The following is a 72,089-nucleotide window of genomic DNA, read 5'->3' on the forward strand; positions in this document are numbered from 1 at the left end:
ATGGGGGTGAGGAGTATGGGAGGAATGGAGGAACTTTACATATGGCAAAGGGGAGGGAGGGGAAGGAAGGGAGTAAGGGGGTAGTAATGATAGTAGGATGAGTTATACATCATTACCCTAAGTACATGTATGAAGACATGAATGGTGTGAAAATACTTTGTGTATAATCAGTGACTTGAAAAAATGTGCTCTATATGTGTAATATGAAATGAATTGCATCTGCTATCATGTATAACAAATTAGAATAAATAAATAATTTAATAAAAAAATAAATAAAATTTTTTTAAAAAAGAAGTTGATAGATTTGCCTAGAATCAGCCCAACTTATCCATTCCTAGCTACACACAGCACTGTCCAGATCCTCCAAAGGACAAGGACTTTACCAGAATCCAGCCTTCAGTTTTCAGTAAAACCGCTCTAGTCACAAGCATCTGCCCAGCAATGGAACATTTGTTTTTCTTATAGTCACCCTCTTCTTTGATATTTTTTTAAACAAAATTTTTTGTAGTTGTAGATGGACAGCATGTCTTTTATTTATTTATTTAATTTTATGTGGTGCTGAGGATTGAACCCTCACATGCTAGGCAAGTACTCGGCCACTGAGCTACAACCCTAGCCCTCTTCTTCAATCTTGAAACCCATTCATACAGGGAAGTGCTTAGCAGAAAAAAATAGGTGAATTCATTTCAACTCTAAATAAACATATATTTGTCTCTGTCTTAAATATGGAATATTAAATGATAGATACAGGAATTGCTAAATTTTTGTCTGAGCCACAGCTTAAGGCAAGCTACACCTTTAAAATTAAAAATAATAAAAAGGAGAAGAAATAAGCAAAAAAAAAAATACTATGTTTGATGGCCAAGTTAAAGATTAGCAGCTTGGAAGGCCCCAAGACATTTATTTTTACTGTAATACATTTCTGATTGTCAAACTAAAATGTCTCTTATTGTATAGCATTTGACCTATTTGAAGAAGTGCAAATTATCTAAGGGTTTTTCCTTTGTTAAATTCACAGCCCTATTTTGACATCCACTCAAATATGTAATAACTTTTTATCATAAAACCTGCAGCAGAAATGAATACTAAATTTTTCATGCAACCCTTCTGGGATTGTACTGTCGGAATGGATATATCTTTTCTTTGATGTTTTTGAAATTAGTTTTATGTAATCAGTACCTGTCAGTGGGACACTGAATATTGACAGAATAAAGAATTCTTCCACTTTCTCGTTGCTATTAAATACCTCACTGTCAATTTTTAGAACATGCAAGATTTGACTCAGCCCTGAAATTTCCAACATAGATGGTATTTTACATTTGTGATAGTAATCATTGTGTCCTTGAAAAGGTTATATCTAGAAGATATTCTCTCTCTCTCTCTCTCTCTCTCTCTTTCTCTCTCTCTCTCTCCCATCCTCCCTCCCCCCCTCTCTCTCTCTCTCACACACACACACACACACACCTACACCTTCCATGCAGTTTTAAGTCCATCCCGCATACCCAGACAACTCTTCACTGCCTCTCTGAGAGGGCCAGGGGATGACCTATGTAGTTCTATGGAATTGCCTGGACCTCCTATAGCCTCTCTGAGGCTTTTGAAATGATCTGACCAGGGTATTGGTAGAAACAGCTTCAGTGTCAGGCTTCCCTGACCTGGCAATGAGAGGCTCTCACAGAGGGCATGCTCCAGATACAGGGGTGTACACCGACCTTCCTTTGACTCTTCTCACTCTCCTCCACAGGTGGGTCTGGTGCTGAGGACAATTCACATTCCTGGAAAATAGCACATCTTAGTTAAATTAATGCCAACAAAGCACCCTAGATTGATTAAGTGAAGTCTACTAGTATGCTTTTAGAATGCTTCCCTTATTGTAAACTACAGAAGAGAATTATCAGCTTATAAATTAAATTGGCTAAATTAAACAAAAATCTGTAACATTAGTCACCATTTTTATATGAGGCTATTTTGATGCTAGTAAAATTTCAGTAGGAAACAACTCTTTTGCAAATTACAACTTGTAGGTCAGCTGGACACAGTGCCAGGCCATTATAATTTTTTTCCTTTTTAATTACTTGGCCAAGAAGGAACATAAATTTTTCAGAAATTTTCTACTTTAACTCTGTTTACTATTATAACTCATGTAATTCTTACAAAGGATATAATATCAGGATTATATTAAAGGGTATTAAATTAGCAACAATATAGCTAATCATTATATAAGTTATCAAGGACATTTTCTATTGTCAGCTTCCAGGGCAGCTTTGCCCAACAGAATTATGAGCCACAAAGGCAAGCCACGTGTATTATTTTAAATTTTGTAGTAGCTGCAGCTAAAAATAAAAATAAGTGAAATTAATTTGAATATATTTTATTTAATACATTACTTTAAAAACATTATTCCATATGTAATTCAATACAAGAATGGATTTTGCATTTTTACACCTAATAGTCAAAATCAAGTGTACATTTTTATACTTACAGCACACCTTAATTCAGACATACCACATCAAATGATCAGTAACCCCCTTGTGGCTAGTGACTACTGTGGTTGTAAGGTAAAGTTCAGGGTCACATGCATGCTGTGCTCTGAGGGGATAGGATAAAGGATGAATTAAAAATGACTTCTACCCTCTGAGAGGGCTAAGTGTGGGGAGTCAATCCAGGTGGGGACCTCCTTTGGGTAAATAGGGCTGCTTATATGCATCTTTCTGCTAATTAGAGACACTCTAGTCACCTGACTTCCAGGTGTCAGAAAATGGGCACAAGGTGCTAATTTTATTAAGACAAAACACTCTACTGTCATTATCCAGAAAACCACTTTAATATACAACTGTGCGATATCTACAAAATAAACACTCCCACATACACACTAGGATGTGCACCTTTGAGCAGTGCATAACCTGCACAATATACCAGAAGCCTGGCCGTGGTACCTTCCTCCCCCTAGTTCCTCCCTGCCCACACCCTAGTCAATATCACAACAAGACTCTCTAATTTAGCATCCTGCTTTGGAAAGTCCACTGCCCCTCTCACCCTAACTGCAGCATAAAATTGTGAAGAGGATACATTTATGGTGTTCAAACCTTCTTTGTTCTTCCCCAGCCTCTGTATGTCCTCTTTTTCCTTCAGGGAGTGCCACTATGTGGCTTTTCTAAAGAGCTGCCTTGAACTCCCAGTAGCTTCTTTCAGAGTCTTAAAGGCTGGCAAGACCAGGAAATTCCCCTTAAAACACAGCTGCTTTCAGAGAAGGTTCTGATGGAAGTTCTTAATTCCATACCAAGCATTTAATACATTACTTTCTTTCCTTGGGGATTTTCATATCATAAGCATCATTTGTACCACGCAGAAGAAAGGCTACATTCTCAGTTAAATTAATTTCAAGCATCAGTAGGCAAGGGCGAAGAAGGGCAGCTTCCTGGAGCTGCTGAGCTGTTGCTAATGAAGCTCCAGCCTGCCCTGCCTTGGGCTGGGGCCGCCGCGGAGTCAGGCCCTTCAGCAGCCGGCCTTCCCTCACATTCCTCTAGACCTTTGCCACATCATGTGGGAATAGCTGCCTAAGTTGATTCTTAAAGTGAGGTTTTTCATGCCTTCCCAATTTGTGGGTATGATTCTTGAATTTACCACATATTAGAAGTATCCACGTTTACTTTATATTCATTTCCAGAACAGCAATGATATGGCCCAAGATTGATCATTAGCATGATAAATAATACTTATAATCTAGCAAACTTCAATATGGTTGAGTTAATTAAAAGTAGCCTCATTTTTATGAGGCTCCTTAATGCTGAAGCTGAAGCAATAGCATGACATTTTGAGCTTCTAATTCAACACTTTCTTTTAAAACATGGACAGAGGAGTGGAAGTGCCTTATCCAGTAGGCACAGTAGCCCAGGGCCAACAGTGTTTTCAGGAGTCAGTGGATGTGTATTCATTTCTTTTCAGATTCGGAAGAAAAGCTGGATATTATTTGTCTTTATGCCCATGTAGCTGTAAAATACAATTTTTCATATTTTCCTTGGAGGAAAGGACCCAGGAAAGGAAAAATGTCTCAAGCCTGTGAGCAATGAAGCAGTACTTGCTGGATGGTTTCCAGCCCCCATGAACAACCTCAGAGATATTCTGTTCTTCCTAAGCAAAGAGTAATTTCCTTCAAAGATTTTTCTCCCACTACTTCCCTAACAAAACAATGAGCTGAAGTTGTTCTAACAATCTAAAAAATATTAGAAAAAGAAGACATAAAACAGGAGAGTCTGGATTCTCTAGCCTATTTTCAAATCTACAAAAAGCATTCCCTCAGTTAATACAGTTCAGGGTCGAAGGAGATATTTTAATGTGCTAATTAAAATGTTAAGTACTGCTTGAGCAGAACAAAATCAATTTTTATTCACACATTTTGAGAGTGATTCATGAATGAGTGGGATAACATGTCAGACTGTATCTCAGGCCCTATTTGCCTTATCAAAAGCTAAGTATTTACCTACCTCAAACCAACTTTACTAAAATATAACTTCATTACAGCAATGAAGTCAAAGCTAAAAGAGAATCAACAAGTCAGTAAGTATTAGAACTAGGCCTCTATAAGCCTAATATTGCTTTTTTAAAATCTTTTATTGATTTCATTTTTTTAAAATACACAACAGCAGTGGAATGCATTACAATTCTTATTTCACATATAGGGCACAATTTTTCATATCTCTGTATATAAAGTATGTTCATGCCAATTTATGCCTTTATACATGTACTTTGGGTTTTTTGCATTATAATTCTTAATACACATATATACCACAATTTTTCATATCTCTGTTTGTATATAAAGTATGTCTTCATACATGTACTTTGTATAATGATGTCTATCACATTCCACCGTCCTTGCCAATCCCCTGCCCCCTCCCTTTCCTTCCCACCTCCCTGCCCTATCTAAAATTCATCTATTCCTCCCATGCTCTCCCTCCCTACCCCACTATGAGTCAACTGTCTTATATCAGAGAAAACATTCGGCATTTGATCTTGGGGGGATTGGCTGAATTCACTTAGCATTAACTTCTCCAACGCCATCCATTTACTTACAAATGCATGATTTTGTTCTTTTTTTAATGCTGAGTAAAATTCTATTATGTATATATGGCACATTTTTTATCCATTCATCCACTGAAAGGCATCTAGGTTGGCTCCACAGTTTAGCTATTGTTAATTGTGCTGCTATAAACATTGATGTGGCTGTGTCCCTGTAGTACACTGTTTTAAGTCCATTGCTTTTGATGTAGTGGAATGTGTGAGTTGCTGACAAGAGAAGCAACTTGTCTGTAGCAAAAGGCCAGTGAGTATGTGAGACAAGGACCTAAGGATGCAAATCACTTAAATTAAATGGAAAACTCGAATCCTCATAGACCTAGAACCCTGTCAACAGTCTTACTGCAAGGCTTGGGAGATCTTTTGGAAGCGACTGGATGGATCTGGTGTAAAAGAAGCTGCTGGAAGGTGAACCTAAGTAGAATGCAGGGTTTGAAGACACCTGGAAGTCTGGTGGATATAATTGCAAATATAAGGTAGCTGAGGAGCACTATTAAAAAGCCACAGGAGATGCTACATGAAAGTGGACAGGCTTGGCCAGCTTGCAGCAGCCACACCTGGGTACCTGTTTTTGAACAAGGGCATGAGTAGACAATCATGAGGGGTTGAGCTGTGGGAGCAGTTTTGGCTACACAAATAGAGACTGCAACAGCTTTGCTCCTTCACACCATCAATCACCATTTATGACTTCATCTCCTTGGATACCCGTGCCATCTGGAAATGCCCCAAAGCTGTGCATAGTTGGTGCTCACCAGATTATAGCTGGGTTTTATATGGTTGAAAATCCTCAGATATAAAAAGATTGAGACTTGTGCAAAATCACATAATTTCCTAAGGCTATAGATTCTGAACTGAGATATAGATTATATTATATGTGATCATTCTGGTTTGAGTAGATAAAGATTATGCAGCTAAAAGTGTAGGGGAAAAGAATAATAGAGTTTTGTTAGGCAATCAAAATACTATGTTATTTTCCATTTCTGGTATTTTTAGCTTTCTTACATTTTTCATATCTTTGTTTCATTTTGAAAAAGTATTCACTTTTTTATATTTTTTAAATTGTTAATAGACCTTTATTTTATTTATTTATATGTGGTGCTGAGAATTGAACCTAGTACCTCACACATGCCAGGCAAGTGTGCTACCACTTAGCCATAGCCCCAACCCCACTTTTAAATTTGTTTTATATTATTATTTTTTTAACTTGTTCTACTTGGTTGTATATAACAGCAGAAAGCATTTCAACTCTTCATACACAAATGGAGCACAACATTTCAGTTCTCTGGTCGTACATGGTGTAGAGACACACCATTCGTGCAATCATACATGTACCTAGAGTAATCATGTCGATCTCATTCCACCATCTTTCCTGCTCTCATAATCATTCCCCATCCTCCCCTTTGTCCAATCCAAATCACTTTTAAATTTGTATTGATAACTTTATATTTTTCTTAAAGACCCACCCTGATTGTATAAGAAAAAGTACTACAAATCCTACTGTATGCATGACTACACCCCACTGTGAGCTCTGATTCCTGCATCATTCCAATGGAGAGAGTCTTCTCTCCAATTACATTAAAAAAGAATTCAAAAGAATGAGGCTAGGACTGTTGAGACAAAGAGTAAAGTGACCTTCTATATTAATCAAAGTTGAACATAAAGTGTAGTTGTTCACTGTTTGGCCACTGAGAATAAATAACCAAGGAGATGCATGAGAGACTGAAATGAAGTGGTGGTTATGTTTAAAATGCACTTCCAAACTACTCAACCATATTTTGACATCATCACCGACTCATGGTGTATTCACCATTGGAATAAATTCCATTGGTCTCTTCTGTCCAGCATCCCCTGGTCACTTGGAGATAAATGAAAAACTAAGAAGTGAGAGGTGGGATAGCTCTTGGGAGGTTCCTTCTAGCTGAGAGATGACCTAGTCATTTCAGGAGCTGTCTGGACAGCATCAGTAGATGGAGATGGAATTATGGGTGTGATCCCCTTTCCTCTGTTCTCTTCAAGCTCTGACATGCTTAGAACTAAAAGCTGGTGCTTTGTTTCTAAACCCATTCTCTGTAGCTTAAAGGTCAGAGCCTTAACCTCAGCCCTGTCTTGGTTCCCAACGCTTTCCTACAACTCTCACCATCTCATCTCCATCCCAGGGGCTCACACCAGCAAGCACACTCTAGGGCATAATGATGGTCATGATGGGGATGATAATGGCTGACAGTACTAGAACACATTATTCTCAGAACTTTTTTGTGATAAATCTTTTATGACAATACTGTCATATTATTCATCACAACTGTAGTCTGAGTTAAGTACTATTATTGTTACTATTTTACATAGGGAAACTGAGACTTGGAGAGATTACTTAATTGGTGTTACAGATTTCAAGCAGCAGAACAATCAAACATTTATATAACCGCAAGCCCTTAAATATTGGGGTGTGACTTGAGGTCTTCATCAAGTTCTTGTTGATCTTATTCGTTGCTATAGACACTATGTATGTTGAAAGAATAAATAAAGTATATGCCGAGAGATCATTAAAAATGGAGATTCCCCAGAGTTTCAATACAATGGAACAAGATGGGTGGATGAGGTGAAAAATGAGATCCTCCTGTTATGTGGGATATAACTTAGCAAATCTGTACAACTTGGATTCACAGGTGTGAGGGTGTATGTGAAGGAGTGTTGACAGGCAAATGTAGTTGTTCTGTTTTGTACTTTGATGCTATCAAAATACCCCAATAACTTCGAATTATTAGCAGATGATTTTTTCTGATATTTAAAGTGATAAAACAAGCAGCCATAAAGCTGACTCATCAGTTACTTCATCCTGTCATGACTCTGTTTACTGGAAAAAAAGTTGAGAATAATTATTTTAGGCTTTATTTCAAAAAATAATCACAACTGTGAAATTATCACTGCAATATAAATGAATACATCATCTGCTAGTCCTTTTGATTTATTCTGTGCATCATGCTCTTCTTTACCATATACATTTTCTTAACACTTTTCAGACTTAACATACTTTTTTCTTAAAAAATAGTCTAATTTCCTTTAAATTCATTCCTCATTTTGCTTGTCCTAGTCATCATGAATAAATTGCGTATGTATGAAGATGTCAGTGTATATAGATGAACGATGTGAATCAGAATACATTAAACTGACACTGTCAGTCTTCTGTCAACACCAACCTCACAAGCATAAATTTTCTTTTCTTTCTTTTTTTTTTTTTTTTAGAAAAAAATCTTTCTACAAAAAAGCATTCTCAACTGCTTATGACTTGTTTTCTGGGGTCATAGTCCAAATAAGTGTCAAAACTTACAACTTAAGAAATGAGAAAAAGTCTTATACCTTAAAAAGTTTCAAGGGAAAAGTGCTTTCTCTTAATACAGGCTGGGTGGGTTCACCCCAGCAATACCACATGAACACTGATATAGGGATAGCACAAGTGTGTCTGCAAAGAATTTTTTATGAAGTTAATCATATATAGCATCAGATTTCATCATAAAATTAGGGGTAGTTTTCCTATATGAAAATTACCCTTAAATATAATAAAAACATTCTTAAGAATTAACTCTGTGTAAAAGGTACTTTAAAACAGCTAAGTAAATATTAATGATATTTTAAAAGGAACACAATTTCAATACTAATAATTAGATTTTTTAAATGGCCAATATTGAACAACCATCAGTGAATTAATATTTTATTCCTTAACTAATGAACATCCTATTGAGAATAGGATTCACAAAATTTTAATTATATAGAATTTCCACTAATACATCAATTTGTCTTTACTTCAAATCTCAACATTTACAGAAGGTGCTACACATGAAGTCCTTTTTTTGTTTGTTTCTTTCTTGCTTTTTGGAGTAAAGGTCTCACTATGTTGCCCAGGATAGTTTGGAACTCTTGGGTTCAAGCCATCCTCCAGCCTTAACCTTCAGGTGTCTGAGACCACATGGGTGCACCATTATGCCCAAATTGCTAAGCATGAAGTTTTAATTGACACAAAGGAAATCATGCCTGCCAAGGAACAGTGCTCTTACTTTGTCAGGTAGTTGAGTAAAGGTTATAGATTAAAGGTTACAGTTTGCTTTCAGAGTTCATTCCCCACAGAGAATTATTTAACAGAATTATGTCCCACTCCAAATCTCCCATCTTCCTCAGAGGACTTGATAACGGGGAGAGAAAGAAAGCAAGAGGTACACAGAGTTGAAGGGGTGAGACTGAAGCACTTTGGGTTTAGATTTCAGTAACCTGGGAATTGTCAACAATAAGTAAGTCCCCTGACTTTGCAATTTTATTTTTTATTAAACATTAAAACATATTAACATGTAGCTAAACTGATTATACTCCCAAATCTTAAATGTCAGACCATCAGTCTTAGAAATAGACTTATTAGTATGCCTGCTGACTAAAATTTGAGGAGCCATATTCCTCCAGATTATATTTGGATATTGAAATTCATAAATGATTTGGGAGATCACGGAAATTGCTATACATAATTCATTGGGAAAAGTTTGCCCATCTTAATCTAAATCATTGTTTCTAAAAATGCAGGTCATCGCAGGTCCCCCAAACTTACTCATTTGAATATATAATCCATATTATCTTTTTTAGACTTACAGAAATGCTTTAAAAGCAGTTGATATGAGTTCATTTTTCTCCTGTGCCTCAAGTTATTATAATTACAAAACACTAGACTTTTTTTGTTTCCCTCAAAATCTCCTTTTAATTTATTTGTTCTTTTTTAATACATGACAGTAGAATGCACTTTAACAAATTATATGTATATATGTATTTCAACTTCCCATTCTTCTAGTTGTGCATTATGTGGAATTACATTGGCCATGTATTCATATATGAACATAGAAAAGTAATGTTCAATTCATTATACTAACTTTCCTACTCCCGGTCCCCCTCGCTTCCCTTCATTCCCCATTGTCTAATCCAAAGTACTATTTTTCCATACCCTGCCCCCTTATTGTGAGTTAGCATCCATATACCAGAGAGAACATTTGGTCTTTGGGTTTTTGGTATTGGTTTATTTCACTTAGCATGATAATCTCTAGTTCCATCCATTAACTGGCAAATACCTTAATTTCATTTATCTTTATGGCTGAGTACTATTCCATTGTGTGTATACACCACATTTTCTTTATCCATTCATCTGTTGAAGGACATCTAGGCCAGTTCCATAGTTTAGCTATTGGGAATTGAACTGCTATAAACATTGATTCAAGTAACCCAATTTATTGTTACCAGAAACCAGACATTTTTAAAATGTCTTTTACCAAGACAGTTGACTGCACAAATAATTTTTCAGCTCCATTATATTTTATTTGCTTACTTGTTTATATTTAGGTTGAACAGTGGGGGCATTTCTCTCTGTATACTTCTTTGCACATGGTGCTTTCACTGGTCATAATACTTTTACCCTCATACAGCTACCTTTTGCTGAACTGACCCATTCCTATTGACTATCTTGAATAGTCCAAGGACCACATCAAGAAATCTTACCCATTCCATCCTAAACAATCAGATGGATATACACTATGTACTAACAAGCAGACAAAGATATGTTTAACAACCTGAGTGTTGCTAAGATACTAGCCACTACAAATAGACAATAAGAATAGACATAAGTTGTAAACAACCAGTACCTGTACATGCTGAACGAATATCAACTCTGCTCAAAACAAGAACTACAATACAGATTGAAGACAAGCATGGTGCTTCTTGTGCTGTTCTGTAGTTTGCTGTTGACCTTCTCTTCTGGTAACCTATGATATCATTATTAAAAAGGGCCAATCATACTTACCCTGGAATCCTGTGTCAGCTTTTTTGCTACTGTGACTAAAAGGCCTGACAAGACCTATTTTAAAGGGGTAAAGTCTATATGGGGCTCACAGTTTCAGAGGTGTCAGTCCATAGATGGCTGGCTCCATAACTCTGGGACTGAGTAGGCTGAACATCATGGTGGAAATGTGTAGTAGAGGAAAGTAGCTCAGGACTTGGCACCAGGAAGCAGAAAGAGAGTTCCACTCAACAAGAACAAAATATATAAGAACTCCCAGGGTCTCACCTCCTCCAGCCACAATCTGCCTGCCTAAATAGTTACCACCCAGTTAATCCATACCAGGGGATTAATGCACTGATTAGGCTAAACTCTCATAACCCAATTATTTCACCTCTAAATTTTCTTGCATTGTCTCAGACATGAGTTTTGAGGGCACACTAATATCTAAACCATAATAACATTGTGTTGTGTGAAATCTTGGTACAAATGAGGCTCCAACAAATATTCTTTGAATTAAGTAAAGGAAATCTATACTGGAAAAACTCAATAAACAAATCACCTCCTATTACTTCACAGCTTTTAGCACTGGAAGCCCATGAACAATGAATTCATTTCACTCAACCTTTTGGAACACCTCTACTGAAATTTTAAACAAATCCTGGAATAAAGAGTTTGCTTTTGAAGCCCCCATCATTGTGGATACAGTCATCCTTCCTTCCATGATTGGGGTTATCTGTTTAACAGGGCTGATTGGCAACATTCTCATTGTATTCACAATAGTAAGGTAAGGACTTCTTTTTCTTTTCTTCCGTAATGTGGGGAACACATTCTAAACTCTCTAAATAAATCAAGTGAATCCTTCCCTTGTAGGATTTGCTTAATGAAATCAGGTTTAGGGAATATTTGCTTAAGATAATTAAAGAAGATTCTACAGATATTTTCATCATACATTCAGTAATATCTGAGTTGCTGATCTCAAAACAGTTAAGACCTAGTCCAATGCTTACTGCTGGGTCAGTTAATTTTTAGAGCCAGGAGTTTCAATCTCAGACACATATTAAAATCACCTGGGAAGCTTTTAAAAATCCTAACATGAGGTTTCACCACAAACTCATTAACTCAAAATCTTTGGAGGTGGAGCCCCGACTGGGGTTGAAGTAGCAACACGACTATTTTATTTTCCAGAAATAAGAGTTACCCTAAGGTGACCTGTTTTGGCTGAAGGAAATCCTTTTTCACTCACCCGGGCATCTGAAGATGCAGGGAGCATAGACAGTGAGATGTTTCCCCTCTGTGTAGACCATCCCAGTATAGACCTAACTGAGGAGTATCTGCTCCCCAGGACCTCCTCCTGCCTCTGCTCCACTGCTCTCTCCTCACTTCAGGTCATTTCTTCCTTCCTCTCAAGTTGAGCAAAATGTTTAATGTGGAGAAAAAGAACAGGTTATTTGTTTTATTTTTTTAATATTTATTTTTTAATTATAGTTGGACACATTATCTTTATTTCAGTTATTTATTTTTATGTGGTGCTGAGGATCAAACCCAGGGTCCCACATGTGTGAGGCAAGCACTCTACCGCTGAGCCACAATCCCAGCCCCAGGTTATTTGTTTTCTATGGACTTGACAAAATTGGTTTAGAATTAATGCACATGTGCGCCATCATACTTGATATCTTTGCTGTATTGACTATTTTCACAGTTAAGTTTTACTACTTTTAATCAACACAAGATGTCAAATTTTTTCTTGTGTTCTCCGCTCATACTTATAACTGTCAATTTTTAAAATGTTTGCCCTTGTTTGTTATATAAGGTGTACTACATAATAGTTATTTTCACATGTGTCCCATCACACTTGATATCTTTACTGTAATGATTATTTTCACAGTTAAGTTTTACTACTTTTAATCAATACAAGATGTTAATTTTTTAACATATGATATATGATAGATGATAAATTTTTATCATATGCTATATAATAAAAATCAACCACATATCATACTAATAACTGTCATTTTTTAAAATGTTTGCCCATATTTATATGTTATATAAGATGTACTATATAATGGGTGTTTTCAGCATTAAATTAACCTATATCTATAACAAACTTTGTGGAGCATATGAAACTAAAATTCACAGTTGTAAACTCATTTGATCCTCAAAGATGAAGTACCTCTATTATACCTGTTTGAAGAAAGAGGCTCAGGAAAGTAAATAATTTGCCCAACATCACACAGCTATTAAATGGCAGTCCTGGCAACTGGACCCAGATGTTATGATGTCACCTTCCAGGCTATTTCCTCCACCCTAACAAAGATAAGTGATTTATCAAAATTAAAAAGATACTGTTGTACTTTTTTTTTTTTTTTTTTTTTTTGTGAGTGGAAGAATCCTCACAGGACCAGTTAACAGCAAGATCAGTTCCCAGGATGACAATGTGAATGATGATCAATAGTAGAAATAGCAAAAAAATGTTACAGCCACATCTGACTCTAAAAAAACTCATAGGCTAGCAAAGAAGGTAAGATTTAAACATACGGAATAGTTCAGCAATAATACAAAACACTGAAAACAATTGAAAAAAATAAAAGAGAAGGAGGAACAGGAGGAGAAGTTTCAAATAATAAGATCCGGAAAAGAAACTGGCAGTGATGAAATAGTCTTGGAAACTCAAGAAGGCAATAGTGCTGAGTAGAAGAAGGCTAATAGCCAGAGATGTGGGAATGTTCCTCATCACTCCCATTTGCCTGTTGTAATTGCCACTTTTCCATCTTTCCCTTTCTCCTGGAACTGAAGGAAGAGCAAAGGTGGCATTACAGACCGCAGGAGACTGGGCTGCCTATTGGGAGTCCCTGTGGGATCCAGGGAATACACTTGCAGGAAGAAACTGGAGCCATGGAAGGGAAGCAGCCACTGTTCAAGATGTCAGGAATGGAGTGGAGAGAGGGCACCCTACCTTATCCTCTCCTCCTACCCTTTAGCATTTCCTATTGGCCAACCAGTCAGCAAGGGGGGCTGGGAACAAAGGTCTCAGGAAGGATGGGAAATAGGCTTGAGAACCAGCAGGTGAAGGACCAGCAGAGCAGCCTACATATGTGCTGTTAATCTTATTTAGTGCAAAGTATTTATTGTTATTTCTGACTATAAAAGAAAAACAATCAGAAACTACAAAGCATAAGAAAATTCATATATATCAAATAGATAATCACTGTGACTACTTGACATTATTCCTTCATAATTTTTAAATAAATATTTAAAATAAATTTGAAGTCATGCTCAATACACAGTCAATATTTTTTTGAAATAATATTGTAAGTATTTTCCCATTTCATTAAATATTCTTCCAAACAATGATTTGCAACAGCTGTGTCATATCTTGTGTGCTCTTGTGGAATACCATAATTTATTTTTATCATTCCTCAAATTAGTGAACATTAGATATGGCTACGTTAACCATATAGAAAACATGCTAGCCAAAATTATCACACGTCTATGTTTTGTCTTGTTTTTTTTTTTTTATTTCAAATGTTTGGGTCATAACAGACAGAAGTCTAATGAAGTCCGACAGCAGAAAATCTGAAGGTAAATTAAACCTAAAAAGAGAATGTAAGTTTTATAGATAGAATTTTATAATTTCTATTTAATTATTTTTAATTTTATATGCTGCTATTTTTCAGTAAAAAAGCAACCATAAATATATTGTTATTTATATTGCTCCAGATTTATTTGTGCTATACAGAATATTGTATATAAGCACTTTTACTTTATTTTTTTAAATTACCAGTTAGTGATCTGCACAATAGAATTACCATATTCATTATCAGCAAATGATGTGTACCTAACTAAAGGAGAACAAGGGCCATAGGTCTGGTTACCACAACTAGGAGCTAAACAACCACTCATGATTTACACCCAAATTCAAATGCAAATAATATAATTTAAACATTAGGATTTACAACTGTTTTTCAGTGTGGAATTTTTTCTGCCTGACCCATAATGTCTGTCTCTTTCCTTGTCCCCTCTCAATGTCCTTCCACCAATGACCTGGAGAAGACAAGAGGTAAAAGACCAAGGACAGTCACTTCCTGCCCTTTTGGTTGACATGATCCTTTCCTCAAAGAGAGGAAAAGTAAACATGTTTCACCTTTTCCTTCTTGGTCATTTTGATGTTAGCCACCAACCTCCCGTGGCAAAGAGCCATCCTATTCTAGTGGCATCAGCAATGACTAGAGTGTGGCTTCTGAGTAAGGACTCAATGTCAGTAATTTCCTCATACAGTGTATATTGCCAAGATCTGGGCAAAATATGGCCTCTCCCTGTGTGACGTTTCACATAATTTGACAGTTTAGAAATGAAGTTCAAGTCTACAGAATTTGCAACCAATGAATAATAAAGTATACACTGGCTTCCAAACAGCAGGGTAATAACTTTGGATCTGAAGTTAACTAGCAATTATGGCATGGTCTTAGGGCTCATTCTTATGTGTTCTTTTTTTTTTTTTTTTTTTTTTTTTTTTCTGTTCTGGAGATCAAACCCAGGCCGTTATACATGGTAGGCAAGTGCTGTAGTGCTGAGCTGCATCCCTAGCATTTGGCCTCAATTCAAATGCTACCTCTGCCAAGAAACTGGCCTTCATCCCTCCTTAGTGCTCTTTGCACCTGACCCTACCTTATCTTATCAAATTGTAATGTAATCCATCATTCATTTATACATATCTACACTATAATCTCCTCAGTGACCAAGTTTATAAATGTAGCTTTGTAGGCCCAGAATACAATATTATGCCTGACATATTATTGGCGCTCAGTGAAATGTTTGTTGAATTCGTGAACAGCACCTCCCAGATGAAAATGATATCTATTTTTTGTTGACTGTTCCTTGAAGAGCTGATTTTAAATTTAAATTTCTTCTGTAAGAAGACTTTTTCACCAACAGGTGAGTATGCTACGCCTAGATAGCATTGCATTCATTTCACCCCCTCCCCAAGCAGGGAATCAGTCATTCTACGGGTTCACTCATTTCAGATTCCTCTCTGCTGTCTGTATTTCAGGTTCTTCATTCATAGTCTTTGCTATTGGATTCATTTCTCCTGGAATATTTCTAAGTAATGGTTCAAATACTAAGAGTGATCTCAGCTCTGGTGAGGAGAATGTATTGCACAATAGAAACCACTTATTTTTCCTGTTCAGCTGTTTTAGGTGCTAGAAACAAGTAAAAACTAAGCTTTTTGCTTGAGTTTTGCTTAAAGTTTGCTTAAAGTTGGTATAATTTGTTGCCAAATTAGTGGCTCAAATCAATAAATATTTATTATCTCACATAGTTTCCAGGGGTCAGGAATCCAAGAGAAACTTATCTGGTTGCTCTAACCCAGGGTCTCTCATTAAGCTGCAGTCAAGTACTCCCCCAGGAACACAATCATCAAAGGCTTGTCTGGGGCTAGACAATCTAATTCACTCACATAGCTGGTAAGCTGGTGCTAGCTGGTTGTTGGAGGTTTCAGTTCCTCCCCATGTGTACCTCTCCACAGTGTTGCTGAGTATCCTCACAACGTGGCAGCCGTCTGGCAGCCATCTTCCCTCGAGAGACAGTGATTCAAGAGAGCAAAGACAAAGCCTCATTGTGCTTTGTGTCCTGAGTTCAAATGTCACACAGCATCTCTTCTACCATATTCTAATTGACAGAAGCAATTTATTAAGTTCAACACTCAAAAAGAGGGAATTAGACTCCACCTAATTGGAAGGAATATCAAAGAATTTGTGGATGTACTTTTAAAACATTAGTTAGTAATCAGATAAATAGTTCAAAATGTTTAAATATACATAAGACTATAGGCATTCCTTGTGCATTTGTGTCCGTTTTCCTTTAACTTTTAAAATTCATTAGGGCAATCAAAATTTTGTGAAAAGTGGCATAGGTTGAAGAAGTTATACACTTTCAATGTTCATCCTGAATCTCCTTCCATTTTTTTAATTTTTTCAGGTCAAGGAAAAAAACAATCCCTGACATTTATATTTGCAACCTGGCTGTGGCTGATTTAGTTCACATTATTGGAATGCCTTTTCTTATTCACCAGTGGGCCCAAGGAGGAGAGTGGGTGTTCGGGGGGCCTCTCTGTACTACCATCACGGCCCTGGACACCTGCAACCAGTTTGCCTGCAGTGCCATCATGACTGTAATGAGTGTGGACAGGTAAGTGAAGAGACTCTGAAATACCTCAGTACAATTCAGAGACACCTATGCTTCCCCAAGGTCATTCCAATTTAAGCAACACCAATGTTCATTTATAACACCAAACTCCTCTTCCTTTGTTTGCTTCATTGTAAGACTGCTGACTTAGGAATATTTTTTTCAACTTTCACGGAAGTCTTTTTAATGGAAAAATGTAAAACACTAAAATCTCTGTTTTTCTAATCTTTCTTTTTGATCTCAGTTTTATTTGCAATTCACTGCAAGAAAAAAAGATCAAAAAAATCATGAAATATTAGAAACCAAAATGAACTCTACCCGGCTACCCAACTTTCTTGCAGTAAATCAGATTTTCCTGAACTGAGGCCCACAGTGATTAGAGGATATGCTGGGGGCACATAGAGAGTTAGTGGCAGAACTGAGCATTTAAGTATGTTTCTGGTATGTTCACTGTCTCACATGCATCTTACCACCTAGCAGCAGGCAAACCATCTTTTACACAACACTTATGTTTGGTTAATGCAAATGCTGCCATTTTACATCACAAAAAAGAAATGTATTCCCCTGTGCCCTGCTATGGTGCCACATACCTTTTCACCAACCACATAAGCTAATCTCATTTGAGAAGATAATGGTGATGGTGAGTACTATGGAGTCAATGACTCCAGTACTTCTGTAGTCCAGTTCAGACCCAGACCATCTGACTTTAGAAATAGCAAGTCATTTGTAATCATCTCACTACTGTCCTCTCTAAGAAGCCTGCACACTAAAATTGTCCTGTATCATCCAGATACCATGACCCCGCACGACATCCAAACAACTCTCTCCAGATGGAGACATAAAGACAGCAATAATACGCACAGCAGCAGTGTGCTGTCTCCAAAACAACACACTCAACATTTGAATCTATCTTTTTCTTCCCACCCCAATTGAGCACACTTGATCCTCCTTGCTCTGATCCACCTTTTCTTTTTCCCTTGCTTCAAATATCTCACATAATTTGTGCATTTACATATGTGTGTGTTGTTTATTGTCTAGCCTCTCTTGCCCCTCCACTGTAGATTCCACAAAGGCAGAGTCTTTGTCCACTAATACATCCCAAATGTCTGTGGCATATAGATGCTCAAAAAATATTGATGAATGAATGAATGAATGTTAGTCCTGAAGAGTGTATTAATTTCCTTGAGTCCATCCAGGACTTTTTCTTGAGCTCTGCCTCTTTCACCCTTCCAAGTGGGCCTTTTGGGAGAGAGAAGTGATAAAAAGTTCTTCAAATGGATTAAACAACAGAATGGTAAGATTCACATAAATCATTTGCTCTGACAAAATGAGTAATGATGGTAACATTTTATGCATTTTTGTGTCCTGCCACTTTTCAGTAAAAGAGTTCTCAAAACACAGAGCATGCCTTTCAATTTATAATTAACACCATATTTTTAAAATATTGTACTGTGTAGATCTTGTATTTCAGCAAATGCAACCAATACTGACTATGACTTGAGAAAAGTCCATAGCTTGACAGTGTCACAACACCAGAGAGAAATCCCTGCAGAGGCCAAGCCCACTGTAGAAAAGCAACCTGATGCATAGGATTTACCAATGATAATCCCATTCTTAGATAACAATAAAAGCCTCTTTACACCCATATCCTGGATGCAAAAGAAACTGGCTTTTTTTTTTTTAAGAGGGAAGTTTGTCCTGTAATTTTCTGTTTCTAATGTTTACAGATGTGTGAGCCTGGCGGGGTGGGGGGCGGGGGCTGGTAGATATGCGTGCACATGCATTTGTTTTGTACAATTGAATATACCATTTTCTTTCTGTTTTGTTTTAATCAGGATAGACCAGGATGCTAAAGTTTTACTTCATAGTTAAGTCATTCTGATTTTTCTTTCTGCTGGCTATCACTCTAGAGGATCAGGTGGCAAGAAACAAATGTTTCCTGGCATTTCTTATAGTTCCAACCCTACTAAATTTATAAAAATTCAATCAAATCTGCCATTTTGTAAAAGAGTTATGGGGTTTTCTTTGTAAAGCCATAACCAAATGTTGTTGCCATCAATATCCTTTATTTTTTTTTATATTTAAGTCAGTTTAACTGTCACTGTAATATATCATATATTTAAAGTATTTCTAATAACTTTATTTCCATTTCTCTGATTAGTAATAACTACAAGTTTATAGAATATTTAATAGTTGACTCCTACCTCCATACATACAAAAATATAAACATTCAAAATAAAGATATTTGTCTCCTCCAATCATCAAGAAATCAAATAATAATAAATATTGGCAAGGAAGTGGTGGGGAAAGGTACATTCATACATGTTGGTGGAACTTCAGATTAGTACATCCACTCTGGAAAGCAGTACAGAGATGTCTCAAAAGACTAGGAATAGAACTACCATATATATAACCCAGCTATCCCACTCCTCAGTATTTATTCTAAAATTACTACTAAAATTTATTACTAAAATCAGCATACTCTAGAGATACAGGCACATTTTTTATAACAGTGCAACTAACCATAGGCAAAATATGGAACCAGCCCAGGTGCCCATCCACAAATGAATGGATAAAGCAAATGTGGTATATATTCACAATGGAATTTTACTCAGCCATGAAGAAAAATGAAATTATGGCATTTGTTGGTAAATGGATGGCTCTGGGAACATCATGTTATGTGGAAGACTCAGAAAGTCAAGGGTCAATTTTTTTTTTTCATGCAGAAGCTATAACAAAGTAAATGGGGAAAAGGAAAGGGCATATCCCACAAAAATAGAGGGAAGATCAGTGGAGCAGAGGAAGAGAATTGAAGGGGGGAGAAGAGGGGCAGGAAAAGGGAGAAAATGCAGAATGAAATTGACAAAATTATGATATGTACATACATAAATATACCACAGTGAATTCCACCTTAATGTATATCTAGAAAGCAGCAATTTAATTAATAAATAAATAGATAAATAAAAAGAAGATCAGTTTTGTAGGGGGAAGGAGAAAGTAAAGAGGAAGCACTAGGGACTGAAATGGAGCAAATTATATTCCATGCATGTATGATTATATAAAAAAGAACCCCACTGTTATGTATAATTCACTAATAAAAAAAATTTAAAAAAAAAAAACATTTGCCTCCAGATAAAAGCTACCTAGACTTTCGTTAGTTACTACTTTTGTAAGTAAATTCTTTAGAACATCTAAAGACAGTGAGTAGGAGCTACAATCCCCTATTCATTCAACAAAAATTTCTGATAAGTATTCCAGATACAGGGTATACTGTGGACTTAAACTAGTAATCAAGATTCCTGTCCTCATAGGACTTATGTTCCAGCAGTGAGACAGGCATTAAGTGTAGAATCACTTGGTTGAATGTTTATTTCCACACAATGATACATCCTAGAAGGAAAAGTAGAGTTCTCCTGTGATGTGCAATGATAGTCATGAGCTCTTGTATAGAGTGAGTAGTCAGAAAGTCTTCTTTGAGAGGAAAGCACTCAAAGAGAGTAGGAGGAAGTAAATGCAGAGCCTACCAGGCAGGTAGAATAGTTTATGCTGGGCCCTGAAATGGAGAACAACTTGAATGAACTTGCTCTAATTTGGATCTAGAATTTCCCCCAAAGTTCCTTGTGTTAAAGGATTGGTCCCTAGATTGGTTCTAGTGGAAGATGATCTAATCTTTAAGATATGGTGCCTACTAGGAGGTCTTAAGTTGCTGGGAGTCATTAGCCAAGTAGGTATGACAATTTCCTTGCCAGCGTACCCCATGTTGCTTAGTGGAAGGACTCCTGGAAATAGGACATTTTGCAGTGACATTGCATGTAAGGTGACCTTGCTCAAGGACCAGGGCAGATCCAGGTTTAGGGTGTTCCGGGTTTAGGACAATCCGGGTTTAGGGTGGTTCCAGGTTTAAGGTTATTCCTGCTGGGAATAGGGCGTATCCTGCTGCCTGAGTTCCCCTTGAGTTCTCACGGGATTCAGACAGTATTTTTTGGGAGACAGAAGCCCAGTGTGGGTGGATTTGGGCAGAGAACGTGGATTTCCCCAGAACGTGATTGCAGACGGCTGGTGTGAGTTCGGGAATAAAGAGTTGCTGTTTGAATCTACAAGCTGTGTGGTGGCTCGTGATTTTGTGCCCAGCCAGACTGCAGCATTAAGTTATTGGGGATATGTCCTCAAAAAGGGTTGTAGAACTCTGGTCCCTTCCTTTTTCTTTCTTCTCTGGGCCATGAAGTGAGCAATCTCAATATATTAGGTGCTTTATACCATAATGTGCTGCCTTGCAACAGGCCCAAAGCAATTAAATCAACCATCCACATATTAGAACCCCTGAAGCCATGAACCCAAATAAACTTTTTCTCTTTATAAGTTGACTATCGTAGGTATTTGTTATAGTAACAGAAATCTCAGAGAAAAGACAAAGAGACTCTGGCATAAGTAAGCAGCCCAGGTGGCAGGCAGGCTAGGTGGAGAAAGAGCTTGTGGGTCATAGTAAAGATTCTGAATTTTATCTGAAGGCAACAAAGCTATTGAAGGGTGACCAACAAAAATATTTTTTACATTTGTTTAATTTCTGCTAGTACTACCCTCAACTACTCTCCCAGCCCCAGCAAACTGCTTTTTCAAATGGCCTTCCTTCTGAATTGCAGCTCTTTTTTATCCCTTTAGCTTTCACTTAGCTCTGAAAAATTCTTGGATTTTCTGGAGGACCAAATGTATTTGATATGTCAGGATTTCAAGTTTGATTAATGATCATTCTTTTTTTACCCCCTTCATCTAAAATGGAAGAAAAAGAAAACCCTTCCCCGTGAAATTGGTCCATTTCCTCCCTCTGGCCTCTAGCCTAAATTCCTGGAGGAATCTGCATTGCCTACACTAGTCAGGCTTGTTCATCCTCACTGTGATTTCTGTGAAGCAAATCTCCAAGAGCTGGGGGGACCTACTGTAAAGCCATCCTGCTGGGGAATTCTCCCATCAGCCCCCACGCTTTCTCCCTTCCTGCCCTCATGTCAATCAGTCCTACTGGGAAGAGGATCATTTCCTCCTGAAGGAAATCCTTATTCCAAGACACTGTTTTCCAGAGCCTCCTTTACAAGAAAGCACCTTTGCAAAGAAAAATTTTGCACTGAGGAATTTTACCATTAACAGTGTATTCGTGGAAGTGACAGCTATTTCAGTGAGTGGTTTATTCAGACTTGCAGGGTCAAGAGTTGTTTTCTCTACAGGTATCAGCAAGCTCTTAAAAAATATAACTTTCTTTCTGCCATGATAGAGGTGTGCTTCAGGGAGGATAATAATACTAATAATTTACTCTTGTCATGAACCATTCATCCTTGGAGCTCAGTGTTTTTATTGATTGTTCCCAAACCCTTCTTAACTGGCTTTGCAGGTACTTGGCCCTTGTCCAACCATTTCGACTAACAAGTTGGAGAACAAGGTACAAGACCATCCACATCAATTTGGGCCTTTGGGCAGCTTCCTTTATTCTGGCGTTGCCTGTCTGGGTCTACTCGAAGGTCATCAAATTTAAAGATGGTGTTGAGAGTTGTGCTTTTGATTTAACATCCCCTGACGACGTACTCTGGTAAGTTGTTAAAACATAAGAAAAATAGAGTTGAATTAAGTTGTGAAGTACTTCATCCTCCTTGTCAACACGTGAGCAGGCTTAAAGAGTGTCCTCAGGGACCCTCTTCTCACCAGTCTCTCTGCTTAGTTTTCTCCTTTACACAATCCAGGTGATAGTTTGATTTGAAAGAGAGGATAACCTTTAGAAAAAGATTTTGAATTTAATCATGTAACCTCAGTAGACACAAATATATTTAAATATGTATTTAAAGATCCATAGGAGCAAACATAGCAGAAACTCAGCAATCAAGGAAGAAGATGAATTTCCAAAAGGCTCTAAGAGGTACCCAGACTTAAACCCCACCAATGTGCAATGTAGTTTGCTTGAATTGTGACACCCATAAAGATTCATTCAAGTTTTAACCCACTGTACCTGTAAGTGTAACCTTATTTGGAAACAGAGTCCTTGCAGATGTAATCGAGTTAGTCTGAGACTATACTGGATTAGGGTGATTCTTAAATCCAGTGGCTGAGGAGGGGAAAATTTGAAGAGACAGAGGCAGAATTTGCAATTAAACGTTTTTGAGCCAAGGAACACCGAGGATTGATAGGAATCACCAGAATTGAGAGAAAAGGCATGGAACAAATTCTTCTTCAGCTTCTCCAAAAGGACCCAATCATACCAACAACTTCATTTCAAATGTTTGGATTCCAAAACTGTGAAAGAATAAATGTCTATTATTTTAAGACATCTAGATTGTGGTAATTTGTTACAGAATCCCTGGGAAAGTAATATAACAATTAATCAGCCATTTCTTATGTCTTAATTTGAAAAGAAAAAATTAAGTCAAAAATTTTCTACTTAAAACTTTGAACATAACACTGGAGTCTACAACTGAATTTTTTGAGCACATCCTGAGTAGGTATCTTTTATATGCATTCTCTCAAGTCACTCTGGCAGATTTCTTTTCCCACTCCATCAGTTCTCAAGTGGATAAATCATTTCTGCATTATGTAGACGCAGCCTGAGAGAATTAGAAGCCACAAATGCCTTTTTTAAAAAAACTGTATGTAACTATGTTACTTTGGGATGCTATAATAAAGTATCATAGACTACATAGTTTGTAAACAAAAGAAATTTATCTCTCACTGTTCTGGAAGCTGGAAGTCCAAGATCAAGGTGCTATCGTGGTCAGTTGCTAGGTTCTGGTGAGGGCTCTCTTCTGGGTTGCAATTGTCAATCTCTCCTCCTATCCTCACATGCCAACCTCTCCTTCTAACCTCTCCTTATTCCTCAAGGGTCTCTCCTTAAAAGGGCACTGATTACACTTATTACCTACCAAAGACCCCGCTTCTAACACCCCTCCTATCACATTGAGGGTTAGGCTTTCAACATACAAATTTGGAGGGAACATAATATTCAGTCTATAACAATGTAATATGTACCATTGATTGTTTGTTATTTCTCCCACCAGCATTTGTTGCCCTCACAGACATAAAACATTAACCAAATGAAAGGTGAAATGATATTTTAATCACTAGGACTGAGAGTAACACAGTCCTACCTCCTTAGAAGGAGAGCACATTCACATAGTGAGCCTCAGGCTATCCTCACCTTTTTTTTTAATATTTATTTTTTAGTTGCAGTTGGATACAATATCTTTATTTATTTATTTTTATGTGGTGCTGAGGATCGAACCCAGGGCCTTAGTACATGCTAGGCGAGCACTCTACCGCTGAGCCACAATCCCAGCCCTATACTCACCTTTGATTTTGGTCTGTGTCGAAGAAATAGAAAAAAAAAAAAAAAAAACGGTTAGCTTATTTTCACCAACAGCTGTTTCTGCTTGTGCTATTTGTCAGTGGTTATCACAGGGGATGTCCTAAGGGTGTAGCCTCTGTCGTTCCCCCTAGAATCAAGTCCTTAAGGTGCACTAAGACTAAACCTCCTGTGCTATATTCAGGGTCCCTGTGATCGTTGTATTCACTGCCACCTTTCCACCAATCTGGGCCTGCTCCTGTCACCAAGGCAGAGTCCTGCCAGGAAAGAGGACACCTGGATCTGTACAAGAATAGAGCTGGCATACCTGAGAATTCTCCCTGGAAGACCAGAGAGGAAAGACAGCCTGATTTTACAACAGGGTCTTCTCCCCATGGGGAGAAGTTTATTAGCAAAGATTCTGGAGTCCAACAGCTTGCCTAGGTTCAAATGCCATCTCAGCCACTTATGAGCTGGGTAACCTTGGGCAAGTCCCTTATCCCTTCTGTGCCTCAGTGTTTTTTCTTGTCACATAAGGATACTAAAGGCATGATACTTAGGGTGTTGCACAGATTCAGTGTGTTAAAATATTCAAAGAACTTAGACCAGTACCTACCGTATAATGCTATCTGCTGTTACCTGATCATGTTAATAGTAAAGATAATAATAATGAATAGCCTCTGTTCTGCTCTCAGTACGGTTGAGCCTGGGCTTGGTTAGAGAATCTTGTCAGTGAACAATGAACAGCAGGACTTCTCTTTGAGAATGTACCCAAAGATTCTTACCTCCTCCCCGGGGACTTTTATCCTGTACCCTGAAAAATCAGAGATTAGTGCCTCATAAACTACAAAAGTCAATGCCTATTACAGTGAATATAACAGTAATATCTTTCTCTCTCTCTTTTACAGGTATACACTTTATTTGACAATAACCACGTTCTTTTTTCCTTTACCCTTGATTCTAATGTGCTATATTTTAATTTTATGCTATACTTGGGAAATGTATCAACAAAATAAGGATTCTAGATGGTAAGTATTTGCCTTATTTTCACTTTAATTGTTAAAAGAACAATTCAGATATGCTAAGATATCGTCAACAGGACCTTAAGCAACAATTACTTGAAATACACCACGTTTAGACATACACGTATTATTAATATAGGTTTTAAAGGCATGTTCTGAAAATAAGACATGTTCTAAAACAGCTGTTTGAGTATCTTTCAGTGATAAATGTTAAAATCATTGATGTAACTTATAAAAATGTGATTAGAACTCAAGATTCTAAAGAATAATTTTATAGTTGTCATCAACATTATTTAATTGGTTTAGTTGCATATTTTACAGTTTTATACATTTGTAAATATCTAAGATGCTATGTGCACCCTTTTAATATTTTAACTAGAAAAGGATTTCATTAATACTTGAATTAGAAGAGAAGAGTGTCATTAAGATTAGAGGGAGATTAATTATAAATAAATAAAACCAAAGACTTACCTAATGACAATAAACTCATGAGACTCTTCATTATATTCAATTTGAAATTATTTATACTGACCCATTCAAATGAATGTCAGTGATTATGCAGAATATTGGGTAAAAAAATTAAACTTCATCTTTTGTGAAGATTTGGTGGTTGTTTGTTGTTGTTGTTTTGGGGGGGTTGTTGTTGTTGTTGTTTTGTTTGTTTGTTTTTTGTTTTTTGGAAAGGCGAGATTGCTGGGTTTCCCTGAACACCAAATGTTAATAATGGGAAGACATTTTTAACATTTAAAAAAAAAAATTTTTCTAATTAGTCATACATGACACTAGAATGCATTTCATTTCATTGTACACAAATGGAGCACAACTTTTCATTTCTCTGGTTATACACAATCTAAAGTAGCGCCATTTGTGCCATCATACATGTACCTAGGGTAATGATGTCCTTATTCCACCATCTTTCCTACCCCCTCTTCTATCATCCCCCCCTTTGTCCAACCCATAGTTCCTCCATTCTTCCCATGCCCCCCTCCCCATTATGGATCAGCATCTACTTATCAGAGAGAACATTTGGTCCGTGGTTTTTTTTGGGCCTGGCTTACTTTGCTTAACATGATATTCTCCAACTCCATCCATTTACCTGCAAATGCCATAATTTTATTCTCTTTTAATGCTGAGTAATATTTTATTGTGTATATATACCACATTTTCTTTATCCATTCATCTATTGAAAGGCATTTGGTTGGTTCCACAGTTTAGATATTGTGAATTGAGCTGCTGTAAATGGCTACGTCACTGTAGTATGCTGATTTTAAGACTTTTGGGTATAGACCAAGGAGTGTGTAGCTGGGTCAAATGGTGGTTCCATTCCAAGTTGTCTAAGGAATCTCCATACTGCTTTCCAGAGTGGTTGCACCAATTGCAGTGCCACCAGCAATGTATGTCTGTACATTTTCCCCCACATCCTTGCCAACACTTGCTTGCATTCTTGATAACTGCCATTCTGACTGGAGTGAGATGAAATCTTAGTTTTTATTTGCATTTCTCTAATTGCTAGAAATGTTGAACATTTTTTCATATATTTGTTGATTAATTTTATCTCTTCTTCTGAGAAGTGTCTGTTCAATTACTTAGTCCATTTATTGATTGGATTATTTGATTTTTTGGTGTTTAGCTTTTTGAGTTCTTTATATATCCTGTAAATTAGTGTTCTATGTGATATGCATGTAATAAAGATGTTCTCCCACTCTGTAGCTCTCTCTTTGCATTATTGTTTCCTTTGCTGAGAAGAGGCCTTTTAGTTTGAACCCATCCCATTTATTGATTATTGAATTTATTTCTTGTGCTTTAGGAGTCTGGTTAAGGAAGTCAGGACCTACTCTGACAAGATGAAGATTTGGACCTACTTTTTCTTCTATAAGTGCAGGGTCTCTGGTCTAATTCCTAGGTCCTTGATCTTCTTTGAGTTTAGTTTTGTGCATGATGAGGATAGTGATTTAATTTCATTTTGATGCATATGGACTTCCAGTTTACCCAGTATCATTTGTTGAATATGCTCTCTTTTCTCCAATGTATGTTTTCAGTGCCTTTTTCTAGTATAACTGCATTTATGTGGGTTAGTCTCTGTGTCTTCTATTCTATACCATTGATCTATATGTCTGTTTTAGTGCCAATACCACGGCATTCTATAGTATAATGTCTGGTATTGTGATGCCTCCTGCTTCACTCTTCTTGCTTAGAATTGCTTTGACTATTCTGAGTCTCTTATTTTTTCAAATAAATTTCATGATTGCTTTTTCTATTTCCATGAGGAATGTTGTTGGGATTTTAATTGGAATCTCATTAAATCTGTATAAGACTTTTGGTAGTATGGCCATTTTGACAATGTTAATCCTTCCTATCCAAGAACATGGGAGGTCTCTTCATCTAACAATGAGAAGATTTTTTGAAAAGTATATGTAAGCAATTTAACCCATCAATCAAAATTTGTGACCAACCCTTGGTTTAAGTCTTCTTGGATCACAGCATTTTAGCTTAACTTCTTGAAATTCTTTGGAATCTTACAATTCTAAAAGCTAGTCTGTCAAAACAGAAAAAGAAAACAACCACAGATACAGAGAAACAATTAGTTTCTAAATGTGTCACTGGGAATTGTGTTGATAAGAATGTCACAATGGAATCATGTGGAAGGTCAAGATCTGGACCACTGGAGGGGATGTTTGAGTTCTTTTAGAAGAGTTTTCCAAATCAGATTAGGTTGCTCTTAACATTTTCCTCGGAAATGCTAAGAGTAACTTATCAAACAAAGATCAGACTGTCCATTTATGCCTCAAAATGCAAGAAATTATAAGAGTTTTGGTGCCTGTTCTGATTAAATGCAGAGGAGTCATCAGCTTAAAATGATCTTAAGCTTCCTGGCTCTTTTTCATATTATTTCCAAGGTTTATTCATCTGCTTTGATCATGTCCCAGAGAAATTATTTATTAAATGTTTAAATGTGACAAAACATGATAAAATTTTGGAAATTTAAAATATTTGTTTGTTAGAATAATTTTTTAAATTACATAAAAGAAGCAAAGTTAGTAAGAGAGTTCCTGTATGCCTCTCACTCATCTTCCCTCTGTTGACATCTTACATTAAATGATATATTTGTCAAAACAAAAGAAAAATGGCAATTGTATGTTATTACCAACCAAACCCTATCCTTATGGGACTTCACCTGTTTTTCCATTAAAGTCCTCTTTCCAAGATTCAATCCAGACTAACAATTGCATTTAGTTGTCATATCTCTCCAGGATCTATGGTCTGTGGGATTTTCTCATACTTTCCTTGTTTTTCAAGACTTTGACAATCTTAAGAAGTACTGGCCAGATATCCTGTAGAATGTTTCATATTCTGGGTTTTTTTTCTGATACTGTTATCATGATTAGACTATAATTATGAACTTGGGGGGAAAAATCATTCCAATATATCAGAAGTCACAGAGGTAGGTTTGCCAATGTTCTCCATTGTAAAATTACTACTTACCCCTTTCTCTGCTCTGTTCATGAGAAATGAGTCCCCAAGCATAACTCATATTATTGACTAGGGGGAAATTAGGAATTAAGCTCTATCTCCTGGAAAGGGGATTATCAAAGATATATAAAGAAGGTTTGTCTCTTCTCCTCTCATTTTATTTAAGCATACATTTCTATCACTATGGACTCAGGTATGCTCATTTCAAACATTGAGTTGTATCATTCAGTGCTATTTATTTATTTTTTTCTCAAAATGATCCAACTTTAGAAACTTTGGTAAGTTTTTAACAGGAATGAAAAAAATATATATCTTTTCACAATACTCTGAAGTAGGAATATAAAAATGAGCTTCATATTTCACTGCAAAGACATTATGAACTGTCCAGAAAGTTCTAGAGAATTGTTATCCCTTAATTCCTATGACTGTTCATGCTCTGTATATCTGAATGTCTCTTTGGCAGTTACAATCCCAGTGTCCCAAAGCAGAGAGCAATGAAGCTGACAAAGATGGTGCTGGTACTGGTGGCAGTCTTCATCCTAAGTGCTGCCCCCTACCACGTGATACAGCTGGTGAACTTACAGATAGAGCAGCCCACCATGGCCTTCTACGTAGTCTACTACCTCTCCATCTGCCTCAGCTACGCTGGCAGCAGCATTAACCCTTTTCTCTACATAATGTTGAGTGGAAATTTCCGGAAACGTCTGCCTCAAGTTTCAAGGAGGGTGACTCAAAGGGAAATCAAAAATATTGAAACTATACTGAAATCAAGCTTTTAGGGGCATACTTGGATCATCAAGAGCCTAAATAGGTTTGTCTATGATATTGATATTTAAAAGGACAGGCCAACTGGGTTGCTGGTATCCACCTTCTTCTCGTGTACTTGTGATGCTTAGCCTCATGGAACAGCAGTATAGCCATTTGATGCAATGAGTTTAATACGCTCAGTTTAGCAAGATGTAAGTGTTGATTTGTTTGGGGGCTTAGGGAGTGGGATATATTAATACCCAAGCTCTGTGGTTGTGTACGTTATTTCACATGTCATAAACCAGTCACTGATAAAAATGGCCATCCATGACCATCAGCTCCAACCTCACCGAGGACCTGGCCTTACCATTTACACTATATGTGGGTTTCTACACTGTGAAATTACTACCTATGCTTTTCTCTGTTCTGTTCATAGGAAGTGAGTCCCTAAGCATAGCCCAACCTCAAAGGAGTAGTGGGAAATTTGGAAATTAAGCTTTATTTCCTGGAAAAGGGAGTATCAACAGATTAGTAAAGAAGGTTTTCTCCTTTTCCCTCAGGTAGATATTTATTAGAGTCCCTGTGGTCCCTAGGAGGGGACCATCTTACAGTGAGGTCTGAAATCTGGTCATTTGGTAATATCTTTAGAAATGTCAGCTTCATATGGGCCAATCCAATACCTTCAATAACTAGGCTCTACCTTTATCATCTATCACATACATGCAGTGTTCAATATTTTATTTAACAAAACTATGAGGTACCATTACTTGGGGAAGGTTGTGATAAACCTAGTGCTGAACAGCTACCTAAAAACTGGACTGAATCCAGGTCTCTTGTTTGAGTTTTCTGCTGCAGCATCTTGACAGACAGTACTTACAGTGGAGAGAGCCAGTAACCTGGAGTTTTTGTTGTTGTTGTTGTTTTCTCCAACAGACCCACAAAGTCAAGTCTGAAAGTAGTGAATTATAGTTTCAGTATATTATTTTGAATTTAGCTTTGTTCTCGTAGCTGCTAATTGTAAAAACCAGCATTTTAATAATAGTCCTTCGCTTCAAGCCATTAAATATCATTAGGAAGTGTTCCCATTTAGGTTTAACTATGTTTTTATTTTAAGTACAAAAAGAATTAGCCCTCAAACTCATAATATTCATTATAGCTATCTTTTCCTCTTTCAGTGTGTATAAAACTCGCCTTTTGATACAATTAGGAAGGAAAGAATGCTTTTAAAGCCTGTCTTTTCAACAAAGGCAAATGTGATTTTGTTTGTGGATAAAATCTGTAACTTGCCTCCTTTGTCTAGAGCCATAAAATTGTTCACTCTGTGGACATCTGATTTTTAATCAGCCCATTTTAGAAAAAGTGTCACAGAAACCAGCTTTCAAATGAACTTATCTCCATTTTTAATCTCTCAGTTGTATTTGAAACACATGAATTTTAACCCAGTGTTAACTTAAAGGTCAAATCTTTGACTAAAGATATTTTGGGCACTATTTTGGAATAATGTAATAGTTGAATGCACACCTGTATCAATAGCCATGTGCAACTTAAAAATAGGTCAGATCTGAGACATTTGAGTTCTGCAGTGGGGGTAAAGGGAGCTGCACACAGAAGTTGGTTGCTCCTTTGTGATTTCAATCAAAAGCTGTGTCATTACTTCGATTTCAGGGGTCTTAATTTTCACTTTTATAAGGTGCAATAGTCTGGATTCAGTGAATAACCCTGACATATGCCCACCCAAAAACGTGGGTCAGAATCAGATGTTATCATTGTTTCTTTTCATTGCCTTTTTAGTACAGAAAATATTATAAATTTAAAGACTTAAATGGTTTTAAACCAACAGACATTTTTCTAATAGTATTTCCAACAGTACTCAAATAATTCTGAAATATAAATGGGCCAGTGAATTATATTAATTTATATCCATTAAAAGTTGTAAAAAAACCTAAAACTTAATCAAAGTAGAAAATAAAATGGATGACTATTAAATTCATTTTTGTGCCTTTATATTAGTTTTTCTATGCATAAGCAAATTTCTATGCAGAGTTACAGAGGTGGTTTGACAGATTCCATATGTATCTTTTATTTTTGTGCATTATGTGTGTACATTGTTTACTTTCAAGTAAAATTAGCAATGATCAGTTCTATACATATAATTAATACTGAAGCATTTGTCTATAGTAAAATCATAATTGTATACCTCCTTTCTGTTTATTCAATTTTAGGTGCCTCATTTGAACTTTGTTCAATAATTAAAATAAATTGATGAGTAAAAATTGTTTGCATATTAATTTATGGCTTATAGCATCTACTTTTAATATTTTCTTATATAGAGGATTTCATGTTTTTAAATATAGTTTCCCTTGAACAATACCAAAGATTTCATATCTAGTAAAATGTGTCTACATATGGCCAATAGTTTGAAGACACTCATCCTACCATATTCCTAGAAATGTAAGTCCTTGTATTATTTTTGAAATCTAAGGAATTAATATTTTTCATGGGTAATAATATCACAAGGTCACAAAACTTTGCATCTGAAAAATACTTAAGATTATCAAATGAGTATTTCCAGAAGAGATTAACTTTTGAATCAGAAGTCAGAGTAAAGATCTGCATTTACCAATGTCGGCTGGCATCATTAAACTCATTGAGGATACCATTGAAACAAAAATATAAAAGGGGAAATTCATTCTCTCTTTCTGAGCTAAAACATCCATCTTGGGACATTGTTACTGCCTTGGGACATTGATATTCTTAGTTCTCAAGCCTTCAGACCAGAAAGAATAATATCACTGAATATCTTTCTTCTTCAGCTTAAAGATAGCAAATGGTAGGGCTTCTCAGCCTCCAAAATTTTGCTAGCTAATTTCCATAATAAATCTCTCATATATCTAAAAAAAAAGATTATCAAATGAGGAAAATGTATCCCAGATAGGTAAAATTACTTCCAACACTGGTCAGCTTATATCCAGATCTGATGACTAATGGGCAGCTAGAGCCCAACAAACCACACCCCAGTCCTTCCATTATGGGACCCTGCAAAACAATTATAATACTAAGATAATTACAATTAAACTTAATGTCCATAATAAAGTCTTCAGTTTAGAGAGAAAATCAAGATTGTTTTTATGTTTTACAAGTTATAGAATTAGAATAACTGCATCTTTGTATTTACTTGGATTTCTTGTCAGGATGGCGCACGTTAATTTTATACTCACTACAAAGAGTTCTACAAAATCAACTCAAAGCAAAATACAGAATTTAACAATATTTTCTCTTATTTCTCCAATTTTTTGTTCACAGTTTCATACATCAAGAATTTAGTTCATGGGCTGGGGTTGCGGCTCAGTGGTGGAGTGCTTGCCTAATATGTGTGAGGCACTGGGTTCGATTCTCAGCAAAGCATATAAATAAATAAAATGAAGTCCATTGACAGCTAAAAAAAATTTAAAAAAAAAGAATTTATTATTTTTTTTCTTGTTAGATATCAAGTATTTTAATTTCAGATTCTGCATTCTCAATACAATTGTAATATAGGTTTGTAACTTCACAGTTAAATGAGACTTTCCTTTTAGAAGTAGACAAATCTGTGTGTCAAGATAATCATTGCTGTATTATGTAACAGCACATTAAAAGCATATAATTGATCTCAAAGTCCATTAATGGAGATGTTGATTAAAGTATGAGGCCAAAATGGAGTAGAATATTATATAGTTCTTAAAAGGGATGAGGTAGATCAAATGTATACTGACACAAAGGCAGATACAACACACATTTTTAATTTTTAAAAAAAGCAAGTTGTAGAAGACTATGTTAAATGACACTTTCATTAAAAGGAAAACACTACACATCTGTGTGCTTGCCTGCCTGTAGAAATGCAGGACATATTTGAGAAGATAAACAAGAAACTATTGATGATGGCTAACATGGAAAGTGAACACGTGGCAGAAAGAGGCTTTGACTTTTATGCTATCTGTGCTGTTTGAAAGCAGTATACAACTTTTAACATGCATAAAAATCTAACTTATACCATTATAAAAAGCACATAATTAGATGTGTTCGAAATAATATTAATAAGAACTTACATCATAAACTGAGTCAACACCTTTCTTTATATAAAAAAAAAGAATTTAGTTCATTCCACCAGATCTCCTATCTCACTAAGGTTAGGAACAGCATTGCAGCTGTGACTCCTTTATGATTTCACCCTACAGGGAGAATATGAAATTGCCATAGTTACCTCAGAGACAGCTATAGTCCATTCAAAACCCTAGACTTAATTGTTATCTTGATTTCTAGTGTTTGTAGATTCATCATTAATATACTCTTATAGAACACTCTACTTCCAAGTCACTGTGCTGGGCTCCATTGAAAATTTAAAAACGACAAAAAAAAAATGTTACCTAAAACATTATCTATGTCAAAAGACAAAACTGCAAGTTTATTTTATAAAGATAATTATCTCTTTAAATTATTTTAAATATTATTTTCTCTGATACTGGGAATTGAGCCCAGGGGCATCTATCACTGAGATTCATCCCCAGCCCTTTTTTATTTTTTATTTTGAAACAGGGTCTTGCTAAGTTACTGAGGCTGGCCTCAAACTTGCAGTCTTCTTGCTTCAACCTCTCAAGACAATGGGGTCACAGGCATGCCTGGCTCTAATAGGCTTTTATTTGTGATACTAGACTTAAGCGACACCTCATACTATCTCAGTGTTCTGATCAGTTTAACAGAGGGGCTTGACTTTATAGACAGAAAAGACAGGAGTTGAAGGTTTAGCTCAGTGGTGGAGCAGTTGCCTAGCATGCACAAGAGGCTCTGGGTTGGATTCCCAGCACCACCAAAAAGAGAAAAGAAACAAAACATAAAGTCACTCTTTTTTATGGCTAATACTCCATGGAATATATATATACACACACACATACCACATTTTCTTTTTCCATTTATCTATTGAATGGCAGCTAGGTTGGTTCCTTAGCTTTGCTATTGTGAATCACATCATGATGTACATCCATAGAAATGGAACTATAACTAGAATAAGATATATTCCATGCTAGTATAATGACATCAGAATGGATTCTGCTGTCATGTATAACTAAAAAGAACCAATAAATTAAAAAAGAAAACATAGTCAGGAAAGGGCAGGAAAAAAAAAGCAGAAACAGAAAACAAAAAGTAGATTGGTTCTTTCAAGGCTACCTTCCCTATAAGGTTGAAACAGAGGAAGCTTCCTTGTTATATTGGTCTTTGGGAAAACTGTCCCATTTTGAAGTTTAGTTTCATTACAAGACACTTAGAACAAGTGACTGCATTGTGTTCTGTCTGGACTGATGGGACCTAGAGCAGGAGGCTTGTCCAAAGCAGTGGTTTCCCAAAAACTTTGTCAACTCTACCCACATGCGTGTATCACAGAACAATCCAGTGGGGAAAATATGGAAGACAAATATCTGTCTTTCAGATTACTACTTACTAATAGATCTAAGCAATTCTAAACACTTTTAAATAATAACCATCAAGAATATCTCATGTAGATCTGTTTCCCAACAATTAACAAAGTTATTTCCAGTAATAAGAAATCAGAAATAAGGTTCTTAATTGTCAGTGTTGTATGGAAAGGTCTGGGTTGTTGGTGTGTCAGAAGACTTGACATAAGTTTAGCCTGGTCAATAACTAGATGTCAGATCTTGGTAAAAACCATTACCCAAACAACTACTTAACCTTGTGATTAGAAAACTGGAGCCCATACCATGTAAAGTGATAATCTAATGTCACACAGCCTTTTATTGTCAAAACAAGGCTTGAGGCTCCTTACTGTTAATTCTTACCAGTTTCCATGTCTGTCTCTTTCTCAAAGAAATAGAGCAAGAAACTATGAATTACATGCCATGAAGTTTGGTTATAGACACAGCAAGATGTGCTAAATCTTTGTGTGTTTGTGTGTGTGTTGTGTTGTGTTGTTCTGTTGGATTGTTGTTTGGGGGGTTGTTTTTTGGTTTTATTTTCTTTCGGTGCTTCACTGAAGCTTTCTACAGAGGGCAGTAGCACTATCAGATCTGTTACTGGAAAGAGTGTATGATGGAGATGAACATCACTACCCTAAGTACATGTACGAAGACATGAATGGTGTGAATATACTTTGTATACAACCAAAGATATGAAAAGTTGTAATATGAATTTTAATGCATTCTGCTGTCATATATAACAAATTAGAATTTAAAAAAAAGAAAAAGAAAAGAATGGGAAGAGCTGAAAAGGCAGATAGAAAGTTACCACAATGGTCCAGATAGAAAGAAATGATGTTTCCAACTAGGACAATAACAACACATTTGTATACATTTAGATCCTGTTTCTTGAGTGCATACAATGTACCAGGAATTGTGCATAATCACATATAATCCCGATATCAACCACCAGAATTACCTACTATTGTCATCCTCATTTTATACATGAGGAATCCAGGGCTTGGAAAGGATAAGGAAACTGCTTAAGATTACAAAGCTAGTAAGGCACAGACTCAGGTTTCAAACTCAGCCTGATGGGTCTGGGGGTGTAGCTCAGTAGTAAGCACTTGCTTAGCATATGTGAGGCCCTGGATTCAATTGCCAGTACCCCCCCCACACACACACACACACACACACACACACAATGTGATGCTTTTGGTCACTATGCCAGTGCTTCTTAAACTGTGCAATGCATGCACATCACTTGGGGATATTATTCAAATGCAGATTCTGATTTAATAGGTCTATGTTTCAACTGAACCTCCGCTTTTCCTGAACATCTGCATTAGGTAATGCTGATGTTATTGGTACACAGACCACATGTAAGCATCAAAGAGCTCTGTACAACAGAAATGAAGGAAGAGGGTACTGGGGATATAGCTCAGTTGGTAGAGTGCTTGCCTTGCATTCACAAGGCCCTGGGTTCAATCCCCAGCATCACAAAAAAAAAAGGAAGGGGATAGGCGATATCTTCCAAAATAAATTTGGTTATGCAGAATGAGGAAGAGCAGAGAAGAGGAAATGATTCTGAGTCAATAGGGAGGCTCCTGATATAGGAACCCAAAAAAAAAAAAAAAAAAAACTGCAATCTAGCTTTGTTTTGTTGTTGTTATTGCTATTGTACTGGGTATTGAAACCAAGAGGATTTTACCACTGAGATAAAAACCCAGCCCTTTTTTGCTTTTTATTTTGAGGCAGGGTCTCACTAAATTATTGAGGCTGGCCTCAAACTTCTGATCCTCCTATCTCAGTGTCTGAGTTTCTGGGATTACAGGCATGTACCACTGCACCTGGCTACAATCCATATTCATTAGAGTTTCTTTCAGTCTAATCCTAAATCAATCTTAAAAAAGAAAAAGAGCTGAATCACTTTTGGCAATTATAAAAATAATTATAAATTAACAGTATGTAGATGCCTATTTACTTATTCAACTCTGTTGTTTATTAGCAACAAAGCCTCAGTAATCATTTTCTTGATTTTTAAAATCATTATCAACCATTTATGGTATTGTGTCATTATTTAAAATCAGTATTGATGTTGAGATGGAAAAGTATAATATAGATTCCAGGAATTAATTGTTGTACATAGAGTATGCAGAAATTGAGATAGGAAAGGGGAGGGAACCAGAGTCAAAAAGTCAGCCAACCTGTGTCTTCATCCCTAGATTGCTACTTGCTGCCTGTAGAATATTGAGTAAGTTCTTCAGCGGCTCTAATCCTAAATTTTCCCCCTATAAATTAAGGATCATAATATCACCCACTTCAAAATATTATTGTGAGACATGAACACTTAAACCACTTGGAACTCTAGTTAGATAATACAAGTACTCTGTTCTTTTAGTATCTTCCTCCTCCTCTTTCTCCTCTTCCTCCTTATCTTCACTGTTGTCATCATCACTTCAAAATACTTGATTGAAAAGCATAGCCATGGTATTGCAATTCCCATTAAGTAGATGATATTTCCACATCTTAAATCTAGGCCTCCTTGTGACTTCCTTTGAATAATAGATTGTGGCAGAAGTGACATTGCATATAATTGCAAAGAGGTCTTGCAGCTTCTTTTACCCCTTAGATCCCTGCATGAGTCACCACGTAAGAAAGCCCATCTAGCCTACAGGAGGTTGAGAGGTCACATGGATGAGGCATTCAAGATGGTGGCCAACACCAACTGTGAGACATGTGAGTGAAGCCATCTGGACATTAGGGTCAAGCTATCTGTCCAGCATTCATAGTCATCTGGGTGACACAGGGGTAACCAACAGAAGAACCATCCAAAAAATCCACACAATTGTGAAAAATAATAAACCATTTTTAAGCTGTAAACTCTGGGGTAACTTTTCCATATCAATAGATAACTGAAATAGCATATATAAAAAAATTAGTAAGATAATCTTTGGCAATGAGAAAAAATTGTGATTCTTATTATTCTTACTTTGAACTTTAACTCATTCCTCCATTCACTCTATAAATATTTGTTAAGTATTTATAGAATGTTATTATAAGTATTTATAATACTTCTCTAAGTATTTATAGAATGTTATTTATTTGTTAGCAGAATATTTGTAGAATGAGCATAGAATATCAGTAACTTTCAGATGTAGACTGAAAAACAACATTTTCTTGCCCTTACAGAGTTTAAATGCTGATTTAAAATACTAACACATGAATAAACCCATTATTATTGATTGTGGTAGGTGCCTATAGGAAAGGATAACACAGATGAACCTTAGCTATATTGAGTAGTCTTTTGTCAGTGTTTAGACATAGAACAGCTGTGAAATAAATTGTCTCCCAATGATTTTATTCTAAAAGAAGATATGATATCAAACACAAAATGTTTAAAGTATGAGAAAACTGTTGTTCTAGCTCTTTCCCATTTAAAAAGAAGTAGATATAAATAAACTGCCTACAGAGATGGGGAAAACAGATGGATTTAAAAATTCAAGCTCACACTGAATATAATTAACTTGGACATGGAGAGAAGCAAATGACGCCTGAGATCATAGGTGCCCAAGAGACAGGCAAAGGGCTAACTTATTTTTAACACCACAGTCATCTCAGCAGTAAGGAAAATTCAAACTCGATTAAAGTCTCTGAAGAGGTGAAAGAGCAAATGAAGAGAGAGAAAAAAAATGTGACTATTGGAGAGTAATTAACATTTTGACATAGTTGCCAGGCTTGAGTAGGTGTTTACTGCTTATTAACAGAGTTTGGGTTTTCCAGGTCACTGCAAATGAGAAGGTCTTGTGAAAGCACTCTGGGCATGTTTACTATTTGATTCTGAAATGGGTACACCTGAAGATTCAAGTAGGCTTTGGCAAAGCACTTCTTCAGCAGGAATGGAGGGCTGCTTTCTGCACAGAGTGGCCTTGTTTGCAAATTCACACAGAGCATTCTGGGAGAATTAGGTCCAATAATAGCAAGATGGCCCTTGGCCATCAGATAAAGGACAATTTGGGGCTTGTTGACAGGGCTTCAAGCTTGTCCCAGGCCATGGAGATTTGGGGCATGTCCCAGGCTACTGGGATTGAGATTTAAATACAGCTTGGTATACAAAGCCTTCCACAACTGGATCACAGTGACCATTCTATGTTATTCACCCTACAATTTGGCGAATCCTACCCATGGAGTATACGGTCACAAATCCATTTTCTTATGCGTATTCCTGCTACTTAGAATGCCCTTTGACTCACCTAACAAATTTATGCTATTAGAGAAATCTAAATATTATTTCCTTCCTGTCTCACCCCCAAACAAGACAAGTTAATCATCCCTTGTTAGTATTTAGAAAATACTTTATGGCTTCCTCTATTATAACATAACCAATAATCAGTGCACTTGTCTTACCTACTACACTGTAAGTTCCTTAAAGGATTATAAACTCCAGAATGTATATGATTCATTTTGTTGTCTATAGTTCCTAAGTATCTATCACATAATAGGTTTTCAGAAAATATGAAAGTGATTAAATGAATGAATGAGAAAAGAAGGGAGACAAATTCCAAAGGGCACGAGGGCATCTCAGTGTGTGTGTGTGTGTGTGTGTGTGTGTGCGCACTTGTAGGTGTCATGTATATACTTTTTGTATTAGTATTTATATCCATATTCATAATAATATGTAGATGTGGGAAGATATGCATCTAGATGTTAAAGAGATTTCTCATATAAAGCAAGTAAAGACTGTTCTCAAACAGGCATTTTTTAAATCTTTTCCCCTCTTCCTTTCATTTCTTTATTCTGAATACAGTAATAATTGAGATTTTTAAAATTGGTGTGATTTCAGATGCCTTCCTGTGAATCTATGAAAATATTTAATAAATGATACAAGTGGTTAACCTAAAGGCTTCATTTTCATAAATCCATTTCTAAACTTTTAAAAATGCCTAGTACATTTTAAGAACATTTGAAAGTTCAAAGAATAACCTTTTCAAAATTATATAATTAGATTAAGTATCAAGTGGAAAATACTCAGGTCTGTCTTATTTTCAACAAATAAAAATTCAATAAATGTTACCAAGTTAAATAACACAGGTTCTAAAGACAGCCAGTTCTAGCCAATGTCTTCTCTATATGAATAAGTTCTCTCTTGCTTCCAAGGAATTATTATCATTTGATGGCTATTTTAAAACAATTAAATAAATTCCTGTAGCCAAGATGTGTTTTCTAAATGATGTGGGGTTGGTTTGTTTGTTTCTGAATATAAAAAGGTATAAAAATGTTCACTATGACAAATTTGGAAAATAAATAAGTAATATTCTTTGGAAGAAAATTTTAAAAATCATTCCTAATTCTGCAATTCCAAATAATCATTGCTAATGTTTTATTATAATATCTTATTATAAAACTAATAAAAAAAACTTTAAAAATACAAACACATAAATAAAGTGAAAATAAATCACAATGCTTTATAGTGTTTTTTTCTCCTTACACATATTATTTTAACATAATTCAGAAAATTATACATATTTTTAAATAAAATTTAGATTACTTCTAGTTTTTGAGGTTATCATTAATTTTGAGATAAAGATTTTTATGGAAGTATTTGAATTTTTAAGTGCATTTTTTAAAGAGATCATAGAAGAGGAATAAATAATTCAAAGAGTATCATTTTCGTAAGCTTTTGCATCTCTGTGACAAAAATACATGACAAGAACAACTTAAAGGATGGAAAGCTTATTTGCAGCTCACAGGTTCAGAGGTCTTCGTCCATAGATATAGCCAACTCCATTGTTCTGGGTCCAAGTGAGCATCACATTATAGGGTGAGGGCCCAAAAGAGGAAAGCTACTCAGCTCATGACAGGATCAGGAAGAGGAGAAAGAGGGGAGGGAGAGCAAGGAAGATGCATGTTTCCGGGGCTCGTCCACATTAACCCACCTCCTCCAGGTTCGCCCCACCTGCCTGGAGTTACCACTCAGTCAGTTCATTCAAACTAGGAAGGACTGATCAGGTAACAACTCTCATAATCTAATCATTTTACATCTGACCATTTTCTGCATGAACAGCTTCTGGGGGCCACCTCATATGCAAACCTTAGCAAGCATCCACTTTTTAAAGTTCTTAATACATGTTGCCTATATAATTCCAGAAAAGCTTTATATGTAGAAACATCTACCTGAAGTAGATGAAAGCAAATATTCATCTCCTCAATAATATTCAGCATTTTTATCTCTGTTAATGATCTTTCAAAATGTTTTAACTATTTTGGTTTTGTGCATTTCTTTGATTTCTTAGTGAAATTAGGCATTTTTCATTTTTTTAATTGGTCATTTATGTTTCATTTACTGTTAATGAAGTTCTTGAACATGGGGTGTTTGCCCAAAAATCCTCTGACACATGGCAATTACTCCATAATTGCTGTAAGAAAAAGATGGTATTTTCATTTATTTTTGGCCATTTTTCACATTGTTTTTACTGTTTTTCTCATTGATTTTAAAAATTCATGTATATATTAATGCTGTAATCATTTCCCCACATTCCTTGTTTTCTTCTCAATCTTGCTTATGATGTTCTTTGATGAACAATCTTTTGTTTCATGAAGCAAGATCCATTGGCTTTTTTCTTTGTCTTTTTTTTCTTCTTATGCTTTTATACTTCATGGACTCCCTTCCCATTCTGAGATGATTTTTAATGGAAACAAAATTCACAGTTACTGTTTTTCAGGGGAACAACTGGTGTGTTCTGGCGGTCTCTAGGAAATGAGAATGTGAGACACAGGAAAGGGTTTATTTTTCTTTCAGGGATTCTGCATCTGGGGTGAATCCTTCAAGTCTATAAAATTCCATGTGCACTTTTCTGGATAGAGTTTCAAAGGATTTCTAATTCCAAAACGACTAGTGATCCTTAGAGATTCTTCAAAGAACTTCCATGTCTGATGCTATCAGTATTCCCCAGTCTTGAACAACTTTTCTGCAAATATAGAGTGTGACACTCTGAGAAAAAGAAGAGTAAGTCTAAAGAATAGTGTCTGAAGTATTAAAGCTAAAGCACAAATTCAACATAAGCTTTTCTGAAATTGTTACCATGCTGAACTCAGACTTCAACAAGTGACAACTTACAACATCGGGTGCCAGTTTGCAGGGGTGCCAGCCCATGTGCATGTTGTTGAAAATTCAACAACTCTAAAGCCAAATATGTCAGACTTTTCACACAATCTAGACTCACAGAATTTCCCATTTGGATGAAACCTTACAGTTTTCTAATCTTGCATTACTCTCCTCTCCACAGTGTTTCCAACAAGCAGTCACCAAGTCTATGATTAAACATTTCTAGGGGTGGGGAACTCTGCTCTTCTTAAGGCAATTCACTGCAGAATTTCTCCCTCCAGCCTTTATTTCATGAAGATCTAAGTTTTCCATTTATCTTAGTGAAACAAGGGAGCCCAGGTAATCAGACACACCTGCAGGAAATCTGCTGAAACAACTTTTCAGGCTTCTTAAATGGATGAGCTGAGATGTAATCAAAACAGCATGTCAGAGCTCCATACTGATCCATGCTGAAAGGTTTCTGAAACAGTGTGAGATTTTGAATACAGAGTACTCTTTAAAACTGAAAGCAGAATTTAAGTTATAAAAATCATGCAGCAAAGTATGAGCTATACTGATTTTCAGACCTCCTAACTTGAAGAAACAGGGACAGTAGTTAATTTCCGTGTAGGTGATCATTAACGTATAAGGTCAAACTATTTCCACAGAATCATCCAGTCATTTTGACAAAGCTGAGCAACCGGGCAGAGATATTCCCTATTTTGACTTGAAGAAATGTCCCAACAAAGGAAAATGTCTGAAAGCTCTCTGGAGTTTCCCAATGCCAGATGGTGACTGACAAAACAGACTCATCTAGATTCCTGTACAACAGTGGTAGAGAACTAGAACTAAGAGTAGTTATCTTCTCTCAAAAAAAAATATATAGATAGATAGATAGATGCAAAAGCTCATATGAAATAACTCAATCTCTTTAAATACTCATTTCAATAATAATGTCCTTATTATTTATCAAAAACAGCATATAGACTAGGTATAAGAATAAGCCTATTAATTTTCATATTACCAGCAGCAATAAAAAGAGGAAAGTTCAATCAGAAACCCCATGGTGGTGGCAGTGCTCCAATAGGTTGAACTCACAGTCAGCTTGACACAGACTTTTACTATCAGCAGTTCCCTGAAGAAAAGAATTCTAGTTAAACACTTTTCTGGGTTTTGTGTTTGTTCTAATGTGCTATTATGAATAATTTTTGTGTAGGATTTTGGCACAGAGATTCTTTTAAATGCTTATCTGTTTACATAGGCCTTGTAATAATAGTGTTTCTGGAACTACAAGGCACATCTAGAAAATCATGATACCAAGTCAGTGGCTCTCAATCAACTCTTTTGCTTTTTTTCCCTTTTATTAATTGTACATAGTACGATTTATGCATATACATTTGTGTGTGTGTGTGTGGTATGTAGACAGACACACACTATGGGTGATTAAAAATATGTTTCTTAGTCTAGGTCAAAATCAAATACATTTAAAAGATATTATTCTAGTGGGGGAGAGAGAGAATAGATAAATGGATGCATGGATGGATAGATAGCTAGATAGATTGAATGAGTATATAGATTCTAATTTATTTAAGAAAAGATTATGTCCATATCACCAAAACCAGACATGATAATACTTTTCTTAAAAGTCTTTTCTACAATAAGTTACCAAAGAATTTTTTAAACAACTTCATTAATCTTCACAACCCTCCTTTGTGGGAAAATTGGACTTACATTAAATGATGCTGTCAACTTTACCTCAAGGGAATGGATTTCTACAAAGTAGCTGCCAATTTTTATTTGCCAAAGCATAGATTTTTTTCAAGAACATTGAATAAGATTTCAAGGTTGTGACTAAAAATGAAATGTCAGTGGTGATTTATTTCTGATGAAAACAACTTAGACCCGGTCAAAGCCCAGACGAGAATGCATGAAATACCTTATATGTAGCATACCTTTTAAACTTTCTTTTTTCTACATCCAAGTCTCAGTTACTTAGAAGTGAACTTCATGTCAATTTAATTATGCTATGTATATGTATTAATATATCACAATGTATCCCACTATATATCTAATTTTGAAGCACTAATTTAAATAAATAAATGGGAAACTAGTAGAGGAAGAGGATCAAAGGCAGGGAGGAAGGGAGAGGAAGGGGGTATTAAAGAATGAAATGGAGCAAATTATGTTATGTGCATGTATGAATGTCTCACTGAACCCCACTATTATATATAATTACAATGCACTAATAATAGAAACATGAAAAAGAAATACACTTTATGCACTGTGAATTATTTACAGTACATAAAACTCACACAGATAAAGCTAGGACATGTACATACATACTTTCCCCATCACCATGGGAATGACTGTGAATATATCTTCAAATATAGTAAACTCCATCTTGTGTCTTGGTCAAAATGCAGTTGGAATTTCCTATCGGATCATGTAGACACTGACAATTCTTAAGACACTTTGGAAGGTAAAAAAAGTGCTGTGATCATTCGACTATATGGTGGTATACTCCAAGAAAACAGAATGAAACTTACCCAGCTTTTTTCTATGAATCCCTCAATTACAATGGACCCTCAACTCTACAACAAACTCCACAACTACACCAGAAAAAAAAAGGAAAGAAATAAAAAGAACCTCTTAATTCAGTCATTTAGAATGTGATGTGTCCTATCTTCTGTAATAGTAGGCCCAGAGTCCTATTCCTCCACCATTAAAGTGATAGAGAACAGATCTAGATATTCACAAACAGACACTCAATACTGCATCACTAACAGAACTTTGAAGCCAGGTAAAAGTTGGAGGAAGACATGATATTATGGTGGACTAAATATGGGGAAAAGATAGGGTTGGACTTCAAAGAGATGATGAGAGGTGAAGGATATAAAGAAAATATGGTGCCAGTCCCTTGAATTTCAAGCCAATCCCTATGTCCTCTCTAGAAAACAATAAGTTTTGGTGGTTATTCATCATACAAAGCAATTTTCTGTAATCAGTTTTCAATAATTCACCAGTTACAATAAAAAATACTTTTCGAGTGTTGAACAAAATACAATTTGGCGTAAAATAGGCTCCATACTTCACCCATAAGTCTGGCCCAAAGTGATCTCTGTTCATAGCAAACTAACTGACGTTTAAAGAAATTATAACCCAAGATCACAGTACACCCTTATAATCAAACAACTGAGTCTCAGCCAACAGCAATTGAGCTTCAGCCAATCACAAGCTCCTAACTGATCCTTATAAGGCAGATACTGACTGCAATCTATCAGGTTGCTCCTGTATGCCACTTCCTTTTCTCTGGCTATAAATATAGCCTATATGTGTGGTGGGGTGGGGCATTCTACCACCTTTGGTATGGAATGCTGCTCAGTTCTATGACCTCTTTCTTACTCAAGTTAACTTGGTTAAATTGAACTGATCTCAGTTTTTCTCTTAACACAAGTCAAAGCAGTAGGATGAAGTTATATGCTAAAGTGGCCATTTTTATTTAATCACTCAGTTCTGTCAAACAGCTGGTCAATATAGTGAAGGGGAAAATAGACAATTAGTTATGTGGTTTAGCTGGTTAATTAATCCTGGTTAAATTGTTGATTCCTTCATCCTACAAAGAGCCAGCTCTCAGCTACCTCCAGAAAATAAGAAAGCAAAGATTCAATTTCCTAGTATTTGTTTCTGTTATCAATGTATTTGTTTCTGTATCAATATTTGTTCTACCATAGTATAAGCAGGGATGTATGATGTTCACTCCAGTTGTTTAGCACCAGGATGGAGATGTTTTCATAGAAAGTGGAACAGGAGGCAGAAGAAGCAAGCAGATAAGACTGCCCAAAACCAGCTATGTGGAATTTGGTCTCTAAGGGTATATTGTAGTCCTTTCAACTCTTCTGAGGAATTGCAGCATATAAATACCAGAAGAGACTAATTCATAGACCAGTAAATTAAGCTTTGGATTATGTGAAGAGAGACATTATAAGAAAATATTTGATTTTTGACATCAGTTTCCAATGCATTTTCAGAACACTCTTCCAAACCTTTCTGCATATGTCTTACTGAAGGATCTCTGGAAGCTCAGCTAAAACATCTCAACTCGTCTTTCTCCTGGTGGTACCTTTAACAGCCCCAGCAGAAACATTGGTGGCAATTTCAGCAGCATTAGCAGCACAATTGCAATAAGAGTGGCCATGATGGCAGAAGCAGGGGTGGCAGCTGATCCCCAGATTTTCTGATTTGTTCCTCCATTCTTCCCACAACTTTTCAATTAACTCCTAACTTAGCTCCTTTCTGTTTGAAACACCTTAAAGTGGTTTTTACTTTTATTATTGAACCCTGGCTATTACAGACAACATTTATCCTGATTACTCATCTTTCCTTGATTGGTCCTTATATTAATTTGTGAACTAAATGTTTAGTTTAAACTTATAGGTTTCCTAGGCAATATATAGCATCAAGGAAATGAGCATTTCCTTTCTCCCGTCATCATATCATTTCCCAACATTTTCTCTAAGGAACATTTAGCATTTGAGTATAAAAATATCCATACTTTTCTTTATATATGTGTTATTATGACTATAAGAATTCATTGGAAACAAGTTAATGAATTATTCTTGATTCTGACTTTATTTCTGAGAGAGAGAGAGAGAAAGAGAGAGAAAACCCAAATCACTTCAATGGTTTAACAAGTTCAACGGGGCCACTTAACATTTTTTACACTTGACATAGCTTTGTAGTTCTTGACAGCATAAAGTGAAAAGAGAAAAGAACTTCCATGTGAATGCTTAGTGTTAAGTATCTTCTACTCCTGGTGATTTGCAAATATTTCTTTTCCTACAGAGCAAAACTTTAGCTTTACAAGCACATCTAAAAATAGTATCCTGATTACATAACCTACTTTTTAAATATCATAATAGTAAACAATCACTTTCACAAGTAAAGAAACTTTACCCAAATAATTTAATAACTCCCCAGTGGCTATTATAAGACTTATATTGCCCTTTTATACCCAAGGGGATTCAATTGGTTGGTCTGAAAATTGACTAAGGTCTCTTTTGATCTTCTTATGATAGAATAACCACTTAACAAAGTAAGACCTTTCCTTTTACCAGTCCAATATCTTCTAAACAACCTACAAAGGGACCAGCTGGCAAAAAGAGGCAAGAGTGTTTGAAGATTAATTCTGCTGAATCAATTTAGAACGCTAACTTGGAAGTGTGGCAAAGCAGAACGTGTGAGTGAACATTAAATGAAGTATGGTATTAAATTATCTCTGAGACATATGTGGGCCCTGAAACTATCGAAAGCAAGACTAAATGTGTCTAAATGTGTTTGGAGTTTAACATGAAAGCTATGACTTGGTAAATATTAAACCAATTAAAAAAAAACTTTTTATAAAAGTTTCATAAAATGACACTAAAACACTTTCCTAAGTTACCTTTTTGCCCATTTGATTTAAAATAACTAGCAACCAACAGCTTTGCTGCCTGAGGAATCCGAGGTTATGTTAAAAGTCTTGAAAACCAATTGTTGCCTTTCTTTGAACTGTCAGATGTATATTTTTTAATTTTTTCATTTGTTTTAATTAATTACACGTGACAGAAGAATGTATTTATGCACTTTGATACATCATACATAATGGGGTATAATTTCTCATTTTTCTGATTGTACATGTTGTAGAATCACATCGGTCATGCAGTCATATATGTACATAAGGTAATAATGTCTGTTTCATTCTATTATCCTTCCTATCCCCACAACCCCTTTCCTCCCTTCACTCTCCTCTACCTAATCTAAATATCTGTTAGATATATTTGAGAGCAGTTAGTGTATTACATGGCAGTGGCCGTTTTCAAACCCCAATCACCTGAAAACTAATGGCCCTAAGAAAATCAAATGAAGCCATCAAAAAATGGCCTTTAAAACTTAATCAAACATAGAAATTCTTTTACTTTTAAAAGAATTTTGTCCAAAGATCCCCATATTAACAAATTAGGCAGTCAAGAATCCAAAAGTCCCGAGTCATTTTATTCTGTCCCAGGCACCAGATTGAAGATCTTGGGAACAGGAGTCTCTGCAGTCAGGGAGCTCTCTCTCAGAGCAAGTCCTGTTCATGGTCAGTCATAAGCTTTCCTTATTCACCCTTGGAGTCCATTCCCCCTGACAACTAATACCAAGTTATAATCAAAAGACTACAGGACACATTTGTGTTGAACTTGTGAATTCATTTCAAGCAAAAAAATCTGCCTTCCACAATTTATCTATTTTTAAGAAAATTTGTCAAGATTATATACAGATTGAGATAATCAAGGCTAGTAATGCCATAGTAAATTAATAAATACCAAAAATGACTTAGTGGTGAATAACAGCTCTTAAAATTAACAAAAACATAAATAGCATTATGAAGACAATTGATTAATCATTGATCATAAGAATCCACAGCTTACACCTCTTTAATTCAGTTCAGTTTTCACTATCAAATAATTACTTATATTATTATCAAACAAAATGTTAAATTTTTTTCTTGGCAAGTAATTAGAAACTTTGGGCACTATTGATGAGAATGTAAAAATGTTGTAGTCACTGGAAACGTGGCAGTTCCTCAAGAAATTAAAAATAGAATTATATGATCCACTAATTCCAGTTAGGGCCACAAAAAGATGTCCATACACCCATGTATATGGCAGCATAATTCATGTTAGCAAAAAATAGAAGCAATCCAAGTGTTCATCAATGGATGAATAGATAAGCAAAATATAATTGAATGCTATTTAACCTTAGAAAAGAAGAAAAATTCTGACAAACTATGCTACAGTATAGTATGGGTGAGTCTTTACAATAACAAGACATATTGTATGATTCCACTTATATGAAGTGCTGAGAGTATTCAAAATCATAAGAGATTCATAATAGAATGGTGGTTGCCTAAAGCTGGGAGGAGAGGACATGGAGAGTTGTTGCTTAATGAGTTTAAAGTTTGGATTACAACATGAAAGGGTGATAGAGATGAACAGTGGTAGTGGTTTTCCACAACATTATGAATGTATTTATTACTGCTGCTCTATTCTTCAGAAGGTTAGGATGATCGATTTTATGTTGTATATATTTTAGCACAATTAAAATATTATGCCCAGACCTACAGAAATTGTGAGGCAGTAAATGAGTGTTGTTCTAAGTCTCTAAAAAAAAAAAAATATTAACTTTTTCAAGCTTGATCAACTAATGTCTATGTTTTTGTACCAAATCTATAAAATCTACAAGATTTTATATTTTCATTTATCTTAATGCCTGTGTTTGAGTCTTCATTCCATTTATCATAACTTTATTTTATTTACTGTTGCAAAGGGCCACGTGGCTACAGCTTGCCAATTGTTCTACCTTTAATATGCCAAGTTGTAGAGGGGGCATTTTTAACCTTCCTCTTAAACACCTACATGACATTCATTTCAACATGGCACAGAAAAAGCCAACAATTTTTCATGATGGAACTTTATTTTTCCCTCAAAGGGTGGCAGATCAAATTATAGATAGACCTACAAATGAAAAATAAAAAATTACATAACTTCTAAAATAGTTTTATCCAGAAAAAAAAGGCAAATTTTACAACTAAGGCACTCAAAAAAATAAAAACCAGTAAGTCTATTAGCAAAAACCTCCATTTTCCAGTTCCAATTATGTGTTTCCCCCTGATCTCCCTGTCATCTCAAAACATTCATCCAAAGTGTGTCTATCATTTGGCCTCCACTCTTCTCCAGTCAGAGAGCTTTGCATCTGAGCAAAATAAAGTGGCGTCAAACATACACTTTATTTTTCAAAGTGTCCCAAATTTTTCTAATCCTGAGTATCATCTAGACAGTAGTTAAATAAATAGTAGATAATAGGAATGAAGGAGGGAAGTTGATTCGCAAGACTTTTCTTTGAAGATTTTGGTTTGAAAGTTTGAGAGAAAGCCCAGTAATTCTTTTTCTTTTTCCATTGGTTCTTTTAGTTATACCTGACAATAGACTCCATTTTGATAAAATTATCCAAGCATGTGATATATCTTATTCTAATTTGGACCCCATTCTTGTGGGTGGACACAAGAGTGGGATTCACTTAGGTATTTTCAGATGTGTGCATAGAAAAATTATTTTAGATTTATTCTACTGTCTTTCCTATTCAGTTCACCCCTCTCTTCTGTTTATTCCTCTTTGTCAAATCCACTGAACTTCTCTACTTCCCCTCCCTCCCTTATTATGGTTTAGTTTCCACACATCAGTGAAAACATTTGACCTTTGTATTTTGGGACTGGGTTATTTCATTTAGCATTAAAGTTAAATTTAACATTTAGTCCCCAGATCCATCCATTTAACAGTAAATGTCAAAAAATCATTTTTCTTTATGGCTGAGTAATATTCCATTGTGGATATATACAACAATTTGTGCTGCTATAAACATTGATGTGGCTGTGTCACTGTAGTATGTTGATTTTAAGACCTTTGTATATATGCCAAGGAGTGGCATAACTGGGTCAAATCATGGTTCCATTGCTAGTTTTTTGAGGAATCTTCATATTGCTTTCCAGAGAGATTGCACCAATTTGCAGTTCCACCAGCAATATATGAGTGTTTCCTTTTCTCCACATTCTCACCACATTTGTTGTTACTTGTATTCTTTTTTCAAAAGATTTTTTTAAGATGAACACAATATCTGTATTCATTTTATTTATTTTATTTGGTGCTGAGCATTGAACCCAGTGCCTCACATGTGTGAGCAAGCACTCTACCACTGAGCTATAACCCCAGCCCCGTAATCTTATATTCTTGATAATTTCCATTATTATTGAAGTGAGATGAAATCTCAGTGTAGTTTTAATCTGCATTTCCTTAATTGCTAGAGATGTTGAACTTTTTTTATAAATTTTTGGACTATTCATATTTCTTCTTTTGAGAAGTGTCTAAGTGTCTATTCAGTTCTGTTGCCCGTTTATTGATTGGGTTATTTGGGGGGTTTTTTGTTGTTGTTGGGGTTTTTGTTTGTTTGGCTTTTTGGGTTTTGGTTTTTGTTTTTTTGGGAATGCTATTTTTTTCCCTATCCTTTCACCTTCAGTCCATGGATGTCTTTGTCTATAAGGTAAATTTCTTGGAGACAGCATATTTTTGGGATTTCCTTTTTTCTTTTTTTAATCCAATCTGTCAAAGTTTTTTGATTGATGTTTAGGCCATTTACTTTCAGTGTTATTATTGAAAGATGCTTTCAATTGGCTATAATTTTAGTTTATTTCTAGTTTTTAAGTTGAATTAGATTTTCCTATAATTGAGTATTCATCTAGTGTTTTTTTCTCCCTCTAATGGTTTTCATTTTTGTTCTCCACTTCTTCTGCTTGAAATATTTTATTGAGTATGTTTTATAGAGTTGAATTTCTAGTTCTGAATTCCTTTAACTATTGTTTATCATGGAAGGTTTGTATTTTATCTTTGAAACCTGAAGGTTGACATGTATTCTCAGTTGGCATCCATTTTTTTTCAGAGCTTGATATATATTATTCCAAGACCTCCTAGCTTTGAGAGCCTGGGTTGAGGAATCAGTTGAGATTCAGATTGATTTACCTCTAAATGTAACCAGTCATTCTTCTCTTGCTGTTTTAAAATGCTATACTTATTCTGTATGTTAGGCTTTTTCATAATAATGTGCCAAGGAGTGGGTTCATTGTAATTTTATATATTTAAAGTCTTGTATGCTTCCTGTATTTGATTTTCCATTTTATTCTTAGATTTTTTCTGACATTATTTTAAGATTGTGCATTCTTTTAGTAATTCAGAGCCTTTATCTATCCTTATGAATCTTAGATTTGGCCTTTTCATGTTATCACATATTTCTTTAAAGTTCTGTTCATGGTCTCTTAGCATCTTTTCTGTATGGTCAAACTTACGTTCAAGATCATTTTCTTTGTCTTTGAGGCCTAAAATTCTAACTTGCAAGTGGTCTAGTCTGTTGGTGATGCTTTCCATTGAATTTTTAATTTGGCTTATTGATTATTTTATTTCAAGGATTTCTGATTTACTCTTATTCAGGATCTCTATCTCCCTATTGAAGTTATCTTTCACTTCTTGTATTGTCTCTCTGATTTCATTTCTTATATCATTTCTTTTATCTTGTAGATCAGTTTAACCATGAACTTTCTAAATTCCATTTCTGACATTTCCTACATTGTGGTGTCAATGGAGTCTGTCATTGAAGTATTCTGTGTTGATTGGGATGGTTTGTTCCCTTGCTCTTTCATATTGTTTTTGTGTCTACCCGTCTATCTGGATGGATCTGAAGCTGTAGAGTTTCTACCTTACAAGATTATACTGTCCCTGTATGTTATTAGTACCTCACAGATTGTGGGGAGCCCAATGATAGGAACAACCTATGAAATAATATATAGTAGTAGTAAACTAGGTACTTAGTTCCTATTTTGATGTCTACAGTGTTAATTGGTACAATACGAAAAAATAGTAAGATCAGCAATTTCCATCAGTAAAATCAGTAAATAATCATAAATTAGGTCTGGCATAAAATCAAACAATAGGTGTTGTCTATGATTCTGCTATGTTAATTATTACTGTAGTATTGTGAGGGGGCAGACATTATATAAATAAATTAGTGTTAAGAGGTGTTAAGGATAGAGTTGAGTAAGAAGAAAGAAAAAGAGATAGGAAGGTAGAAAAGTGTTTGCAATTTCAAAGGATGAATAGGGCAAATATAGTGATAATAGTGATAATGTAGGATGTTATTAATAAGGGAATAATAATGATAGAGAAAGAGAGAACAGAATTTGGCTGTTAGCAATAGAAAAAAAAGAGAGGAAGACAAGGGAAATAGAATAGTGGCAAACATAATACAAAACAAAATCAAAATATGTTAATCAAAAACCTTAATCTTCAAAAAACAGAGCATGGAAAAATAACAACCCTCCCCGCCCCCCCCAAAAAAAAATAGGCTAGAAATGAGAACAGAGAAATAAATGTGTATATGTATAGATGTCCTTGAATCAATCATACACATTCAAATAAAACCCGCCAAAAGTAAAAAATCTTGGTGAAAAGTTAAGGAGTCATTTCTATTACAGTGGACAAAATAGTCACAAAATATTTTTGCTATCTGTGCCCAGCTGATTTTCTTTTTGTTTCTTCTTGAGGCATGAACTGATCATGGGAATATAGACTGTCAAGTCTTTTCTCTTTATTGTGTTGCTCACCAAGTTCCCAGCTGGGGTTTAAGACTTTTCAACTTGGGAGATTGGTGTGGGGTAGAATGGGAAGAGCTGTTCAGTCTACTCCCGGGATATATCCACCACTAGGATCTGTGAGAGGGATTTCTGTAAGTGGAGTTCTGGATTGTGGGGACTTAGGTTTAGTAAGGCTCCAGTTGCTTTATTTCATGGCAAGTTGTGTGGCAGTGTTGAATCACAAATCTCTAGAGCCCAGTAGATGCCAATCTACATTGAGAGACTGTATCCCTGGAGTCTGCCCAAGGTTATAATTGTAAGATATGGGGGAGCTTATTTTCACAACTTATGGTGCTCTCAGATTCTTCCCTGTCTGGCCTCCTGGGGTCAACCACCAAGCTGCTAAAGTGGGAGGCTGTGCAGCAAAGCAGCTGGCTGGGCCTGGCCAGCTGGGGCAATGCAGGCCGAGGCTAGATGACAGGCCAGGTAGGCAGGGCAGCTAAGCTGCAGGTTGGGTGGGCTGGGCGGTGGTCCAGGTGGTGAAGCAGCTGGCTGGGCTAGGCAGGCCTGGTGTCAAAGTGGCAGACCAGGCAAGCTGGGCTGTAGGCTGGTCTGCAAAGTGGAGGACCTGGCAAGCTGAGCAGTGGGCTGGGTGGGGGGCTGGGGAACAGACAGGCCAGGATCAGGGGGCCTGGGAGAGGAGGGGGCTAGGACTGTTGGGACCAGGCAGTCTGGACCTTTTGAGCCCCCAGGAGCTACAGGACTCACAGGATTGGGGAGAGCCGGGTTCTCCCCAGCCTCTCTAACTGTGTTCCCCAGAGCAAAATGCTCTCAGTAAATCTTCAGATTTACCCCAGGTTTGTTAGGTTTAATTAAGTCTTTGCTAGGCTCAGATTGGTTCATGTGGTCGTAGCTGCAAACTCAAGGATCTGGGATTCCAGTCCTCCTTCACACCACTGCACTATAGTCCCAAGATGGCTCCTAGTTCATCTCCCTGCAGATGATTGATAAACTAAGGGCCACGTTGTTTTATACCTGTTTCATGAGTTTAATGAGTTCAGCTAGGGCATACTGCCTCTCCAATCTCAGGATTTTCCACGCTAAGCCTCAGGGAGAAGCAGTATTCCAATTGCTTAAGTTTTGGGTAGCTGAGCTAGGAGAAATGCTGCTTCATTCTAATGGGCCATATAGCCCCCTCCCCAGTAATTCTTTCTTTTAACCACACTACATATATTACGTATGATCCTGTGCTCTGGCTTAAACTGCCAGGTATTGTTCTCTGAAGATTATGACACACAGGTTTTGTTGAATCAGAGGAAACAGGCTTAAACTGTGGCATCAGATATTTTAGTTAATTAAGAACAAAGGGTTAACTGAGAGTAAATGGCTTCTGGTGAGGGTCATAAATTCTCCCTCCCCAAAACCCCCAAAGAAGTAAATAGATTCCTGGGATCTGAGAGTGTCTGACTCTTATCTACACACAAGTAGCAGGAGAATGGAGAATCCTGAGTACTTTCAACAAACATCTCAAGTGCTTGTTCAGTGGCAAGGACAATTAATTCTAAGCACTAGAATCCAAAGATGAATAAGTCAGTGCCCTCAAAGTTGAAGAGTTGAAGCAGAGCATCAGAAACAAATAAAAATTTAAAACTTAAGTGTTACACATTACAGAGAAAAATAAGATGATTTGGGACATGGGAGATAAATTCTACCTATCCTGAGGGTTAGAGTAGGAAAACCATCAGCAAAAATGAAAAGAATTGGTACCACCATGATTAAGTCTTGAGAGCTGAGTAAAAGCTTGCCACATAAACAAAATGGGGCAGGACATTCCAAGTGGGGGAAGAGCATGCTCATGCAAGATTTGGAAAGTTTGATGTGGTCAGGTTTAGCTAGAACATGGCCAGGAAGACATGGAGTGGTAAGTTGGAGGTGGAGGAACTTGGGTAGGTAGCTGGATCAGTAAGCAGACGTTAAGGAATTAAGAATTCATAAACAAGGCAATCCTCCTAGTGTGTGGACAGCTTTGCAGATAGAGAATTTTGATTGGTAAGAAGGATGAACATTCAGGCATCAGGATTTGTCCAAGATCCTAAAGTTACCAAGAGAGTCAATATTAGATATGTCCTTAATAATCCACTTAGTAGAATACCAGAGATATGATATCAGAACAAGAAGTCGGATCTGAAACCAAAACTTAAGTACTAAAAATACAAGCAAGTCTTGCAGATAAATATGGCCAACAGAGTACGCATTTTTAGGGCTTCTTTCTTCTGAACTCCCAATAAAATTCAGTGTAGGGATTCTTTAAAAGTGTAATTACACAAAGGCAAAGAAAACTAAAAAGAAGACAATAGTAAGTGAACAATAGTTTTTGAAACAAAAATTGGGAAGCTGATAGAAAAATAGTAAGTGACGTAAAAGGGGTAGAAGTTAAAACCAAAATGCCTACAAAAAAAAGGAAGATAAAGAGAAACAAGCCCAGAATAACGTAGAAAAGGCCAGGTATCCTGAGACAGAGGTGGAGCACTCAACTGAAGATATAAGTTGTTGTGCTTCATGATTACACAGCCCTGAATTCCTTTATCACCTCTGCAGCCAAGAGAATATCTCTTACCCACTCTTACTGTTGTATGTTAACACCCAAACATGTTCTCCCTACACAGGGACTAGAAGATTGCTTTCTAAATTAATTGGGTAATTAATTGCTTTCTAAATTAATTAGGAAAGGGTAGACCATGCTGCAACTATTAATGAAACTTTTTAAAAGTTCATCAGCCTGAAGCAGTTCAGATTATATTTCTCTATATCTTAGTTAAACCTCTAGAACATGTGGCATATGAGGACACCATAGAAGGAAGAGAGAGAGTTTTAGGATCATGGAAAGTTAACCCACATCCTAGAGCAGAATTAAGTCACATGGCTCCACTCAACTAAAGGGAAGATCAAAATTTAGATGAGCAAAAGATCAAAAGGCCATTATCCATCCATTATGTAGCAATCACTACATAGTAATTTTGTGATGAGTCCTACTTAATAAATTCAACCTATATATACAAAGATTCAATTTAGCTATTTAGTATTAAAGAATAATAGACATAAGAAAATTCTCCAACAAGGAAAATGGAGGACAACCTGAATAAACAAGACAAAAACTGAGAGTGACCCAAATAGTAATGACAATCCAGGAAAAAGAAGACAACTTTGTTTTAAAAAGTACAAATAGTATCTTTGGGTAGAAGTGAAAATATTGCATTCTTTAAACAAGAGAGTATTAAAATAAAAACACATTACAAATAATTAAAAAATTAAAATAAAAACACATTACAAATAATAAAATGATATCCAAGATTAAAAATATAAACAAGGACCGAATGATAAAATCAAAGAAATCTCTAAAAAAATTAAATATAGGAAAACAGAAAATAAAAATAAGTCAAATTAGACCTGCAATCCAGAAGGTCTAATATCTCAGATATAACAGTCCAGAAAAAAAGACAGAAAAGGAAATTATCAAAGAATTTACACAGTACATTTCTCAAGACTGAAGTACATGGATTTCCAGACTAAAAAGGCTTCCAAAAAACCAGCGATTTAAAAAAATTAATGACCTATATCAAGGCACAACATTTAGAAATTTCACAGAGATAAAAGGAAAAAAAAAACAGTTTCCAAATTGATAAAGAAAAAAAAAAGATGAGAAATCAGGTTGACATCAGAATTTCAAACTTATTAATGTAGTACCATCTCTTTGAAAGTTAAGGGGAAAATATTTCCAATCCATAATTATGTATCCAATTACCAATCAAATAAAACAACCAAAATAAGGTACATTTAAAAATATTTGAAACATTCAATAATCCTCCCCCAAAATTACCTCCCATATGCCCCTTTTTAAGATGACAGTGTAGAATCTGTTTCACCAAAAATGAGGGAGTCAATCAAGAAAAAGAGAAGTGAGCCAAAAAGAAGCAAATTCTATACAGGACAGAGACAAAGGATATTCTCATCATGTTGGTGAGAGCTGTCTCTAAAAATTCTGCAGTAAGTAAGCCTGAGAGCAACCATCCTTGTCCTGACAGTGTGAGACTCCAGGAAAGAAGTCTCCAGGGAGAAAAAAAATCATAAATAATGGATTACTTGATATATTTGAACACAGGGGAAATGGGAGTACAAGGCATTTTACCAATATATTGGGACTTATGGTGTTTACTCCAATGTACCTGGAAGTCCTGCCCTTTTAAAAAGAAAAAAGGCTAAACTGACTGAAAAATCAACTACTTTTCTTAGATACATGAAAAAAAAAATAAGGCCACAGGACAAATGATTACCCTGGAAACAGTTGAATATGGAGAATATAGACCAGCTTACCTGAAGCAGAAGCTGCTGGAGCCAGTAACCATTGGAGTACTTAATGGTCACATCAATAAATCACTGAGGATTGAATGTGGGCTAGCTTTGAAATTTAAAAATTTTGGGGCACAGTCTTATGGGGAAGCTTTTTTACATGGATTTTACCTCCAGGAGCCCTACCAGATTCTAATGGTTAAGAAAAATTCTGTGTATATTCTGAAATACATACCCCTTCAGAGAAAAATTAACCATTTTTAAATAATCCCAAAGCATTCTCCACAACAAAGGTCTACTTAGCAAGGGGGGAAGAGAAATTACTCAATTCCAGCCCCCTGTAGTCTTTCTGTCTCACATAGTGGGGAAAGGGTAATGGCGACAAGCACTTGTGAAGTCACAGTTAAGAAGCAAAGACTCACTACACACTGGGACCTAATCATAGAACTCTCATGTTTTCCCTGTCTCCACACTTTACCATCACATCATTTGGATTCCTATGCAATAATAGTGGATCATAGCCAAAAGAACTGTGAAGTTCAGAATCACTTTAAGAAGGAGCCTCTAGGGAAACACAAAGAGAGGAAAGAAGACCAAAATCATCATGCAAGGGTAAATTGGAGTCTCAGATGCCCACAGATAGGGCAAACAATAAACACAACCTAACTCCTAGCCAGGTAAACATAAACCCTCAAACTAAAGACTAAAGTTCCATCTATTTCAGCTCCTGTTATCCTGTCTGGATTCCAACACCCCCCCCCCCCAAAAAAAAAAAAAAAAAAAAAAACTTTCAAATCATGGTAAAATGCAAGAAAAAGCACAATCTGGAAAGACAATTCAAATATCAGAACCCAACTCAGATATGGAAGAGACTTCGAATTATCAGACTGGCAACTTAAAATAACTATTACTAACATGTTACAGATTTTGAAGTAGATGATATGCCAGAACAGATGAGTGATATAAACAGAGATATATAAACTCTAAGAAATAGTCAAAAGGAAATGATAGAATCTTAAAGACTGTAACAGAAGTAAAGAATGTCTTCCATGAGCTTATCAGAAGACTGGTCATGGCTACGTTAAGAATACAGGAGCTTGAAGGTCACAGGTTAAACTAGGAACCACAGGCCAGTTCTTTCAAAGCAAAAATTACCCAGTAATTTTTTTTTTTTGCATGCCCAGGACTAAATACACACTCTGCAAGTCAACAGTTTCGGGAGAGAGATCTAGATGAAGCAATTTCCATTTCTCTCCCTAGATTCATGGATCAGGTAATTCTTCTACTTTTTCTCAAAAAGGAGCAGATGAAGGAGCTGGAGAGAGATATCACTAAATAGAAGCTCCTTGCCGCAGTCTGGCTGGGCACAAAATCACGAGCCACCACACAGCCTGTAGATTCAAACAGCAACTCTTTATTCCCGAACTCACACCAGCACTCTACAATCACGTTCTGGGGAAATCCACGTTCTCTGCCCAAATCCACCCCCACTGGGCTTCTGTCTCCCAAAAAATACTGTCTGAATCCCATGAGAACTCAAGGGGAACTCAGGCAGCAGGATACGCCCTATTCCCAGCAGGAATAACCTTAAACCTGGAACCACCCTAAACCCGGATAGTCCTAAACCGGGAACACCCTAAACCCAGATCCGCCCTGGTCCTTGAGCAAGGTCACCTTAGATGCAATGTCACTGCAAAATGTCCTATTTCCAGGAGTCCTTCCACTAAGCAACATGGGGTACGCTGGCAAGGAAATTGTCATACCTACTTGGCTAATGGCTCCCAGCAGCTCCTCATTGAAATGAGAAACAAGTGGAATGGAGTAGAAATGACTGTCTATTATCTCTTATTGACGTAGTTGAGACGAGGCACCATTTTCCCTCACAGTGTGGAAAAGGTCAACATCAGATCCATTCAGGGAGTAGCAGCAGGCCCTCATAACCAGGATTTTGTTCTCTCAATATAGCTGGATTTCATTTTGCCAAGACTTGGCATAAATAAATGATTGGCTAACATAAAAAGATTCTCAAGAGACAGAGGAGCCTATGGTTCTCTCAGTAAGAAAGTCTGTATCTTAAGTGAGTAATTAGCTTAGAGAATATGAGAACTCAAACCAAAGGGAAATGGCATTTATTCTACAGAAGCCTTCCTAGACAACCATGGGCCCATGAAATGACTGCTACTTCATCAGCAGATCCACAAAGGGGAACATTTGAGAAGGGAAGGAAGAAACCAAATGTTCCCTGCCCATCCACCCCTACATGGCACCAGCCAGGTGGTAACTACTAGACTTCTTTATGAGGCCTCAACTTCCCTCTGCATCCCTCATCACTACATTCCTGTCATGGCACATTTAGCTTAGTAAATGCCTGATGAAGGTGACAATTTGGGCATGTGCTTAGAAAGATGCCTGTCTTTTATGTACAAGCAGGCTTTTTGCTAAGAGTTTTAGTCTTGAAACTAAATAAAGAAAGAAAAAACAGGTAAAAAAAATTCTAACAAAGTTCTTTACAGAAAACAGTATTAAAAACTTGAGTAATTTCTTATTGATCCAAATATTTCTACATCTCTACTCACCCATGCACTTGCTATCTCCCAGGAGGAGTTCTGTAGTGGGGTGAAGGAATCATATTCAGGAAGCAGCCCTCCATGCATGATGGTGGTCTGGGTTAAACATTGCTCCATTTCTTGTTGAGGCCAGTGAGCCACACATAGAAGTCACATGAAAGTAATTCTTTAGTCCATGTCCTGGGCCAATGCAAAACTGGACCTAGCTTGCAAAATGATGCTATATCTTATTAGACATTATTTGATCACCAAAAACTGGTTTTCCACTAGGAAAGTTCTTCTCTTCCCCCAATAGGGAAGCCTGTGTTGCATGTATGAACACATTTTTCTGTTGCCCCAGTATAAGCTAATCATGAGTTTGTTCTCTGCCATACCTGGAGTTTCCATCAACCTGGGCTCAGATCCAAAATACTGAACCATTGCTTCTAACCTCCAAGGGTCTACTTCTCAGTCTCTGGAAAGAATTTCTATCCTGTAGGAAGAACTGAATTGACCAAGCTTTTCCAAGGTTAATCTAGTGGGTCAAAAACGATGATGAGTTTTTATTTTGCAAACTATTAATTTTGTAATCAGGAATAGTCTTTGCCAACTTTATAGCATAGTTTGCACAGGCCAAAAAAAAGAAAAAGAAAGAAAGAACCTACACCAATGTCTTTATTTTGACAAATAAAAAAAAAATAAGTAGTTATCATTTTTCTCTTACTATCATTTTGTAAAACAAAGACTATTAAAACAAAATCACAAAATGAAAGGTATTCCTTTAAACTGAATAAATGTAGTCTTATTTTAAAAAAACAATATTACCCTTATTTGCCAAATTTTACTGAATGCCAAAGAAAACACTGCTATAGTCTAGCTTTTGGAATATACTGGATATATTGTTCATCAGTAGGTTGCAGATACACAAATAAGTACTGGACACAAATAAAAATATGAGGAAGCAGGACTAATAATGTGCATTTTTACCCAGGCAAGTTATTTACAAAGCCTAGTTTTCTACCAAATATTTTAAGAACAACTTTTCTTTTCAGTGTCTTTCCCAGAAAACCAAATTGTAATTTTTAAAATAAAATTACATAAGTACATCAATATAAATTCAAACAAAAGATAAAAATCAATTTTAATTTGGGGGTATCAGAATGAACAGCATGCACAAAATTTAAAGGACACAGTCTGCAATAAATTTTCTTCATCAAAAGGCAATTATTTTCTGGTGGGTGGAAGCAGGTTTGGGCTAGAAGAATTTTCAATAAATTAAAATACAGAAACTGAAAGCAAATAGAGGAACAATGCCAGAAAAGTCCGTTTCAGAAACATATTTTGAGAGCCTTCCCAAATTGATGTTTATTTATCTTGATGAATATATTCTCCTCTGAAATACTCTCCCTCCGCCCCTCTCACTTCCAAGCAACACTCACCCACATATCCTAAAAAAAATTAACCTGTGGTGAATGATTAATCTTAATTCTATCATCAAAACTATGTCTTAATTCTCAGAACATCAGCATTGCAAAAGAGTAAAACATGATGACAATAAAACCAGTTCAAAAATATTTACTAAAAGGCACTCCTTAAATGGTGAAAGACAGTTTCACTTGACACAAGCAAATTATTCAAAATCAATGGTGTTGTGCATCTAATTTAATCCATAAATATTGTTAGTCATTGCATGTCATACAAAAATTAGTGAGATACAGTTCCAAGAAGGGTGTGGTGGGGCACACCTATAATCCCAGTGATTTGAGAGGCTGAGGCAGGAAGACTGCAAGTTTGAATCCCAGTCCTCCAGGAGCAAAGAGAAATAATCTCCCCACTATGTAGTAGCAAGGGTAACACTTCACTCTCCGGCCATTTAATGAAGGCCTCAGGTTTGCTCACCCTCTACTCTCCCCATCCATCCTGAGTGAGCAGGAACGGTCTGAGATTATTTCCTCGGAGGACACCTTTTGTGGCAGCTGTTTAATTTTGCAAACTTGCACCAATCCCATGAAAAATAAAAATCTCCAGGATTACAGTTCTTCTACTTAGCAATAACTCTTCAAGCAGTTAAACTAGGAAAATTCAATAAACATACCTTAGATACCTTATATTCACAAACACAACTTGGGGCTTTGGAATACATAAACGCAGGTAAAGTACAGTTTGTACGTTCAGGTTCACTGTTGAGTGGAAGGAGTGTGTTGATCTCAGGAAAGACTTCTGTGTTCTGAACCTAAGGAACTGGAGTACTACAGATTCCATTAACAGCTGGACACAGTGGTACTTGCCTATAATTCAAGCGGCTTGGAGGCTAAGGCAGGAGGATCTCGAGTTCAAAGTCAGCCTCAGGCAACTTAGTGAGGCTCTAAGCAACTCAGGGAGACCCTATCTCTAAATAAAATACAAAAAAGGTCTGGGAATGTGGATCAGTGGTTAAGTGCCCCTGGGTTCAATTCCTGGTTCAAAAAAATTCCATTAACAGAAGTCTGTTGAGTTAGTTTCAGATGCAAAATAATCTGGGTATCCTAGATTTCAAACCCTAAAAGAGGTTAGGGACTACAACTACAGATATGGAAGTTTTGCCAGATACCTTACTTGCCCCTCCTGATGCACTTGCTTTCCCTTTCTACTCTGCTATCTGCTCCTGGAGCCCAACCTGAATGGCCAAACATGTGCCTTGTTAGCTCTGGCTTCGCTTCCCTCTGGGAGCTACCAGCAGTCAGTCAGAGGGAAGGAGGTAAAATGAGATCAGGGTGTTTATTCCCCAGTTTGCCTCTTGTGAGGTTGCCTCAGGCTGTCTATTTCCCTCACAGAAGGCCTTGGTTCTCGTATATGTACCTCTCTCTCTTTCTGGGTTTCAGTAACACTCCCTGCCCTGTCTCTTCAGGCTCACGAGACCACAATTCCACTCATGTTAACCCCGATTCCTACACCATTCCAGGAGGTTCCCTTCATGCTACTCCTGCCTACATGCTGAATTCTTTCATAAGTAAACTTTCCTAATATTACTCCAATTTGTATATGCCTTCGGTTATCTGATAGGACTCTGAAATAATCAGAAGTCCCTGAATAAATGATACTTTCTCCTACAAGTGGGGATTGCAGAAAGATAAAGATCACCACACAAAAGACCACTTAGGAATCCTTTGTACTCAAGAGGGAAAAGAAGCCACAACCAAATAAACCAACTGTGAGGAAGAACTAGAAAGGGCAAGAAGGGTCCAGTGGTATGTAGACACAGGCCAGGCCCTATTCTGGCCCAGCCACCAAAAAGACTCATAAGAAGGTGAGTGAAGATGACAGAGGCTATTTGGAGGTTAGATGCATTCATCCTTCCAAATCACACCTCCCCTACTTGCTCATAAGCACTGTGCAAACCTTGTGGCTGAGTGTGCCCCTCCCATCACCAGCTACCAGCCACCACCCGTCTTCACCCACCACCAAGCACACCAGCCAGCCACCCTCCCTCTTGCCTTTTACCCTGCAAGAGTGACCCAGACTCTGCTTTTGGATTGAAGGGCTTATTGCCCAGCTGCTGAGAGTCCTGACAGCTGAAAGTCCTCTGTTCACAGTCCTTCACAGAATTTTCTAGGCTATGTTCATTACTAAAAGATTCCTAGGCCAGTTAGAGAGTGCTTCAGTGTTCTATGTGATGGTTCTGTCTATGAATTGATTTTTCAGTGTAAGTCCATGGGATTTAGTGAATAGATGTTGATGCCCCAAAGTTATATTAAGACACGTATTTTCCAGTTGTTTACTAAGCTGTACAACGAAAATCTGGGCTTTCATTGCTGTAAGTTGTTTAACTAGAAATGCAAAGTCACTCATTTATGGGCTATTTGACATCAATCTATGTCTTCATAAAAGAAGTATTTCTATTTTTAATCCAGATAACTTCTGCACCTGCCAAAGACCCAATATCTTCAAATCCTTCCCTAGCTTCTGAAGATAGGCATGTTCTAGTGATAACACATGCTAAATTTTGGTTTCTATGACATTGATATGTCACTGAGTGATAATAGACAAAAAGTAATCCAAATTTTTTAAAGTCTTAAATTTGTATATTTATCCTAAAATAATTCATGTATGATGTAACCTTAAACTCATAATCATAAACTCATACTAAGTACCCACTCTGAGCCAGGGAGCATGCTAGACATTTCCTATTCATGTATGCCTTCATTCAAAAACTATTTTTGCTTCTCAATCATCATAAAAACACTTTAAGTTTAATAACTATCTATTTATACGTACATTCTGCAAGTATTTTTTGACCACCTATTCTTTGCAAGGCACTGTGCTAGGAGCTAGATAGGAAGTCAAACAAAAGCATACATAATCCCTGTACATCTGGAGCTTATGTCCAAGTGAAGGTAACCTACAGTATGAAATATCACACAATTAAATGTACAACTTTGATAAATGGTGTAAAGAAACATTACACCTTGCTGGGAAATGAAGAAAATAAGGGTCTGGGAAACTAAGCAATGTTCTGGCATCCTGCCTCCTTTATAACATTGTCATTGTGGATGAATTTCCTCAATGAAAGCTGTGCCCTACCCTCACCAGCAGCAGCCTCTTGTCTCCTTGGCAGCAGGACTCCCTGCCCCCACCAGAGTTGCCCTGCACAGATTATCAGCCTCACTTCTAAAGCATGATTAAATTGGCAGAAGTGTCATCTAACTCTCAGAACAAGAAATTTGGTACTAGAACAACAATCTAAATCACACTAGTTTGGAGCTTATTTTAAAACAATTCTTGCACACTAGGAATCCCAAAGTACATTATATTATCCTTCTCAAAGTAGTCATCACTTTGTGACTCATATTACAGTAATCTGTGTCCGTGTCAACTTATCATCTTTGTAGCCTCACCTAGAAGCACTTGCCTAAATAAATCCTTATGGGTAGAAAGAAAGAAGGACAGAAAGGAAGGAAATGCCAAAAATGTGAACATTCCCATGATTAGAGGCAAACAAGGAAAAAAGGTAGTATAAAAACAAAAACAATGATTTTTCAGAAAAAAATTAGCAAAACTCAAAGGATATCAATATTTCTATTCTGAAACAAAGTTACTACACCTAATTAAGATATAAGTAATATACAGTAAGTAGTGAGTACCAACTATTTACTGTATATGAAGATATATTTCTCCATTAGAAGCAAAAGCGTACATTGACATCTTTGTAACTAGTATGTATGAAAAATGTAATATTCAGGTGGATTTTTGTAAATGTTCCAGTTTTTCTGAAAATTAAAATTTACCCTTCTCATTCTCAGCTTTTCCAAGTAAATTATATATCTCATTTAATATCAATTTGGGGGGCTAGAGACTGTTTTGCAGCACTGTACCTACCCTGACCTTGACACTAAAGATACATAGTCTAGGCTGAATTACTCATGGTACAGAGCATATGTGCTTCACTGGACACCTGTTATAAAGCATCCCAGATACGGCATAGGTATAACATCATGAATTCTGGGAGCATGATAATGTACAGTGTCTCTCAGTAGAATATTATAATACAGGTAGTGTTAGGCACTTCTTCCCAGTACATAAAATACTAAATTAGGAAGAATTCCACTAAAGAATATAAAAAGTATCAGTGCTTCTTCTGAGTGGTTCAAATTCCTAGTTTCTTATTGTTAATAGTTCCCTATGAAACCTGGGGATAATAAATATGAGCCTACTTAGCATGACCTTAAACATTTAAAGATGAAGACACTAAATAATTAACAAGAGTCTCTATCACTTTCTGGTTTTATAGAGTTTCATGGTTAGTTACAGTAATAATCATCTAATTACTTTGATCCACATCCATTGGAAACTACAGGTTATAAATCTGTGTCAGACTGTGAAGACTGCCATCTGTTCTCATCACTCACAAAAAAATTAAATGTGTAATTAGAAGATTGTTATCTTAATGAATAGTTCAATATTTTTTAAAAAAGCAGAATCTTAGTTTACGATATTTTCCTCTAACAAAATATTATTTGAGATTATTTGAGATATAATACCAACTTTGTAACTTTCATCATTTCCTTAATTTGTTTGAGTCTTTACTTGCAAATCAGGTTTTAATTTAGTAGATATCAGAAAATTAGACTTAATTAGAATATTTCAAAAAAAAAAACAATAACTACAAATTCCCATTAGATGCCAGAAGCTCTTCTCAAGCTGTTAACTATTGATCTGATCAAACTTGGGACACAGCAAACTAACTCAGTACAAGGGCACTCACCTGGTACTCTAGAAGTACTTAACAGGGATCTCTGAAGAGGTCACCTCTAGGTAGAAAAGGAAATATCTTTCTTTTCCCATGAAGGTCTTTTCTGAGACCCTCTAGGAGTGGTAATCCACTGGGAGTGGCTGCCAGGAAGGCAGTATTGTGAAAGACTCTGAAGTCTCATCTCAGTTTAAAAGAAAAGTGCTTTAGTTAGTTATCCCTCTCTTCCTTGGTCATGAAAAATAAAGATTTTTGGCAATTTCTGTCTTTTCCATCATTTTTAAACTTTTTCTATAAAATCTCTCTGTCCTTTGATATCTTAACTATCAGAGGTGACACATTGTTATCTCAGTTGCTAAAGAAGTCTGTCACTCCATTAGTACTTACTTTTGAAGTTTACTTTGAGGTTCATACAAAAAAAACAACCTTCCTATTTGTTGTTTTGGGCTTAAAAAGTGGGTTAAAATCTAGTGATGTCTCTTAATTGACAAAAATGTCATAAAAATCTGAGGGACTCTGTCAAGTGTTTGAAGAGAATAAAAAAGGAAAATAAACATAATATCTGCATACTTAATTAATCTTCATAATAATCTTCAAAGAAAGTACTATCCTCATTTTACAGTTGAAGAAACAGAGGCTCAGATATATTTAATATTTTCCTGAAGGTCTCAAAGCTAAAATATGAGACTAAGTCTGTCAGTGCCCAAAGTGCAGATGGATGAGCAAGTTACCTACAAGATTTGGGGGATATTCTTATGAATCTAAAGTACACCAATGCCAGTCGTAGTAGTTTAGTGGTGCAAGTCTTAGTAGTGCTTCCTTTATTCTCTAGATAAACTAAATGCTTTCTCCTTAGGTCTTGTCACATACTTCTTTTCACTGCTCACCAGCTAACTCCTACTGCCTCTTTATGACCCAGTTTAGACAGTCCTTTCTCCAGAAAGTCATTCCCAAATTTTCAAGAATGTACCCCTGTGAAAATAGTGGTCATCCCCATTGCCACTTTGAAAAATGCCTTGGTCTGTGTTCTTCACCATGCCAGAAACACTCTTTATCTTTAATGTCTAACATGATGCCTACTCCTAACAGGCACACAAAATATCTGTTGAAGAAAATTAAGAAAGCAGGTCAAGAAGTATCTCACTGTGTGAAATTGTTTCTACTTTTGCTAACCTTTAATAATAAGGTAATTAATGATTTATGCAGATTTAAATGGTAGCTATTGTTTAGTTGATAACTTAATGAGTACCCCAAGACACTTTTCAGTATGTAGGGCTTTTGTGGGCTCTGCAGTTATTTAAAAGAAGGCAAGTATTGGGCTGGGGTCATGGCTCAGTGGTAGAGTGCTTGACTCGCATGCGTGGAGCCCTGGGTTCGATTCTCATCACCACATAATAAATAAATAAATAAAGATATTGTGTCCATCTATAACTAGAAAAAAAAATTTAAAAAAGAAGGCAAGTATTGGTCAAGTTTACTGAACCTGCTAAGAACTAATCGCTGTCATGAGTCCCATAACCCTACGGGAGCTAGGTATAAATATCATCTGCCTTACTCTAAAATGATGCTTTATGACTAAGAAAAGAGTCTTTCTAGTCTCATATTTCAGTTTCCTCTAGTTCTAACTATCTTCTAGTGCAATACTTAAACCACTTTCTTATTATGCGGGATTGGGAGGAAAAATATGTAATTAAGCTAACAAGACTGCAAATTTATTCATGGTAACCTCCACTATTGAGTAAAAACAGTGCAAATTGTTTTTAACTGACAAGATCTCCTCTCCTCCATGTGCCCCAATCCACTGAATCATTTAATATATCATCCAACCCTATTAGATCTTGTTCTTTTGGGGGTAAAATGCTCAGCCTATCTCAGTATCATACTTCCTCTGGTTGGCCTGGTCCATCGAGGGCATTCTATTGGTATCCACTGTGGGTATTCACAGCTGTAAATTTGTGGACTTTTCTTCCTTGATGTGGCCAGGCCTGGTAGAATAGCATGGCTGACTGTATTAACCACGTTTCTAGTTTTAAAAATTTGATGCTTTAACATCTGCCTTATATTCATGCACCCGGTACTTCTTGTTTCCTACAATTGATATTATGCTTGTCACCTCGCCTTGACCTCCTGCCTCCCTCATTGCCTTCTCCTCTCCTGGGGGAGGAGTCTTCCTCCTGGGGAGGAGACAGGATTCAAACACAGACCAACCAATCCAGAGTCCACACTCCCACCCACCTTTTTGATCAGGCTCTCACACTCTGGAAGCCACTGAACACACTCCCTAATCAGGAACAGGCACTGAACAACTACAGCAAGGCTCTTAGGCCCTGGAGCACATTGAAATTATTCAGAACAGCCAGTCCAAAGCCTTCTTACCATGACTCGCCCATTCCTTCTCATAGAAACCACAATAAAGGCTCTTGCCCACAGTTCTTTTCTCTCCCTTTGCTTTCTAACCAAGTCTGATATTTCTCCCATGTGCCCCCACCACCGTGTGCCAGGCCCACTCCTCCTAAGAACTGTGAATAACAAACTATCTTTTTCAGTGACAATTGTGTCCTGGTCTGTTGGACTGACTATACCTCCAATTTTCTGTTCATACATACATACACAACATGTTAAAACACTCAGTTTTCTTCCTCTTGGCTTTCGATGTCTATAGCCTATCCCAAGCCTTAATATATCTTCTTAACCCATTCAAGATATGACGCTTCATCCCCAGCATCTGCTGTGATATGACCTTGACAATGCAAGGTTTTCTGACTCCCAACTCAATGTCTGTGCCACACAGGAATCGAGAGAGGCTCAGAAGTCTATATAGTTACTATTCAGCATGAATACATAGGCTGCCGCAAATTAGTACTGGGCACCCTTCATGGGGTCCCAAAATAAGAGGATGAGCATGTCACCTCTCCTTTTGATTTCTCCCAGTGTTTTAAAAAGCATTGTATGTACTCTGGATTAAAGCCTGGAGCAGGGAGCTGTCTTCTTTGTCCTGTCTTCTTTGTGCATCTGTCTCGCACCACAACTGGTCTGGGAGGGGAAGACTTTCCCACTTTCTCTTCTACTGCTGTCCTAAATAACTCTGTTCAAGTTCACCAAGCCTAGCTTTTTTCATAGCATATCATGTTAAAGGGGGAATATCAAAATAAAGAAATCTAAACCTATTACACATCTCTTTCTCTCTTTCTCTCCCTGTCTCTCTCTCTCTCTCTCTACACACACACACATAACTTTCTTGCGCACTGTATCATCCCCTCCTGCCACAGTAGGGTAAGCTTAGACTAAAGATCAGAAAGGAGGAAAAAGTTACTTATGTAAAAATTTTAAATTAGCCATTTCAATATTTGCAAAAATATCCTTTTATATCAGCTTACGGTTATAGCCTTCAATTTTAAATCAAAGAAAGATGTCCTGAAATCAACATCCCTTCTATTTTGTTTCTCAGGAGTTCTAAGCAGGGAGTATCACTTCACAGAAATGACATTTCTCTTCCATATCTGGTATAATAGACCAACAATATTAATGCTCCAACTTATCAAAGAACCTAGATATCAACTAAATGAAAAACGGAAAATGTTTTATTTAAAAGATCACAGGTCATTGGTGATTGATTCTATTTATTTATAAAGAAATAACAGACACATGACTAACATTATAAAATCCTAGAGCAACTCCAAATTATAGAAAAATGTAGGCCCCAATTTATAGAAAAAGCCAAAAAATTAAAACTCCCCTGATTTTGATTTATGCTAGCCTCAGTAATATCATAAATATTTTTTCTCACTTTACAGGTGAATTGCTATAGGAGATAGTTTCAAGACAGGTATGTAAGCGCCATTATTTTAAAAGACATCTCTGACAATCCAGGACACTCTTACTCCTCCCAAATATATTCATATCTGTGCTGAGAGATTTTTCACACATTGCATTCCAGCTATCACTTTAACATTTTTTTCTACTGAGAATTGCCTAGAAAATGGACCAGCCAGACCGTAGGTGTGAAACCATAAGAAATGTGAGAAAAGTGAGATTTCATATTAAATTCAAGCAGGAAGCTTTTGCTCCTTCATTCTGTGAGTGTGTAAGGATGTGTGTGTGCATGTGTAATCATGTCTCCACATTCATAGAAGTCCCTAACTGTGGGTTTTTATTCTTACTTGAGATGTGAGGGGGAAATAACAGGTTTTACATCTTTAAACGAAGTTAGTTTGAATATGCACAGTAAGAAATGCTACCATGAGCTGAGCTCGGTGATGAGCGCCTATAATCCCAGCAACTCTGGAGGTTGCCAGCCTTGGCAACTTAGGGAGACCCTCGGCAACTTAGAAAGACCCTGTCTCAATTTTTTTTAAAAAAGGAATGGGGTGTGGCTTAGTGGTAAAGCATCCCTAGGTTTACGTCCATTAAAAAAAAATAGCTAAAGGAAATGCTACCATAAAATGGGGGCTAGAGATGTAGCCTAGTATGAGTGAGGGCCTGTGTTCAATGCAAAGGAAAGAAAGAAAGAAGAAAGAGGGAGTGAAGGAGAGGGAGGGAGGATCGAAGGAAGAGAGGGAGGAGAAAAAAGAGAGAGAAAAAGAAAGAAGGAAGGAGAAAGAAAGGGAAAGGAAAGGAAGGAAGGATGGAGGAAGGAAGGAAAGAAAATGTTAACTGAATACATGATAGAAGTTAGCTGCAGGTCGTTTCTATTGCCTCTTTCCAAATTTTCTGCCATGTTCTACCAAAACATGCATTTAAAAAAAAAAAAAACTACCTGGAGAAATTCTAGAATGAAAGCCACCCACTGAAGTTTCAAATGCTGATCTGGGTTATTTATGAGGCCAGTACAGGTAGAGCAACTTAAGATGAATGCTATGCTAGATTTTTAGGATCTGTTTCTAAAGCAGAATATGGCATTTCATTCATACCAAATCACAGCATGAAAGCTGGAAATGTATAATTCTGTCGTTGTGGCAATTCTCCAGAATAGAAATCCCAGTTTTATAGGTCTTAATATATCTAAAAGCAGTGTTTTTTAAACTTCAGATTATTAGGGGTCATGAGATCAACTTACAGGATCCAAATTAGTTTTTGTTTTGTTTTGTCTTATTATGTTTTATTTTGTTTTGCAGTTTTGAAGATTGAATGCAGGGTTTGCAGATGCTAGGCAAATATTCTACCACTGAGTTATGTTTTTAAATTTTATTTTTGAGACAGGTTCTTGCTAAGCTGGCCTACAAATTTGTGATCCTCTTGTCTCAGCCTCCTAAGTAGCTAGGATTGCAGGTATGTCCCATCATGTCCACCTAAGACTAGTATTATTTAAATAGAAAAAATATGATATCAAATATCAGAACAAAACTCTTTTAACAAAGATGCTGTTTATATAAAATATGTGTTTGTACAAATACATGTAAATATGTAAGGCTGTGTGTGTGTGTGGTGTGTGTGATTGGCTAAAAGTAAAATATGTTCCTTACCATGGTTCTCAAATATCTTTTTAAAAAGTATGAAAAATGCTATCCTAAGATAGTCATCAAAGGGCTTTATCTATAGCAAATGGAGCCTGCACACACGCGTGCATGCACATATACACACATACACACACACACACACACACACACAAGTACGCACACCTGAAACCAACTACAA

General features: G+C 36.4%; 1 protein-coding gene across 1 annotated transcript; it reads left to right on the top strand.

Annotated features, from left to right (window-relative positions):
* The first annotated feature begins 11,478 nt into the window (after positions 1-11,478).
* On the top strand, positions 11,479-29,646 carry Mchr2 (melanin concentrating hormone receptor 2). The gene is made up of 5 exons (XM_027928377.2): positions 11,479-11,660; positions 16,853-17,062; positions 22,440-22,634; positions 25,283-25,402; positions 29,331-29,646. The coding sequence occupies exons 1-5, from the start codon at positions 11,479-11,481 to the stop codon at positions 29,644-29,646; spliced, it is 1,023 nt and encodes a 340-aa protein (XP_027784178.2).
* The last annotated feature ends 42,443 nt before the right edge of the window (positions 29,647-72,089 follow it).

The sequence above is a fragment of the Marmota flaviventris genome, chromosome 6, assembly GCF_047511675.1.
Source record: "Marmota flaviventris isolate mMarFla1 chromosome 6, mMarFla1.hap1, whole genome shotgun sequence".
NCBI classification, from domain to species: domain Eukaryota; kingdom Metazoa; phylum Chordata; class Mammalia; order Rodentia; family Sciuridae; genus Marmota; species Marmota flaviventris.

Bases quoted from the DNA above. Each gene is read 5' to 3' on its own strand.
- Mchr2 (XM_027928377.2), top strand. From the start codon at position 11,479: ATGAATTCATTTCACTCAACCTTTTGGAACACCTCTACTGAAATTTTA. The intron at 17,063-22,439 runs GTAAGTGAAGAG...CTGGCTTTGCAG, and splicing joins ACTGTAATGAGTGTGGACAG to GTACTTGGCCCTTGTCCAAC. The intron at 22,635-25,282 runs GTAAGTTGTTAA...TCTCTTTTACAG, and splicing joins TCCCCTGACGACGTACTCTG to GTATACACTTTATTTGACAA.